At 43.3% G+C, this 72,089-nt stretch overlaps 1 long non-coding RNA gene across 1 annotated transcript; it reads right to left on the bottom strand.

Annotated features, from left to right (window-relative positions):
- Positions 1–37,253: 37,253 nt before the first annotated feature.
- Positions 37,254–49,539, bottom strand: LOC117511617. Its single transcript, XR_004560999.1, has 3 exons — positions 49,529–49,539; positions 40,569–40,576; positions 37,254–37,348 (listed from the first exon to the last, which is right to left on the bottom strand). It is a non-coding gene; the product is annotated as an uncharacterized LOC117511617 (long non-coding RNA).
- Positions 49,540–72,089: the final 22,550 nt, after the last annotated feature.

Below are 72,089 nucleotides of genomic sequence, written 5' to 3'. Positions count from 1 at the left end.
AGAATTTAATAAACATAACAGTGACGTGCTAAACAACTAAAAAGTCTGCGGTCTGGTGAGGTGGAAACATGGCGCGCTCTCAACAGCGCAAACGGTCCAGAGCCACAGCAGTTCGGACCCAGGGACCCCGTCGACACCCCCCAGGTGGCCGCGACAAACCAAGTCTGTGAAGAAAGAAAACATGGAGGTGAGTCCAACTCCACACAGAGAGACACAACTCAAAGGTGCACGCAATCAGCAAACACTTCCTGGCTTAAATCTATACATCAGCTTCTCACCCTGCAGGCACGGAACAACTCAGTTCAAATCTCCACTGCAGCAGAAGCTGATTAGACAATTAGCATAACGTGACAGCTCACTAACACAAGGTGTGAGGGACACCAAATCCACTGTCATTACTTCATAAAAGTCACCAAAACCAAATTACCTCAGGAAGTGTGCTGAAGAGCGTGAGACCTCACCCAGTCCTCCTTCACAGACTGTGGCGTCAAACCTGGAGCGGTCTCTGCGTCCGTGATGGTGAGATTGTTCTCCTGATGTCGATCTCACACGTCTGCTCACAAGGTCGAGTCTCTGGCAATCACACACTATGCATTCAAGGTTTAAATGCAGAAATCTCTGATTAAGACAAAATACACCACAGCTGTGAGTCCTGATGACCTGCATGTGAAAACAAGCCTCAAGTGTTCAGGGTGAGGTCCTAATGCTCAGCCACTCAGTCCTGAATGCATACCACCTGGTGGGAGAAACAGAAAACAAAAACCAAGCCAGCCAAACACCCCAGCCCACAACAGAAGGCAGCTGACATGAACAAACTCAACAAGTTTATCAGGAGAGCTGGCTCTGTCCTGGGGTGGAACTGGAGTCTGTGATGGAGATGTCAGAGAGGAGGATATTGAGGAAACTGCTCACCATCTGGGACAACACCTCCCACCCCCTGCATGCCACACTGATGTCCTGTCAGAGCACCTTCAGCCAAAGATTGAGGCCACTGTGGTGCACCACAGAACGCATAAATCCTCCCCCATCTGTAGGATGATTACATAACAAGAGTTTTCAGTTACTCAGAGCTATATACAATATTGTGAAACATCTTGTGCAAGTGCATTTCAGTCATTTTGCATAAACGTACTCATTGTAAAAAAAAAAAAGAAAGAAAAAAGAAAAACAAAGAAAAAAGCAATGTTAGTGTTTCAGCATTCTATCGATTCTAACAGCATTCTAACTTCCTTTGGGATTAATAAAGTTCTTTCTTATTCTTATTCTCTTCTTATTCTTATAAAAAGAAGGTAAGCCTATTATGTCAGTTTTTTGTTCTGACACTTTATTCTGTTTGGGATGATGGAGGGGGGGGGGGGGGGGTACCTGATCTTTGGCATGAATTCAGCCTTTCTTAGGTACAAATAGGGTGGCCTTGGGAGTAAAAAAGTTGGAAACCACTGTTTTAATTAATTTGTGATCATGAACAGAATATTGTTATGTGTCGGACGCAGCTCGGAGAACCGACCAGCGTTTGAAGGACCCAGTATGAAATAAGCAGAGCACGGTACAAAGGCTAACTGAATTTAATACATAACAGTGATAAAATAACAAAAAGGTGCGGTCTGGCGTGGTGCGCTCCCAGCAGCGCTAACGGTCCGGAGCCAGAAGCTGTTTCGGACCCAAGGACCCCGCCGACACCCCCCAGGTGGCCGCAACAACCGAGTCTGTGAAAGAAGGAACCATTATGTGAGTCCACACTCTACACACAGAACACTTAAAGGTGTACAAACAGCAAACACTTCCTGGCTTGATTACTGATCAGCTTCCCAACCTGCAGGCATGGAACATCCAGTTCACAAAACTCCACTGCAGTGGAAGCTGATACATGACTAACAAACAGCTCAATACAATAAGGTGTGAGGGACACCACATTTACTGACTGTATAACTGTTAGTCACAAAATCTAACGTACCTCAGGAAGTGTGCTGACGAGCGTGAGACCTCACCCCCTCCTCTTTCACAGACTGTGCATCAAACCTGGACGTTCTCAGCATCCGCTGTTGATGAGATGGCTCCCGAGACGACAATCTCACCCGTCTGGTCACAAGGTCGAGTCTCTGGCAAATACACACTGTGCACTCCAGTCTTAAATGCCAACATGTTCCAATCCATCCAGATGCACCACAGCTGTGAGTCCTGACGAGTCGCAGGTGATCAGGGTGAGGTCCTGACAGCCTCAGCAACACAGCCACTCAGTCCCAAACGCAAGCCACCTGGGAGGAAACCAAAAGACAAACAAACCGGCAGCCAGGCCCCCCCAGCCATATAACAGTACCCCACCCTCACGGGAAGCCTCCCGGCGACCACACACACCTGGCCCAGGAGAAACACCCCCCTCCAGGGACCATGGCTGGAAACCGCGTCTGCGTTCATCCTCCAACAGACTGGTTGAACTGGCTGCATCTTTGCCCTTGTTTCTGACAGTCTTAGCACAGGTGTGGCCAGGAGTTCCTACACCTGTGCGGTCAGCCTTTAACCAAACATGTGTGATTAGTCATAAAACAAAACCAAAACACCCCCCCCCTCCCCAGGGGACCGTCCCATCAAACCCCAGGGAAGGGGAGAAAGGAAAAACAACCCAAACCCAAGCCCACAAACGAAAATACTAAAACACCCCCCCCCCCCCCCCCCCCCCCAGAGGACCGTTCCATCAAACCCTAGGAAAGGGGAGAAAAGAAAAACAACCCAAATTTGAGCTCACAAACAAAAATGCCAAAATACCCCCCCTCCTCCCCCCCAAACGACACGTAGGGACCAACACCCCCCAGAGGGCCACCCGCCAGCTCCAGGAGTAATAACCACGGCCGAGGTCCCTCTGGCATCCAACGTCACCCACGGGGACTACCAGCGCCTCCCAGAGGACCACTCGTCAACCCCAGGAGACGCCTCCCCTCATGACTAATGGACCCAGCCCCGGCCGTCCACGGCTAGATGGACCCAACGCCCTTTCCCCCCCAGGGGACACCACAGTCAAACCCTGAGGGCGGAAACTGGGGGGGGGGGAACAAAAAGATACCCCAAACCCCCCCCTCCCCTCCCGGGTGCAGAGGCTACCTGGGAAACGCCCAGCACAACCTAACTGCACCCCTCCAGCAATGCCGACACTACGGCACACCCGGCTGGAGTCAGAGGAGAAGAGAGGGCATAACAAAAAACAAAAAGAAAAAACAACCCAAGTACCAACCCCATCACCCCCCAGGGGACCGTTCCATCTAACCCTGGGGATGTGAAACAAAAAGAAATAAAAGAAAAAACAAACAGACCAACACACAGTTGTTTGGGTCCCTTTGTTTTTTTTTTTGGATGCGCAAAGGCTACAGGGTCACACCTCCAGACAAATAGTGGACAACAAAAAATAAAATCCCACACAAAAACCAACTAAAAAAAAACCCACACAAAATGAACTAACACAAAACAAATCAGTGAGTTATACCGTCAAGCTCAACCAAATGGAACACACCTGTTCCTACTCAAGAGCTTGACGGTAACGTGATTCAGTCACCACAAGGGGGAACCAGAGTGCAAAAAACGAAAAAACCCCTTTGGCGACAGAAAAAAACAAACGAGCTGCTCTTATGTGCGCAGCTGAGTGCAACACACAACCAAAATGTGCTCAACTAAATAACGCCGGAGCTGATACAACAGACGCAGTAGTTACCTTTGTCCGGGGAAACGGGGCTTCGACTGTAACACAGGAAGCCCAGCGACCCGTGCTAACAGAGCTCCGCCGTGCACGTGAACCCATTACAAACGCACTCTTGCAGCTCCCGTTTAAACCTCTTATCCGGTCGGAGTGTGACGCGAAGCCGTCGCCAGTCACACTCCACCACGACCCACGGATAAGGCACAACACAGGAACACGGCTGCAAGAGAGCACAAATCAGTATTCAGTAATGGGTTCTCAAACACGCACCATCCGGGCGGAGAGCCCCGCAACTGATCCGGATAACCACTGAACGTCTGCTGCCGCCTTCCCGGCGCGTTACCGTCTCTGCTACTGCTGGGTCCGTGATGTTTGGCCAGAGACTACTGTTATGTGTCGGACGCAGCTCGGAGAACCGACCAGCGTTTGAAGGACCCAGTATGAAATAAGCAGAGCACGGTACAAAGGCTAACTGAATTTAATACATAACAGTGATAAAATAACAAAAAGGTGCGGTCTGGCGTGGTGCGCTCCCAGCAGCGCTAACGGTCCGGAGCCAGAAGCTGTTTCGGACCCAAGGACCCCGCCGACACCCCCCAGGTGGCCGCAACAACCGAGTCTGTGAAAGAAGGAACCATTATGTGAGTCCACACTCTACACACAGAACACTTAAAGGTGTACAAACAGCAAACACTTCCTGGCTTGATTACTGATCAGCTTCCCAACCTGCAGGCATGGAACATCCAGTTCACAAAACTCCACTGCAGTGGAAGCTGATACATGACTAACAAACAGCTCAATACAATAAGGTGTGAGGGACACCACATTTACTGACTGTATAACTGTTAGTCACAAAATCTAACGTACCTCAGGAAGTGTGCTGACGAGCGTGAGACCTCACCCCCTCCTCTTTCACAGACTGTGCATCAAACCTGGACGTTCTCAGCATCCGCTGTTGATGAGATGGCTCCCGAGACGACAATCTCACCCGTCTGGTCACAAGGTTGAGTCTCTGGCAAATACACACTGTGCACTCCAGTCTTAAATGCCAACATGTTCCAATCCATCCAGATGCACCACAGCTGTGAGTCCTGACGAGTCGCAGGTGATCAGGGTGAGGTCCTGACAGCCTCAGCAACACAGCCACTCAGTCCCAAACGCAAGCCACCTGGGAGGAAACCAAAAGACAAACAAACCGGCAGCCAGGCCCCCCCAGCCATATAACAAATATATTAAAACCGTCTTTGACAAACGTCCCAGTAAAGAACTGATCATAGTGGTACATAAAACCTGGATCTTACCATTGGTAGAAGGCAAGGAACCTACCCCTAGGCATCAGACAGTGAGCAACATGTTTTGACCATATAACTGGTCTTCCTCAGGACATAAAAAAGTAGACAAAAGTAGAAGACAAACAAACTTGACTTAAGAAGGAAATAAAAAAAAAAATAGGCACACACACAGCACAAAAAACAATCATACACAGGTGTGGGAAGCAGGCGGGACAACAGAGAAGTAACCCGCCACCAGACAACAAGGTGAATCCCCCTTCAGTAATCATTCCCCATTCAATGCACAGTTATACAGAAAAAAAAGGACAAATCAAAATTCTCATTTAGATTTTAATGAGAATTTAGTTAAGACTCAGGAGGCAAGAATAAAGTAAGCAATTTAACACATTTATGGTAATGAAAAGAATATGTTAGAAGAGTCTTTGGCAGAAGTCCCTATCACAAAGAGGTGACAGGGGTACATACCATAGATCTTGGATCATGCCTTCGGAAGAAAGTAGGGGTAGGAGCCTACCCTCAAAACTAAATACATTTTGGTTGTAGTGTAACGGATCACAGTTGATCAATAATCCGTACAGACCACCCCTCATGGTTCAGAATACATGTAAGCTGCGGATTAAATGCAGAGTTTACATAAGTGTGACTTTGTGCCATGGTGACTTGATTTTAAAGTGATGACTTTCACAGTGTGAGTGGAAGAAATGTACAGTAGTGTTCAGAATAATAGTAGTGCTATGTGACTAAAAAGATTAATCCAGGTTTTGAGTATATTTCTTATTGTTGCATGGGAAACAAGGTACCAGTAGATCACAAATCCAACAAGCATTCATGATATGCACACTCTTAAGGCTATGAAATTGGGCTATTAGTAAAAAAAAGTAGAAAAGGGGGTGTTCACAATAATAGTAGTGTGGCATTCAGTCAGTGAGTTCGTCAGTTTTGTGGAACAAACAGGTGTGAATCAGGTGTCCCCTATTTAAGGATGAAGCCAGCACCTGTTGAACATGCTTTTCTCTTTGAAAGCCTGAGGAAAATGGGACGTTCAAGACACTGTTCAGAAGAACAGCGTAGTTTGATTAAAAAGTTGATTGGAGAGGGGAAAACGTATACGCAGGTGCAAAAAATTATAGGCTGTTCATCTACAATGATCTCCAATGCTTTAAAATGGACAAAAAAAAAAAAAAACAGATGCGTGGAAGAAAATGGAAAACAAAAGTGCTGATGTCCACGTCTTTTCACAATTCCTGTGCTAGTCAGACGACGTCCCAGATAAAACACAGCGTCCAGTTTGGAAATGAACGGCACATTCCACTGTTACAGGAGTTTTTGTCATGGAAAGAGGAGCAGAGGCTTCGCGCATCGTGGCGGGGCCGCATGGCGCACAGCAACGCCGTGATGAAGCCTCACCGGACATGTTCTGGCATGTCCAGGCACATCCACAATTTCTCGGATAATCACTCGATGGAAAAACCACCGACAGCTGTCTGAACACCATCTCAAAGCCGTCCTGTGAGACCAAAACGGAGGTGGTTTTGTCTCACTCCAGTAGCGAATCCATCGTGACGCGCGAAGCCTCCGCTCGGCTTTCCATGACAAAATCTCTTGTTAAAAGTGAAATCTGCCGGAAAATGGTTGATGTCCAGCTCTTGTGATAACCAGAGAAAGTGCACACAACGGTCTCGGATCCACAGAGCCATCCGTTTAGAAATGATCCAGTGGTTTGTGGCTCTCGATGGCGGCACGGAGCGCGGCACGCCGAGCATCCTTAAAGCCATCCTTAAAGCTGTAGTAACAGTCCTTATTCTCTGTGAAGCCTGTAAAATTTTCACCGAAAGCCAGATAAATTTTTCTAATGGTTTCCAGCTGCCAGTCTCTAACAGTTTCTGAAAAAATTCTGATGGAAAAAAAGCCCAAATCATTCCGCCATTTCCTGACAATGAAAATCCGCCGAGGGGGTGGACCACTCCTCACTCAAAGCCTACTCACAGGTGAATGATGCAACTGACAGGCGTGGAAAAACTCACGCATGCGCACGAGGGTTCAAGCTTGTCTGACGCAATCACACGTGATTCAAATCCATATGGTTTTTGAAAAAAAGAATAAGGTCGGATACTTTTCTGATAGACCTCGTATGTGCCACATACATGTAATTACATATAGCAACATTTCCTTTGCCCTCCCTGGCCGGGATCCAGTGGAGGTGGACATATGTGGCACAACATGCCAGCAGGCTTTGCCGTAACTGATCCATCTCAGAGCTCAGTCAACCACAATCAGATCATTTCAAATTCTGTTATGATGCCGTCAGAATATATAGACTGCAATCAGATGGCACAGAAAATGCACAAAGACAGCTGTCAGATGTGCGTCCCATCTCGACAGTGCCAGGAGTGTTTTTAATTATGCAATACACTCGGGACAGCTGAGTGAATGGGACCAAATATGTAGACTTATCAAAGACTGCCGTCTGTTGGTCTTCAGACCACACCTCAATACTTCCCGACTGTGGCCAGATGTGTTCTGATGCCATCCGGCCTCAATTGGCTTAAGTGTGACAGGGATATAAAGGAGTGAGCTTCAACTCTGACTGGACGAATTGTAGGTGCATCATCGTCTTTATGGTGGAGAGAAACAGAAGCGTTTTCATAAAGAGATGTGAAATTTCAGGTCAAGTTTCCCAGAAAGCTCCACAGGACACATAAGCCTACATTTGATCTATTTTCTTTCAATAAAATCATTCTCTGCAGACTCTGGTGACACAAAGAATGAGTACTTTGGAGAAAGGCTGGTTGTTGGTACACACACCAATTATTTTTCCAGGTGACTGCATCTTTTTAAAATCAAACCTCCCAGACAATGACAGAACAAATCAGCCAACAGGAGCAGCAGGTGATGTCCAGCCTTTAGGAGGTGACAGCCGGAGGAGGAACGGAAAACAGCCAGTGAAGGAGACAAACAACCAGAGGAATCTTAATCACTTAGGGGACAGCACATGTTGGTCCTGTGGGAAACCCTGCAGGAAAACACATAAATGCCCAACTTTTCATTCACAGTGTAGAAAGTCTGTGTGTCCTGTATCCCATTGACCTAAGTGAGACAAGTCACCAATATTAAGGAAAGTAAAGAAAGCTTTTACCTAAGAGCTGTAAATGAAAACTATTGCAGTGGAGCAGGGCCGTTTCAAGGCATTTGGGGGCCCCAAGCAAAATGGAGTTTGAGGCCCCCTACACCTCACCACCTGCCCCTGTCTGCCCAAAGCCTACATGTACCACAGCATAGACACACCCGTTTAAGCTCACACTATATCAATAAAATATTTATTTGGCACTGCATTTGAACATTTGCAAAAACCCCACTACCATCCCATAATAAACAACATATAAAGAGAGTGCAAATTGTGTACCAGTAACTGCAAAATCCAAAATACTTGCAGAGTAACTAAATCAAACATACTTTAAAATGTTGTTAAAATAAGTTATGTGAACAGGTATAAGTTGTTAACTTAAGCAGGAGGAGATATCATAGATATTATGTTTGTATGTCTATATGAGTCCTTGAATGTTATGCTCATAAGGTCCAGCAGATGGTGATGTGAGACCAAGGAAGTTAAGTGTAGCTCAGTTGATAACTTTTTGGGAAACTCATTTCAGAAGTAATGTCCGTATATAGAGGGGGTTCAGGGGGTTCTAACCTGTTATGCCTTAAATAAATAGAAAATAGCTGTTATTCCACAGAAACTTTGCTTCTGTGATCAGGACAATGATATTTTGAAATTTGTCTGTTTTCAAGAATATTCTCGATTCACCTTCACTACTTACTGAGTAGTCTTCTAGAATATTATTTAACTGCTAGAACTGTCCAGAATTTTCTAGAAGTTTCCAGAATTATCTAGAAATTTCACGAAACTTCTAGAACTTTCTAGAATGTTAAAAAAATAAAATAAAATCAGAGTAGTCATTTTTCCATAGACTTTAGACATAAGCAGTTGAAATATAACACTTAGAAGCCAGGAACAAAAATTGTGTTACATAGTGTAATAAGCAACAAGCACTAACTGTTACACAGCTATTATCACACACCCTCAAGTTTCAGTTTCCTCTGCCAGAGTAATCCCTTAAGTGATGAAAGGGGAAACTGCTAGATAAACTTTTCCCATGGGGGTTGAGAATTTTTGCTCCCTGGTCCCTATCCTCCTCTGATATCAAACAGATTAGTAGGCTTGTAAATACCCATGTAGACACACAATTACACTTGTCTGGTTTGTAAAAACATGTTTGTATGTATAAGCTGAGAAATAAAGGGAGTTTCTCCTTCCTGTTGCAAATACTGTAAAGGTGCAAATATTCGCGTGGGATTTATTATGCGAATTTCACGAGTTAAACAAGGTCGCCAAATTAAATACCACTATTTTAATACATAACGTACATATACGTACATACTCATAATGTAAACGCGAATATTAATACCGCTAAATACGAGGTCTGATAGAAAACTATCCGACCTTTTTATTTTTTGCAAAAACTATATGGATTTGAATCATGTGTGCTTGCATTGAACCTTCGTGTGCGTGCGTGAGTTTTTTCACGGCTATCGGTTGCGTCATTCGCAACCGACAGGCAGGTATAAAGTTTGCATTAATGTTATCTTGGTTATTCCTGGGTGGTTCTTATGGCAACTGATCCAATCCCAAGCAAGGACTATTTGTATATAAAAATGTATTTCCTAAAATGATACATTTTGGGTTTCAAATGAAATTTATGTAGCTTTTTATCCCTTGAAATCCTCAAAAAGATTCTGCTTCGGGGGGCTTCGCTCCCCTGAGCCCCCCACGAGGGTGTTGCCCCTCAACCCCACCGGGGGCCCTGCAGCCCACTGGACCCCCAACTCAAGGATTTGAACCCCCCCTTTCACATTCCTATATACAGCCCTGGAAGTGGACATTAATCAGTGTTAATAGTAACACAGCCAGGCAGGTAGCTCACATAAACGTTATATTTTGTTGACAGGTATGCCTAATTTATCCAATGTAAATTATCACTTACCACTGTCCTGTTTTTTTCTTACTCTTCTGTTCTCATCTTTCTTTGCTGGCTTCCTGACAAATAACTCCGCTTCATAATTGCTGAAGTCTTGTATTTTGCCAGTGTCCCGAGTCCCGTATGAACTAGTACCAGTTGCTCACCTCACCCATTACGTTGAGCTATGTCACATGGCTGGCTAGTGGAGGAGGGCCCCCTTTGAGGGGGATTCTGATTACAGCGTCGCTGCACTTTCCTGCATTGACTGTCACAGAATTTAAAGTGGCATTCACACAGTTTTTCTGGGTTCCCCAGGCCAGATCGAGGCCTGAGGCAGTTGATTGGTTTACAGTACTTGCCTTGTTGCAACGGGCCTGACTAGAAGAAATGGAGACACTGAAGTAGGGATAGGTATCGATAAGATTTTATCATTATCGATACCATTATCGATACCATTATCGATAACGCTTATCGATCTGATTCCTTATTGATTCCCTTATCGATACCTCTTGTGATTTTTTTTTTTTTTTTGTGTGTACTAAAAGTAGGCTTTACAGGTTTTCTATGTCAGAGGGTCAAAGTGCTTTTTCTTATCGTGCCCCCGCTCTGTGGAACGGTCTTCCTGCGACCGTGAGGCAGTCAGAGTCTGTGGACATTTTTAAGTCAAGATTTAAAGTCTATTTTTATTCTCTTTCTTATGAATAGTTTTTATTTTTTATCTGTTTTATTCTTTTACTTCTGTTTTTTAATTATGTATTTGAATTTTTTGATTTTTATTGATTTATTTTAATTTTTTATGTTGAACTGTTCTATGTGAGCCACCTTGAGATGGCTTTTGTTGTGATTTGGTGCTTTATAAGCCGATTAAATTGAAATTGAATTGAAATTGAACACCATGTTATTGAGTCTTAAGGTAATTAAATATGAAATTGGTCACTGGATCCTTAAACTTTGGACATAATAAACTCTATATGGTGGATCCTTGATCTCTGGAGATAAATAGAAATAAACAAAATCTATAGTTATTGTCAAAAGCATTTCCTTTCAGACATTATTGGCATGAATGTCTTTCCATACATCTGAGCTGAGCTCTAGCAACTGGCTGTGCTGCACGTCAGGATGTAATTCATAAAGAATGCAGGACGTCTCATTTTGTGAGGAAAAAAATGTTTTAGTCAATTGTAGTTTCTTGGCTGTATTACAATGTTTGTAAGCGGTGTCATTTTATTCAAAGCGGCCATTTGTTTTGAAGTTATTAATTCCGACCGGACTCTGTCTCAGCAGAGAGCTGCGCAGCGTTTGGAGCTGTGCCAATGGAATGGAGGACGATTCTCGTTTCTTGACTGCAACAAGACATGAGTCCCAGTTAGTGACTTTAATCCACACAAAAGTGACTCACGATATTTTAATGGCTTTGAGAAGGGTTAAAAAGCGGACTTGCCATTTCTGAAGAGCAGCGAATCAAAGAACCACGAGCCAGTGGATCAAAGCATTGCTTCAAAGTGGTGTCGTGCTGCACAAACAGTTGATTACAGAGTCGCTGCAGGGTCTGTAATCAACGTAGAGGAATGATCATTTTCCTGACAAACACCCTCAAAAACAACGGCTGCTCTGAAGGACCAATAAGGGAATCCTTAAGCAAAAAGGCTGTTGATATCAGTGGTTCGAATCATTTCTTAACAATACTCTAAAAGAACCGGTTCTCGATACCCAACCTTACACTGAAGCACAGTGCAGAACTGGCACAAGGACTGATGGGAGTGTAATGACATGGAAACAGTTTCAATAATTGAGGCAAAAAAAGACATATAGTGAGTTGTAACAAACCCATGGAAAAGCCTCAGGAAAAGTACTTGATATTTTTGTGCCATTTACAGATGGTACATTTGGTAAACAAAGGAAGAACATTGTCACTGTTTGGGCAGCAAGAAGCACTCCTGTCAAAAATGTGTTGGGAGAGAGACAGCCATAGAGAGGTGACCTGGTTATACATTGCATCATTAGAGTGTAACTGTGAGCCAGCCGGTGGCAGTGAGGACAGTGGAGGTTAGAAAGCACGCGTAAATTGAACTAAACACTACTTAGGTGGTCCCATTGCATTTGTGATGGAAAAAACTACATACTATGTTAATCAGGTGTTATAAGTATATCTGGAGGGAGAGAAAGAAAGAGATAGAGAGACTTCTTAAAAGTTATTTTGATTTTTTGTTTTGTTTTGTTTTTTGCAAATTTATTAAAATAAATAAATAAAAAGAAGTCACACGTATGTAAGTATTCAGACTCTTTACTCAATACTTTGCTGATACACCTTTGGAAGTAATTACAGCTGCACCTATCTTTGGACATCTCAACATCCATCAGGTTAGATGGGGAGCGTCTGTGCACAACCATTTACAGATCTCCCCAGAGATGTTCAATTGGATTCAGGTCTGGGCTCTGGCTGGGCCACTCAAGGACATTCACAGAGTTGTCCTGAAGCCATATCTTTGATATCTTGGCTGTGTGCTTAGGGTCATTGTCCTGCAGCAAGATGAACCATCACCCCAGTTTGAGGTCAAGAGCACTCTGGAGCAGGTTTTCATCTAGGATGTCTCTATACATTGCTGCATTCATCTATCTCTCAATCCTGACTAGTCTCCCAATTCCTGCCACTGAAAAACATCACCACAGCATGATGCTGCCACCACCATGCTTCACTGTAGGGATGGTGTCTAGTTTCCCCCAAACATGATGCCTGGCATTCAGGGAAAAGAGTTCAATCTTTGTCTCATCAGACCAGAGAATTTTGTTCTCATGGTTTGAGAGTCCTTCAGGTGCCTATTGGCAAATTCCAAGCAGGCTGCCATGTGCCTTTTACTAAGGAGTGGCTTCTGTATGGCCACTCCACTATACAAGCCTGATTGTTGGATTGCTGCAGAGATAGTTGTCCTTCTGGATGGTTTTCCTCTATCCACAGAGGAATGCTGGAGCTCTGACAAAATGACAAAGGTTCCTGGCAGCTCATTGACTAAGGCCCTTATCACCTGACTTAACGCATTTGAATAGGTTTCTTAATAGTGCATGTTGGTGCGTGTTGGTGCTTGATATTCATGATTTCCGTGGAGCATGTTTTTGGCTGTCAAAAAATCTTCCACGAATGCCATGCACCACCCTCATTTCGCCTCATGTTGTGAAGGTTGCAACTGAACGTGTTGATCCCTCTTGATTAGTGGTGATCCTTAATAGAGCATGGCAGCATTCTTCTCTGATGTGCACACAATTAAACCCTGCTGCACCGCATTCAGTTTCATTGCTGCAGTATGCTGAAGAAGGACAGTGAAACCAAGTTGGCTAAAAGTCTTGTTCCAATGCTCCTCAGTGCGCTCCTGCAGGTGTTCCACCTGCTGCATGTGGGAAAACGAGCGAGACAAGAGCCGCGTGACGTCACAAATCTGGCTCTCTCCATCTCCTCCTCCTTTCTGCGCCATGACACAGAGCCCAACTAAGCATGCAGTCACAAAGTCTTTCTGCTGTGGATTTTGAGGAGCAAACTGCAGCGATCTGAACTGTTCAGCAACTGATGGTAAGATGAATATGGGGGTGTGTGTGGAGACAATTTGCCTCATTCACAACGTGACAGAACGTAACAATGTGCTGTTATGCATGATAGCACGCAACAATGCAGAACATTATTCTTGACGGTGCGTAATGGTTCCTGATAATTCTCCAGCAACATGTGCCATTAATCAAAACACATGGTAACAGGTTGCAGGAGGACACTTGACGCCTCTGTCTCAAATCATCACATTCGCGATCAGGAGCCAAGAATGTATACTTCGTGGCATTCATGACTTGCTGTCGTTATGCATAAACGCAGCACTATGCACTCTGGACTGGCAGGCTTTTAGGTGATGGGAGAAGTGCAAGCTCCTTCGTCCATTTTTTCGCAATGATTTGTGACTGTCACTTTTTTCTTTCGTTCAGCTATCGCCATGTGCCATGCGACCGGGCCCTAACATAACACAATGTGGAAAATGTGAAGTGCTGTAAATACTTTCTGGATACACTGCATTTCACAGACACAGATACTATGTATGCTTTTGTTTTTTCAGAGCTGTACCATGGCAGGACACCATGGTGGGATCCCAGGATGCAACGTGATTGTCCTTTCAGTCATTGCTGTTAAATGTTGTATGTCTCCATGTTGTCTGTATTTGTCTATAAATATTTTGTACCAATAAACAGACATGGTGTTTTGGACTTTGAGTATGCATCCAGTCATTCTCAATACTTCAGTGAACTTTATTACATGAAAATAAATAATTCTGATAACTGTCACACATAATCAAACACAGAGAGACATTTAACTATAACCATGCATCCTGATAACATACTAAAGAAAACACATGTATAGCAAAAAAAGAGAAAAAAAGTTAAAATGCATGAATAGCAAAAAAAAAGAAAAGAAAAAATATGAATGGCAAAAAAGAAGAAAAACATGAATGGCAAAAAATAAACAGCACACATGAATGACAAAAAGAAAGAAATTGTGACTGGTGGGGGGTGCACAGTAGCATATGGCCACTTGATGACTGCACTGGTGGAGATGTGGTCAGCAGCCTGGTCAGGATCATGTCCATCACCCCACACGTGGTCAGCGCTGAACCAGGCACTGATCCTCTGTGTGTGGCGATGTTGAGCACTGTTCCATCCTGCCAACTGCGGCACTGTGACATCCCGGGCCTGTGCCCCAGCCACTGCACCATACCCTCCTGGAGGTACCACAGACTATGTATACTGGCGAAAGCCTGTGTGACGTCATCCAATGATTGTCTATAGAGACCCAGAACACCTGCTATGAAGCCTGTGTCTGGAACATGTCAGTGTTGATGGTGGCACCATGTTCACAGTAGTTGAATGATGAACTCATTAATGCATAAATGGGTGGAACGTGGATGGCTCCGCGTGTGACAAAAGATGAATGAACACACTCCTCTCTTAGAGTCCCAGCCACCTATCCTGTGTTCAGGTGTTTATTACCTCTGCCAGCGAAGTTGGAGGAGATTATGGTATTGCCCCTGTTTGTTTGTTTGTCTGGTGTGAACCGACTGGAGTTCACAATTTTTCATATATTGTTATGAATTTTTTACTGATGATTCATATCCTGATAGGTGAGAACTGATTAAATTTTCAAGGTCACAGGGCAAAGTCAGGAAAAATCTTGGAAAATTGGAGAAATCCCTATCTTTAACATTGAATGAATTTTCAGAATTTCATAACTGTTAAAAAGATCAAACATCCTTCATATTTGAAAGTGCCATGTAGGATGTGTCCTTTTGTCAGGGTTTGAATATTTGTCTGTTTTATTTTCTTTGGTTTGTTTTGTTACTTTTCTGTTTTGCTGTGTCTTGTTTCTCTGTGTGTTCTTTCTCTTGCTGTTTTTTTTTTTTTTTTGCCTGGGTCTGTCTGTCACTATCTCTCTTGTCTCTTGGTGATGGGTGTTTCCCTTTCTCTGGCTACGCTCTTGTTCTGGTGCTTTCCATGCACACCTGTTCCTGATTTGTTGATTATCACCTGGGTTACAAAATCTCACTGGGTGTGTTTGCTAGTCACCAGTTTGTTGTGCCTTGTGCCTGCGTTACAACTCTGTTCCTGCATTTCTAGTCCTGTCTGCCTCATTGTGTGTACCTGGCCTGTAGCCTGTTGCCTCAACCATGCCGATTGCCTGATGATTTTTGTACTGTTGCTTTTTCTTGACTGCTTACTCGTGTACCGACCATTGCTATCTACTCAAGTAAAACCTTTTTACAACCAGAGCTGTCTGTTCAAGCCATGCATTTGTGTCCAGCAATTCCTGATCATCCAGCCTGATAGAACAAACTGGCCAATAATGGACACAGCCGGCTCTGAACTGTTCCAACTGGTGGCACGCCACCACAGTAAGCAGCTCACGCAGCAACAAGACCACCTCACTGCGACCTCGCTAAACACCAGGACACATTTATGGCATCATTGAGTGACCAGATGGGTCAATTACTATCAAACCTGATCATCAGGCTTCTACTGTTACAATCATAGGCAGCACCAGTACACCTCCACCGGTGCTGCCAGCAGCCACACTGGCTTCCATACCAGAACCTGTCTACTGCAATCAGCTGTCTCCACCTGAACACTTCTCAGGCGAGTCCGGTGATGTCAGACCATTTATTACTCAGTGTGAGTTACATTTTGATCTCATGTCATGTAAGTTCCTGTCCGACAGGACGAAGGTAGCTTATATGATCACTCACCTGACTGATCAAACTGCAGCATGGACAACAGCTGAATGGTGTCATCAATCAGCCACCCCTGCCTCCCTTTTGCCAATTACCGCTGCTCTTCAGTTGGTGATATAACACACATCTCCCCCCGCAACCCTTGATTGGACTAAGTAGTTGAAGATGAGTGTGTGAGTGTGGAGGGCTAAATCATTACCGCCCCACTAAGATTATGATTGTGCCATTGAGCTCCTCCCTGGGGCAAACCCACCTCAGGGAAAGCTCTTTTCACTGTCAGCCCCTAAATGCAATGCTATGAATGAGTACATACAGGAATCCTTAGTGGCTGGGTTGATTCGACCTTCATCATCGCCCACAGGGGCGGGTTTTTTTTTGTAGAGAAAAAGGACAAGTCACTCCATCCTTGCATTGATTGTTGTGGGCTTAATGATGTTACCGTAAAGAACCGTTATCCACTGCCGCTCATCTCCCCAGTGATTGAGTTATTAGAAGGAGCCAAGATATTCACCGAACTCTATCTTTGCAACACTTACCATTTAGTCAGGCTCAAACAAGGAGATGAATGGAAAACTGCTTTTAACACCCCTTCAGGACACTACGAGTACTTAGTTATGACCTCCGACCTCACCAATGCCCAACAGTGTTTCAGAATTTAGGGCCCTGTCCCACTGGCGTTTAGGAGGATTTGCGGATGGAATGTGCACAAATTTTTTTTTTTTTTTTTTTTCCAGCTTGCACTCGGCCGAGATGGACGCATTTTCTCTTCTCTCCCTCCCTCCTTATCTTTCCTGCTTCTGTGGCGTGTTGTCTGTGAGGCTCCAGTTTTTGATCTTCTGAAAAGCGACAAAAATGGATTTGTTAAAGTGGTCTCTGAACGCAATTGACACTATTTTTTCTACAAGACATTCGGGGGCGGAGGACCCGACCTGTCCTGCCAGGACGCATGTGATGGGCTACGTGATGGACTCGTGGAGGAGATGGCAGGTCATGTGCCTTTACATGCTGTCTGTGGAGGACGTCGAAGATGTGTATCTATTTGGCTTGGGAGTGACCGGCTTTCTGCTGTGTGGCGCGGGCATAGCGCTGGTTTACTGGAAAATTAAAAAAGTGGAGGCTGTTTTGATTGGGCCATCCAGATTGCCCCACTTGATTGATTCGATTGGAAGGACAGTGACTGCTCAGTCGGTGGGTGTTAACCGCACGTTGGAAACCATCTCTGGGAGGATTGCAGTGCTGGAAAACCACCTTGACCGTCAGTAATGACCACATCCTTTCTACATTCAGATGCATTGAGAGCCACTTTGTTCTCAGAACTGTGGAATCTTTCAGGCGTCTGCTAATCACACATTCATTTGGCTTCCCCAAGACAGCTGCACTTCAAGGCCGCTGCGATAAAAAACCTCCAAGAAGATTAAACACTCAAGCCTCGCTTCCCCGGTCTCCCCCTCCCTCAGCTTCTCCAGCTCTGATGTTGACTGTGAACAGTGACTGCTCAGAGCTGAACCCCCCCCCTCCCTTCCAGGATTCAGTCATGGCCGTTGTTTAGCGCCAAAAAGGGCTGCTACCGGAGTGTTCTGATAAACTGGACTTTCAAATCTTGGCTGTTGTCCTGTGTTCTTGTTTGTCTGTGTGTTTACTGTTCTCTGTGCTGATAAGAGTTTTTTCCTCATTGTTGTGGCTTCTCGAAGGCAGCAACCTTGAGGGTTTTTTTCTCTTCCTTACCTTGTGTGTGCTTTTTTATATGTTTATGTACCAGGCCGGCCTATGTGTGTTGTGTGTTATGTGTGTGTCGTTTGTTATGGGTCGGTCTTGGTTTGCTCAGCCCTGCTGTTGACCAAGGCAGGGATGTACATCTGGAGCTGGTCCCTGGGTGCCTAATGGCGACTTCTGCTCCTACTGGCAATTAGGATGGGTTAAATGCAGTAGACACATTTCATTGTGCAGGGAACATGTTCTTCTGTGCATATGACAATAAAATTCTTTTGAATCCTTGAATCCTTTGAATCCTTGAAAAGTGGCCCACATCCGTCAAACAACCGCAATAACCGTGTAACATTCCTGTATGAGTCGGCCGCCATCCGAACACGTCCGTGATCATCCGCAGAGGCACGCATGTCCACAGCCAGGATTTTTGAGCGGCTCAAAAATCCTGCTGCGGATGAGATCCGCATCACTGCCTGAACACATACTGAAACATACGCAGGACATACACAACCGACGTGCTGCATATCCCCTGTCATCCGCTGATATCCGCAACCGACGGGTTGGCGTGGCTTGGCGGCGGACCGGGACAGCGTGCAAAACAGATATGACGCATGCCCAGCACGGCCACATCACGGTCGCAAATGGTATGTCGTGCATGCAGACTAGAGCATGACACGGGAGTGGATTTTCACTCCCGTCCCATCCCGCTCCCAGAAAAAAAAATCCCATCCTGTCCCAATCCTGGACTGGAGTAAAAAAATAAATCCCATCCCGTCCCACTCCTGTAAAGATGACTCCCAATCCCATCCTGCTCCCACTCAAAATCAGTCCCACTCCCATCCCACTCCCGTATGTCTTGCGCCGTGATGATCAATCAGGGACTGAATATGTAGTGACGTGGAGATGTCTGGAGTTTGACTGAAGATGTCAACATGTCCTGTCACTGGTAGCAGCCTGTGAGCAGGACTTATGTCTCTTTTGTCCTTTATTTCACAATTATGACAGAGTTTTTGGAGCGAGCAGCAGTCCCACAGCAAGCAGAAGTGGAGTTTCTTTTTCTTTTTATGTTACGTGCACGCGAAAGCGAATGGAGATTATTTTACTTATTAACTACACAGATGTATAATATACTCAACAAAAATATAAATGCAACACTTTTGGTTTTGCTCCCATTTTGTATGAGATGAACTCAAAGATCTAAAACTTTTTCCACATACACAGTATCACCATTTCCCTCAAATATTGTTCACAAACCAGTCTAAATCTGTGATAGTGAGCACTTCTCCTTTGCTGAGATAATCCATCCCACCTCACAGGTGTGCCATATCAAGATGCTGATTAGACACCATGATTAGTGCACAGGTGTGCCTTAGACTGCTCACAATAAAAGGCCACTCTGAAAGGTGCAGTTTTGTTTTATTGGGGGGGATACCAGTCAGTATCTGGTGTGACCACCATTTGCCTCATGCAGTGCAACACATCTCCTTCGCATAGAGTTGATCAGGTTGTCAATTGTGGCCTGTGGAATGTTGGTCCACTCCTCTTCAATGGCTGTGCGAAGTTGCTGGATATTGGCAGGAACTGGTACATGCTGTCATATACGCCGGTCCAGAGCATCCCAAACATGCACAATGGGTGACATGTCCGGTGAGTATGCCGGCCATGCAAGAACTGGGACATTTTCAGCTTCCAAGAATTGTGTACAGATCCTTGCAACATGGGGCCGTGCATTATCCTGCTGCAACATGAGGTGATGTTCTTGGATGTATGGCACAACAATGGGCCTCAGGATCTCGTCACGGTATCTCTGTGCATTCAAAATGCCATCAATAAAATGCACCTGTGTTCTTCATCTATAACAGATGCCTGCCCATACCATAACCCCACCGCCACCAAGGGCCACTCGATCCACAACATTGACATAAGAAAACCGCTCACACACATGACGCCACACACGCTGTCTGCCATCTGCCCTGGACAGTGTGAACCGGGATTCATCCGTGAAGAGAACACCTCTCCAACGTGCCAAACACCAGCGAATGTGAGCATTTGCCCACTCAAGTCGGTTACGACGACGAACTGGAGTCAGGTCGAGACCCCGATGAGGACAAGAGCATGCAGATGAGCTTCCCTGAGACGGTTTCTGACAGTTTGCGCAGAAATTCTTTGGTTATGCAAACCGATTGTTTCTGCAGCTGTCCGAGTGGCTGGTCTCAGATGATCTTGGAGGTGAACATGCTGGATGTGGAGGTCCTGGGCTGGTGTGGTTACACGTGGTCTGCGGTTGTGAGGCTGGTTGGATGTACTGCCAAATTCTCTGAAACGCCTTTGGAGACGGCTTATGGTAGAGAAATGAACATTCAATACACGAGCAACAGCTCTGGTTGACATTCCTGCTGTCAGCATGCCAATTGCACGCTCCCTCAAATCTTGCGACATCTGTGGCATTGTGCTGTGTGATAAAACTGCACCTTTCAGAGTGGCCTTTTATTGTGGGCAGTCTAAGGCACACCTGTGCACTAATCATGGTGTCTAATCAGCATCTTGGTATGGCACACCTGTGAGGTGGGATGGATTATCTCAGCAAAGGAGAAGTGCTCACTATCACAGATTTAGACTGGTTTGTGAACAGTATTTGAGGGAAATGGTGATATTGTGTATGTGGAAAACGTTTTAGATCTTTGAGTTCATCTCATACAAAATGGGAGCAAAACCAAAAGTGTTGCGTTTATATTTTTGTTGAGTGTAGAACAAATGGTGACTGGTTTCTAAACACAATTATGACAGAGTTTTTTGGTGGAACACATTCTGCCTTGTGTTGTACTGTGCCCTCAGAGCACCCATGTCCAGCTCACAGTTTCCTTCATCAGCCAGTGCAGCAAGCTCCTCCAAAAGTGCCTGACCCTGCCGTAGCTGATTAAATCTGACTCCTACTCCTGTCTGAGAGAGGATAGAACTGCAACCCTATTCTCATCAGAATTAATTTTGGAGACTTGAAGCTGCGTAAAGTCTCCAAAATTAATTCTTACGAGATGGTAATAGTAAAGTGGCAACGTCTAGAGGAGCCCACTGTCCGACAGATATTCAACTCACACCTTTGGCTGCGCTTTTCTGGTATCCGTGTGGATGTTGGAGGCATTGAACCATAATGGGCAATGTTCAAAGCTTCTGTTGCTGAAGCTGCAGTGGTGAGCTGTGGCCTGAAGGTCTTAGGTGCCTCAAGTTGCGGCAACCCTCAAAGACCATGGTGGACACCGGTGGTCAGGGAAGCCACTCAATTGAAGTCCTTCCGGGATATGTTATCTCGGAGGACTCCAGAGGCATTTGCAAGGTACCGACAGGCCTGAAGGCCGGCAGTCTCTGTTGTGAGGGAGGCAAAGCAGCGGGTGTGGGAATATTTCTGAGTAATCATAGAGAAGAACATTCTGTCGGCACCAAGGTGCTTCTGGCGGACCATGAGGCACCTCAGGAGTGAAAAACGGGAACCACCCAAGCTGTCTACAGTAAGGATGGGACTCTGTTGACTTCAACTGAGGAGGTAATCAGACGCTGGAAGGAGCACTTTAAGGAACTTCTGCATTAGATCAGAGCGCCCTCCAGAGTAAGGGCAGAGCTGGAAGCTGAAGGGGGATTATCATCAATTTCCCTGGTGGAAGTCACTGAGGTAGTTAAACAACTCTGCAGTGACAAGGCCTGGGGGTAGATGAGATCCGTCTGAAGGCTCTGAGTGTGGAGGGACTGTCTTGGACTAGATGTCTCTTCAACACTGTGTTGAGGTCTGTGACAGCGCCCAAGGAGTGGCAAACTGGGGTGGTTTTTATAATGGGGACCAGAGAGTGTGTTAATTACATGCACATCACACTACTCAGCCTACCTGGTAAAGTCTACTCCAGGGTGCTGGAAAGGAGCGTTCAGCCGGTAGTCAAACCTAGGCCCGCAACCCTATTATAGTAGTAGTATATAGTGAGTGAAATAAAAGAGAAAGAGGAGATCTACCAAATTAATCTGTTTTTCAGTACGTTGTTTTTGCTGTTCTATGTGCATGTTCATTCTATGTAAGGTTTTTGTGTTACTTTTTGTTTGTCTCAATTTAAAAAAAAAGAAAAGGAGATCTTGCACAAATAGAGGCGAGCTTGTGGGAATTCAGTGGAAAGACAACACTGAAACCAGAAATGCCAAATTTTGAGTCCACATTGAAACAGGAAATGTCAAATGTTGAACACATCCATGAAAAAACAGCACAGGAGATTAACCTGTTTTTCAGTATGTTGTTGCTGTGGTATTTTCATCATCTTTAAGGTTTTTGTGTTACTTTTCATTTGTCTCAATTTAAAAAAGAAAACGGAGCTCTTGCATGAATAGAGGAGATCTCGCGAGAATTCAGTGGACAGTGGACACTGAAATAGGAAATACAAAATGTTGAGTTGACACTGAAACCGGGAACGATAAAGTGAGAGGCAACACGCACCTTGACATCTCATGAGGTCAGTAAGTGACTATTTAGTGTGTAAATTACATAAAGGGTTTTAGCCATGCTAATGCTCCCCAGAACCATTTACTGAAAATAAAGTCTGAAGGACGTAAATGAGATGGTGAGGGCTTTCCAGGCATATGAGAGGCACAAAAAGAAAATTACTTAAAATGGTGGGGGGCAAGAGGTATGTGGTCAGGGGGTCTAAAGCTGAAGCGTTTTCGCCATATTAGTGCTCTCCAGAACGAATTTACTGAAAAATGTCTGAAGGACCTAAATGACATGGTGAGATGATATGATCTTCTCTCATTCATGTTGGCAACATAAGCATATTATTTGATGAGGATGAGAGCCAGATTTTACTTTTAGAGGTCATGAGTGTAGAGGTTTTTATGGTTATTTGTATTTAAATGACATCCAGTTAAATACAGTAATTCTGCGCTGTCACATGATAATTTCACAAGCAGCATAATGGAAATAAGTGTTTATGCTTTATTGTGTTATCAGTGTATCATTGATGCAATCACCTCGATATGTTTGTATTGATGTCGCAGAATAAACTCAATCAATCATAAACAATATTTTATTTATGTTTTAATTGTGTCTGCAGGAGGGCATGTGTGTGCACATTCATGAGCTTTTGACAAGAGGGGAAGTTAGCTTTGAGTTAGTGGATGTTAGCATGCATGCTGACATCCGTGAGATATCTTGTAAATCACTCCAGAGGTGTTATGATGTTCCAAAAATAGTGTTTTCTGTTTTTTTTTTTTATTTTTATAGAAGTGTTTATTTCTCACTACCATTTACAGAATATATGACAAAGAGGTTATATCTAGACATAAATAAAACAGTTTTGGAGTGCCTCTGATTGGCTGCCATCCTGCCCCTTAAAAAAAAAAAAAAAAAACTGATTTGCATGATTCATAGTGTAAGAACAGTAACCGAATGTTACTATTTAACCCTCTGGGGCCGACGCCGTCGTATACGACGGCTAAGACCAAGCTTTACTAAATTATAAATAACTTTTGAATTATATAAGATAGAAACGTACTCTGCAGACTTTCAAGCCAGCCACTGCCCATCTTTGTTCTCCTCATAGAAGCTGTGTGATGACGTGCGCAATGTGAGTGTTCAATCGGAATTGGTTCACCGTCACATGGTTTTCCAAAATCCAATCGTAAGGCAGATTTACCTCACGTGAAAAGCCAAAGATCATTTTCAGGAGTGATATGTTACTAGTTGGCCCGTTTGAATAGCCCCCTGGGTGCTCCAATTAGTACATACTGAGTGTGCCCTGCACCATTACGCACAGCGATCAGTGAACGCAGGAGCAGATGGAGAGCCTCTGATGACAATCTCACATGCTCAAACAAAGAGTATGTAACTATCAGGATTGCTCCACTAGTTTGCATGTGAATGTTACTGGATAACTCTGTTGCTTTCTCTGCATAAAGCACTGTTTACCATATCAATGGACAACAAAACGCATAGACCATTTTGTATATATTGTTCAAAATGTGCATTTGTGTTTATTGTTTGAACGTTTTTGTTGTGCAGACTTTCACACAAGACCTCAAATTACCTTTATAAAGTGTCAAAACAGTTGTTTATTATAGTTTGCTGTGTGTTTTGAAAAAATGTGTGAAAAATTATTTTTTGCTTTATTTTTCCCTTGCCTATTTTTGATTGTAAACCTTTATTACACTTATAAAACACAACAAAAACATATATATTCTGAAAGCACAGGCTGTCCTGAAAAAAAGAGACATAAAACTTGATTGTGGGATGCAGGGAGAGCTGTTAACAGCAATAATAAAACATTTATGCCAGGCGAGTGAATGGTCCAGAAAATGCCCTCGGACCCCAGAGGCTTTGAACTTGTCCAAGGTATATGTCCCAAGAATGTTCCCTGTGAATTTGATGATTCTGGCAATAATAGGATTGGATTTATGCTCAGCACAGAGAGACAGACAGATGGAAGGATGGACAGACACAAAGCCTTGACAATACCTGATGGCCATATTTGATGGCTTTAGGTAAAAATGCTAATCTTCAAAAGCCAAGTGGCGTCTGTGTACATGTATGTGTGTTTGTGTGTGTGTGTGTGTGTGTGCACATATGACTACGGCTTCAATCACAGAGAAACTGGGGAGAGGCGACATTTGCCGTTTAGTATGCTTATGTATTTTGAGTCAAGTATAAATGGAACGAAAACAGAAAGTTGATAGAACTAATACTTTTGAAGAAATTAGGGATATTAGGTAACAACAGTGAACAATGGACATTGATAATTAAATATTGGACTCACACACCATTCTAGCAGGGGATGGTAAATCATTATCTATATATTTAAAGCCAAATATTTTTGTGTGGTTACCATTAAACAGTCACTGGTAATGACACAAGCTCGAAACAAAGAAAGTACATTAAAATTCGATGTAATGGATTCAGGTGGACCATCGAATTGTGTCCATTATAACAAAATCTGTTATATGTATAAAAATGACAAAATCCTTTATATGTATACTATAATGGAGGCGCTGAACGATTTGCGGAGAATCCCCAGAACCAATTAGGCTTACGTATTTCCTTGATTAAATGCCTGACCTTGAACCAAGATCTGCCTCATTTAATGACCGGCTCAAAACTTCATCTGAAAAAAATAAATGCCTGCCTTAAGTAAGCATCAGGAATTGTGTGCATGTCATGTTTCGGCCCCTAGGGGAGTCGCTCCTCTTATTTCCCCTTTCTACAGTATGATTTTCTATCAATCAATCAATCAATTTTATTTATATAGCGCCAAATCACAACAAATAGCTGCCCCAAGGCGCTATATATTGTAAGGCAAAGCCATACAATAATTACGGAAAAACCCCAACGGTCAAAACGACCCCCTGTGAGCAAGCACTTGGCGACAGTGGGAAGGAAAAACTCCCTTTTAACAGGAAGAAACCTCCAGCAGAACCAGGCTCAGGGAGGGGCAGTCTTCTGCTGGGACTGGTTGGGGCTGAAGGAGAGAACCAGGAAAAAAGACATGGTGTGGAGGGGAGCAGAGATCAATCACTAATGATTAAATGCAGAGTGGTGCATACAGAGCAAAAAGAGAAAGAAACACTCAGTGCATCATGGGAACCCCCCAGCAGTCTTAAGTCTATAGCAGCATAACTCAGGGATGGTTCAGGGTCACCTGATCCAGCCCTAACTATAAGCTTTAGCAAAAAGGAAAGTTTTAAGCCTAATCTTAAAAGTAGAGAGGGTGTCTGTCTCCCTGATCTGAATTGGGAGCTGGTTCCGCAGGAGAGGAGCCTGAAAGCTGAAGGCTCTGCCTCCCATTCTACTCTTACAAACCCTAGGAACTACAAGTAAGCCTGCAGTCTGAGAGCGAAGCGCTCTATTGGGGTGATATGGTACTAAGAGGTCCCTAAGATAAGATGGGACCTGATTATTCAAAACCTTATAAGTAAGAAGAAGAATTTTAAATTCTATTCTAGAATTAACAGGAAGCCAATGAAGAGAGGCCAATATGGGTGAGATATGCTCTCTGCTTCTAGTCCCTGTCAGTACTCTAGCTGCAGCATTTTGAATTAACTGAAGGCTTTTCAGGGAACTTTTAGGACAACCTGATAATAATGAATTACAATAGTCCAGCCTAGAGGAAATAAATGCATGAATTAGTTTTTCAGCATCACTCTGAGACAAGACCTTTCTAATTTTAGAGATATTGCGCAAATGCAAAAAAGCAGTCCTACATATTTGTTTAATATGCGCATTGAATGACATATCCTGATCAAAAATGACTCCATGATTTCTCACAGTATTACTAGAGGTCAGGGTAATGCCATCCAGAGTAAGGACCTGGTTAGACACCATGTTTCTAAGATTTGTGGAGCCAAGTACAATAACTTCAGTTTTATCTGAGTTTAAAAGCAGGAAATTAGAGGTCATCCATGTCTTTATGTCTGTAAGACAATCCTGCAGTTTAACTAATTGGTGTGTGTCCTCTGGCTTCATGGATAGATAAAGCTGGGTATCATCTGCGTAACAATGAAAATGTAATCAATGCTGTCTAATAATACTGCCTAAGAGAAGCATGTATAAAGTGAATAAAATTGGTCCTAGCACAGAACCTTGTGGAACTCCATAATTAACCTTAGTCTGTGAAGAAGACTCCCCATTTACATGAACAAATTGTTATCTATTAGATAAATATGATTCAAACCACCGCAGCGCAGTGCCTTTAATACCTATGGCATGCTCTAATCTCTGTAATAAAATTTTATGGTCAACAGTATCAAAAGCAGCACTGAGGTCTAACAGAACAAGCACAGAGATGAGTCCACTGTCTGAGGCCATAAGAAGATCATTTGTAACCTTCACTAATGCTGTTTCTGTACTATGATGAATTCTAAACCCTGACTGAAACTCTTCAAATAGACCATTCCTCTGCAGATGATCAGTTAGCTGTTTTACAACTACCCTATCAAGAATTTTTGAGAGAAAAGGAAGGTTGGAGATTGGCCTATAATTAGCTAAGATAGCTGGGTCAAGTGATGGCTTTTTAAGTAATGGTTTAATTACTGCCACCTTAAAAGCCTGTGGTACATAGCCAACTAATAAAGATAGATTGATCATATTTAAGATCGAAGCATTAATTAATGGTAGGGCTTCCTTGAGCAGCCTGGCAGGAATGGGGTCTAATAGACATGTTGATGGTTTGGAGGAAGTAACTAATGAAAATAACTCAGACAGAACAATCGGAGAGAAAGCGGAGGTTTCTTCTTATTTTCTTCAATTAGTGATGAGTAGTAAGATGTCCTAGCTTTACGGAGGGCTTTTTTATAGAGCAACAGACTCTTTTTCCAGGCTAAGTGAAGCTCTTCTAAATTAGTGAGATGCCATTTCCTCTCCAACTTACGGGTTATCTGCTTTAAGATGCGAGTTTGTGAGTTATACCACTGAGTCAGGCACTTCTGATTTAAGGATCTCTTTTTCAGAGGAGCTACAGCATCCAAAGTTGTCCTCAATGAGGATATAAAACTGTTGACGAGATAATGTATCTCACTCACAGAGTTTAGGTAGCTACTCTGCCCTGTGCTGCTATATGGCATTGGAGAACATAAAGAAGGAATCATATCCTTAAACCTAGTTACAGTGCTTTCTGAAAGACTTCTACTGTAATGAAACTTATTCCCCACTGCTGGGTAGTCCATCAGAGTAAATGTAAATGTTATTAAGAAATGATCAGACAGAAGGGGGTTTCTGGGAATACTGTTAAGTCTTCAATTTCCATACCATAAGTCAGAACAAGATCTAAAGTATGATTAAAGTGGTGGGTGGACTCATTTACATTTTGAGCTAAGCCAGTCGAGTCTAACAATAGATTAAATGCACTAAGTCAGATAAAAGGTCCGAAAATTCACAGAGAAACTCACAGAGAAACTTCCTGGTCCCAACCCTGAATAGTCACGGTTTGGAGGATTTAAGAAAATTGGCCAGATTTCTAGAAATGAGAGCTGCTCCATCCAAAGTGGGATGGATGCCGTCTCTCCTAACAAGACCAGGTTTTCCCCAGAAGCTTTGCCAATTATCTATGAAGCCCACCTCATTTTTTGGACACCACTCAGGCAGCCAGCAATTCAGGGAGAACATGCGGCTAAACAAGTCACTCCCGGTCCGATTGGGTAGGGGCCCAGAGAAAACTACAGAGTCCGACATTGTTTTTGCAAAGTTACACACCGATTCAATGGTAATTTTAGTGACCTCCGATTGGCGTAACCGGGTGTCATTACTGCCGACGTGAATTACAATCTTACCAAATTTACGCTTAGCCTTAGCCAGCAGTTTCAAATTTCCTTCAATGTCGCCTGCTCTGGCCCCCGGAAGACAATTGACTATGGTTGCTGGTGTCGCTAAATTCACATTTCTCAAAACAGAGTCGCCAATAACCAGAGTTTGTTCCTCGGCGGGTGTGTCGCCGAGTGGGAAAAATGGTTAGAGATGTGAACGGGTTGGCGGTGTACTCGGGGCTTCTGTTTAGGACTACACTTCCTCCTCACAGTCACCCAGTCGGCCTGCTTTCCCGGCAGCTCAGGATCTGCCGGAGGAGAACTAACGGCGGCTAAGCTACCTTGGTCCGCACTGACTACAGGGGCCTGGCTAGCTGTAGGATTTTCCAAGGTGTGGAGCTGAGTCTCCAATTCACCCAGCCTGGCCTCCAAAGCTACGAATAAGCTACACTTATTACAAGTACCATTACTGCTAAAGGAGGCCGAGGAATAACTGAACATTTCACACCCAGAGCAGAAAAAGTGTGGGAGAGACAGGAGAAGCCACCATGCTAAACCGGCTAAGAGCTAATGGCTGCGCTAAGCTAGCGGATTCCTAAAAATACACAAAGTGAATAATGTGTAAATAATTTAGAGGTGATTCAGCAGAGGGAGTGCTTTAGTTAAGGCACGTGAAGATTACACTGTGAAACAAATCGTTATCTAGTTACCTACATCAATCTAACTGCGCAGATTAAACAGCAAAACACTGCTGTGCTCCGGAACAGGAAGTGATACAATACCGCAGTGAGAGCCAACCTCCAGTAGAGGCTAGTTATTAGTTTCATTCTGAGTTCATCATTTATTTTCTATTCAGTATTCTGTAGTCTCTGGTTTTGTTTACTGTGTTGTTGTTGTTGATTCGGCTGCTCCCTGTTTTGTTCAGGGTCACCACAGCGCATACAGCCAGATCCGCATTGGTAATTGGCACAAGTTTTACGCCGGATGCCCTTCCTGACGCAACTCCAGTTTTACCTGGAGAAACACACACAGCCGCTGGTGTTCCAAAGAGGTCTCCCATCCAAGTACTAACCAGATCTTGCTCTGCTTAGCTTCTGAGATCTGACGGGATCTGGCTGACACAGTTTTTCTTACTTTAGTCATGTGGTTTATTCAGTGGTAGTGTCTGTCCAGTTATTGTTTTTTTTTCCATTATGCCTTTGTTTCTGGTTTTATTTTCTCCTTCTTTTTATGTGGTCTTTTACTGTTTCATTCCTTTTTTGTGCTACACTTTATACAATTGTTTTGGATTTTGTTTTCTGTTATGCAGTTATGCTGTTTATCTACAGGTTACTTTGTTATGGTTATTATCTTTTAGACTTCAGCCATGTGTTTAGTTCATTGCCGTAGTCACTGATTTTGTTCTCCATTTGTATGCCCTTCACTTACACTCTTGCATCTGCCGGTTTAATTTTTGTGTGTCCACCTTGACCACTCCCTCACTCTCTTGCATCTCTTCCCTCCTCTTGGATTTACCCAACCACACAAAATTCAGATGTATCAAAGTGTGCATACACATGGATCCAAGCACATTCCATTTGTATATCCCAATCAATGTGGAATTGATTGCACATGCAGAAGTACCAAACACCTCCCTGTCCACGCCCCCATCTGAATATACAAATTTATTTAAATTGTTTCATTGTGTTATTTGCCAGTACCATAAGTGTGGAGAGTAGTGTGTTTGATGTCTTCCGCCATTGTCTCTGTGATGCCGTGTGTAAAAATTAAAGCAGGCAGTGTGCAAGAACAATGAAAACTGTGGCTCGTCCGTTGTTCTGCCATGTAACTCACTGCAGTGTAAAATGAAAATTAAATGAGTGCGCCCGCGTGTGTAAAAGCTCAAAGCAGTGTGCATTTGCGCATCTCATATGATTTGAACAGTGATGGAATGAAAATGTTTCCTATTAATAAAAACTAATTCATCATGTGATGGCACCTTTCACTATATGTGTGCAGTCAATATCTCCGATTACATTTGGGAAACCGGCTCTCACTGCAAATTGTGTTTTAATGTTGGAATGTGATGTATCTGGATGACATTCGGATGATTGATTGATGATTGGCACACTCCTGACCGATCGGCCAGCTCCTGCTGGAATGCCCCTGTTGCCAGGAAGCGCAGTGTGGTCAGCACCTGTGTGGGCACAGACAACCCCTGGCTCCTCGCTGTATTGCACTTTGGGCCAGCCATGTTCTGCGCGCAACTCCAGTCACAGTGGCCTTGGTAATCAAAATCAGCTTATGAGCCAATTTTCATTATTTGCAAGTAAATCCTAGTGTTCCCTGAATACTCACGTCAGATTGCACCATTTACAAGGTCCTCTAAGAACGTTAATGCTGCCATTGTTAGCGCCATTTTATGCATCACTTTGAGCATGCTTTTATTTTCACCCATATAATTACAAAACACATGGATATGTTAATTGCTCCTAAGTATGTCGCTGATGTCTACAGAGGAACAGTAGCTGTAGAAACAGCCAGGGTAAAGATGTCTACATTTCTGGACTCCATAATCCATTTTAGTATATAAAAGGCTGAGTTCTACTTTGTAATACACTCCTGTTTGAGCCTCAGCTCAGGCATGCCTATCTGTTGTTGGATAGATTTAATCTTTCTTTAACTTCTGGATCTGTTCCTAAATGTTTTAAATCTGCAGTGGTTAAAAAATTACTTAAGAAACCTAATCTTGACCCTAGTGTATTGAAAAACTATTGGCCGATATCAAATGTATCATTTTGCTCTAAAATTCTGGAAAAAGTGGTGTCAAGGCAACTCGTAGCCTATCTTACTGAGAATAATCTCTTTGAGCCACTGCAGTCTGCTTTTAGAAAATATCATTCCAGAGAGAAAGCTCTCACTAAAGTGATGAATGATCTTCTGCTTACAATGGATCTGGTCACCACTACGGTTCTGTTGCTGTTAGATCTCAGTGATGCATTTGATACAGTGGATCATCATATTCTGCTTGATAGGCTGGAAATCATTTTGGGATTACTGGGAGTGCCCTTGCATGGCTGATGTCATACTTGACCAGTCGTTCTCACTGTGTTTTGTACAGTAACACTACCTCTAACCTTAGTGACATGAAATTTGGGGTTCCACAGGGGTCTGTTTTAGGCCCCCTGCTTTTCCCCTTTAATGTAGCACCCCTTGGGCACATATTGCGGCATTTTGGGATTACCTTTCACTGCTATGCTGATGATACTCAGTTATACATGCCAATAACTGCTGGTATGTTCTATTTTCTGGTTTACCGCAGTCTAGCATTAGGGATCTCCATTTGTTTCAAAATGCTGCAGCCAGACTTTTGACACGAAGCAGAAAGTTCGGCATCCCTTCACTGGCTTCCTGTCCCAGTGAGACCAGATTTTAAGGTTCTGCTACTAGTCTATAAAATTGTTCATGGACTGGCACCTCCCTACCTAGCTGACCTAATTAAACCTTACGAACTGGCCCAGGCTTTGCGTTCTCAGGGTGCAGGACTACTTTGTGTCTCTAGGGTGAATAAGAAGTCTGCGGGTCACAGAGCTTTCTCTTATCATGCCCGTTCTGTGGAATGATCTCCCTGTGTCAATAAAACAGTCAGATTCTGTGGAGACTTTCAAGTCCAGACTCAAGATGCACTTCTTTTCCCTTTCGTATGGCTAGCATAGTGGTACAGTTTTGTTTTATGATTTTTACTCTTTTAATTCATTGTATTAGGAAACGGAGAGTGCCGTGGCCTCAACGTTACCTAGATTCTGGGTCTTTCAGTGAAGCTTAGAGCTAGTGGCCGGCGATCACCTTAGTATTCTTCTGTCTTTCTTGTTGATTAATGCTGGCAAATTATACAGTATTTCTTGTCTTTCTGATGCCTGATTCTGATTTTTCTCTCTGTTTAAGGTGCAGCTCCATCCAGAGATGGGAGTTGTATTTGTGTTGGCAACCCTCCTGTCCTGTGCACCAACAGCATTTCTTGTATATTCGTCCATGAATTGTTCTGTGAATTGTTCTGTAATTTATGTTTGTAGCATGGCCCAAGCAGAGGGTCACCCCTTTGAGTCTGGTCTGCTTGAGGTTTCTTCCTCAGAGGGAGTTTTTCCTTACCACTGTTGCTCTGGGGGGTTAGTAAGGTTAGACCTTACCTGTGTGAAGTGCCTTGAGGCAACTCTATTGTGATTTGGCGCTATATAAATGAAAATAAATTGAATAGATTTGAGCTTCTTTGTGGCTAGTGTTCCTGTGGAAGAATTCCAGTATCACCTTCACTTTGTCCACAGTGGACTTCATCACCTTCAGAGCATGTCTGACAAACAGGTTAATTGTGTGTGCAAGACATGGATGGTGGGTCCATTTCAGGATTTAAACTGCTTTAGATATGTTAGCTGCATTGTCACTAACACAGCAAACCACTTTGTTTTCAACATCCCACTCTTTTTGTTGTGTGTCGGACGCAGCTCGGAGAACCGACCAGCGTTTGAAGGACCCAGTATGAAATAAGCAGAGCACGGAACAAAGGCTAACTGAATTTAATACATAACAGTGATCATAATAATAATAAAAGGTGCGGCCTGGCGTGGTGCGCTCCCAGCAGCGCTAATGGTCCGGAGCCAGAAGCTGTTTCGGACCCAAGGACCCCGCCGACACCCCCCAGGTGGCCGCAACAACCGAGTCTGTGAAAGAAGGAACCATTATGTGAGTCCACACTCTACACACAGAACACTTAAAGGTGTACAAACAGCAAACACTTCCTGGCTTGATTACTGATCAGCTTCCAACCTGCAGGCATGGAACATCCAGTTCACAAAACTCCACCGCAGTGGAAGCTGATACATGACTAACATACAGCTCAATACAATAAGGTGTGAGGGACACCACATTTACTGACTGTATAACTGTTAGTCACAAAATCCAACGTACCTCAGGAAGTGTGCTGACGAGCGTGAGACCTCACCCTCTCCTCTTTCACAGACCGTGCATCAAACCTGGACATTCTCAGCGTCCGCTGCTGATGAGATGGCTCCCAAGACGACGATCTCACCCGTCTGGTCACAAGGTCGAGTCTCTGGCAAATGCACACTGTGCACTTCAGTCTTAAATGCCAACATACTCCAATCCCTCCAGATGCACCTCAGCTGTGAGTCCTGACGAGTCGCAGGTGATCAGGGTGAAGTCCTAACAGCCTCAGCAACACAGCCACTCAGTCCCAAATGCATGCCACCTGGGAGGAAACACAAAAGGCAAACAAACCAGCAGCCAGGCCCCCCCAGCCATACAACAGTACCCCACCCTCACGGGAAGCCTCCCGGCGACCACACACACCTGGCCCAGGAGAAACACCCCCCTCCAGGGACCATGGCTGGAAACCACGTCCGCGTTAGTCCTCCAACAGACTGGTTGAACTGGCTGCATCTTTGCCTTTGTTTCTGACAGTCTTAGCACAGGTGTTGCCAGGAGTTCCTACACCTGTGCGGTCAGCCTTTAACCAAACGTGTGATTAGCCAAAAACAAAACAACCAAAACATCCCCCCCCCCTCCCCAGGGGACCGTCCCATCAACCCCAGGGAAAGGGAGAAAGGAAAAACAACCCAAACCTACAAACAAAAATACTAAAACACCCCCCCCCCCCCCCCCCCCCCCAGAGGACCGTTCCATCAAACCCCAGGGAAGGGGAGAAAAGAAAAACAACCCACATGTAAACACACAAACAAAAATGCCAAAAGACCCCCCCCTCCTCCCCCAAACGACACGCAGGGACCAACACCCCCCAGAGGGCCACCCGCCAGCTCCAGGAGTAATAACCACGGCCGAGGTCCCTCTGGGATCCACCGTCACCCACGGGGACTACCAGCGCCCCCCAGAGGACCACTCGTCAACCCCAGGAGACGCCTCCCCACACGACCAATGGACCCAGCCCCGGCCGCCCACGGCTAGATGGACCCAACGCCCTTTCCCCCCCAGAGGACACCACAGTCAAACCCTGAGGGTGGAAACTGGGGGAGGAAAAAACAAAACAAAAACCCCAAACCCCCCCCCCCCCTCCCGGGTGCAGAGGCCACCTGGGAAACGCCCAGTACAACCTAACTGCACCCCTCCAGCAATGCCGACACTACGGCACCCCCGGCTGGAGTCAGAGGAGAAGAGAGGGCATAAAAAACAAAAAGAAAAAAAACAACCCAAATACCACCCCATCACCCCCCAGGGGACCGTTCCATCTAACCCCGGGGAGGGGGGGAAACAAAAAGAAACAAAAGAAAAAAAAAACAGACCAACACACAGTTGTTTGGGTCCCCGTCTTTCTTTTTTTTTTGTTTTTTTTTTTGTGTAACAAAGGCCGCAGGATCACACCCCCAGACAAACAGTGGACAACAAAAAAAACAAAAGCCCACACAAAAACCCACTCAAAAAACACCCACACAAAATGAACCAACACAAAACAAAACAGTGAGTTATACCGTCAAGCTCAACCACATGGAACACACCTGTTCCTACTCAAGAGCTTGACGGTACCGTGATTCAGTCACCACAAGGGGGAACCAGAGTGCTAAAAAATGAAAAACCCCCTTTGGTGACAAAAAACAAACGAGCTGCATCCTCGTGCGCAGCTGTGTGCAACACAACCAAATGTGCTCAACTAAATAACGCCGGAGCTGAAACAACAGACGCAGTAGTTACCTTTTATCCGGGGAAACGGGGCTACGACTGTAGCACAGGAAGCCCAGCGACCCGTGCTAACAGAGCTCCGCCGTGCGCGTGAACCCATTACAAACGCACTCTTGCAGCTCCCGTTTACACCTCTTATCCGGTCGGAGTGTGACGCGAAGCTGTCGCCAGTCACACTCCACCACGACCCACGGATAAGGCACAAACACAGGACACGGCTGCAAGAGAGCACAAATTAGTATCCAGTAATGGGTTCTCAAACACGCACCTTCCGGGCGGAGAGCCCCGCAACTGATCCGGATAACCACTGAACGTCTGCTGCCGCCTTCCCGGCGCGTTACCGTCTCTGCTACCGCTGGGTCCGTGATGTTTGGCCAGAGACTACTGTTATGTGTCGGACGCAGCTCGGAGAACCGACCAGCGTTTGAAGGACCCAGTATGAAATAAGCAGAGCACGGAACAAAGGCTAACTGAATTTAATACATAACAGTGATCATAATAATAATAAAAGGTGCGGCCTGGCGTGGTGCGCTCCCAGCAGCGCTAATGGTCCGGAGCCAGAAGCTGTTTCGGACCCAAGGACCCCGCCGACACCCCCCAGGTGGCCGCAACAACCGAGTCTGTGACAGAAGGAACCATTATGTGAGTCCACACTCTACACACAGAACACTTAAAGGTGTACAAACAGCAAACACTTCCTGGCTTGATTACTGATCAGCTTCCAACCTGCAGGCATGGAACATCCAGTTCACAAAACTCCACCGCAGTGGAAGCTGATACATGACTAACATACAGCTCAATACAATAAGGTGTGAGGGACACCACATTTACTGACTGTATAACTGTTAGTCACAAAATCCAACGTACCTCAGGAAGTGTGCTGACGAGCGTGAGACCTCACCCTCTCCTCTTTCACAGACCGTGCATCAAACCTGGACATTCTCAGCGTCCGCTGCTGATGAGATGGCTCCCAAGACGACGATCTCACCCGTCTGGTCACAAGGTCGAGTCTCTGGCAAATGCACACTGTGCACTTCAGTCTTAAATGCCAACATACTCCAATCCCTCCAGATGCACCTCAGCTGTGAGTCCTGACGAGTCGCAGGTGATCAGGGTGAAGTCCTAACAGCCTCAGCAACACAGCCACTCAGTCCCAAATGCATGCCACCTGGGAGGAAACACAAAAGGCAAACAAACCAGCAGCCAGGCCCCCCCAGCCATACAACACTTTTGTCACTTTGAGTAGCTCCTCTAAGTTCACAGAAGTGTGTCTGCCACTGAACACAAAACAATCCAGAAGACAGGACATCATTTTGTAATCTTCAACAAAGTGCCATTTAACTGACATGCAGGATGTGGTGGTTCAGGATGTCCAGCGGTCAGTTGTCAGGCAAACTGCTGTAGCTTTTTAACTCTCTCTTGCAGTGAAGCACAGTCTCTGTCATAAATTCTTGGGAGAATTTTGTAGGAGAGTTTTCCCGCTTGGAATTATGTAGATTGGATTGAGAATATTTTTTTAACCTTTATTTAACCAGGTTAGTCCCATTGAGATGGAGATCTCTTTTGAAAGTGAGACCTGGACAACTATAAATTTTCCAATTCACCTAACATGCATGTCTTTAAATGTGGGAGGAAACCAGAGCACCCGGAGGAAACCCATGCAAACACAGAGAGAACATGCAAACTCCACACAGAAAGGCCACAGGTGGGAATTGCACCTATGACCTTCTTGCTGTGAGGCAACAGCGCTAACCACTAAGCTTCTAAATCCTTTACCATCCATAATTGAAAATAGTAGGAAATTACATGTAACCATTTTAGGTGATTCCTCATCAATTGTGTTCTGTCTTACGGGGGTCATACGCTTTTGCACAGACTGTCTCATGGGTTGTAGGTCTGGGTGGTTGTGGTGGTGTATTTGATGACATTGTAGACACTGCAGCAGTAACAGTTGCTGCATACAAACTGGCACTTTCATTAGTAGCAAGATGACTTGCTTGTCTTTTTTTTCTTCCATCTGCATTGATGGATATACAGTTCTAATATGCCTGTACAGGTTATTTGTAGAGCATGCATACTCTACACTCTCCCTTTCTATTATCAGTGTGACTGAAACACATCCAGATTTACTGCGTTTCCTGCAGTCACTCATCTTCTCACCTTTCTTGCTTGTTATCTCTGTACTGTTTCCTCTCTTTCTCTCTCTCACGTCTCCCTCCCTCTTGTTTCTCTCTCTCTCTCTCTGTGACTGTCTGTGCTGTGTTTGTAACCTCTACCCAGGGCCGTTGCAAGACATTCGGGGGGCCTCAAGCAAAATCGACTTGGAGGACCCCTTACGCTTCACTGCCGTGCCCCGTCTACCCAAAGCCTACACGAACCACAGCATAGACACAGCGTTTAAGCTCACACTTTATATCAATAAAATATTTCTTTGATAGTGCATTTGAACATCTGCAAAAACCCCACTGCCATTGCATCATAACTACTGCAATGTTCTATTTTCTGGTTTACCGCAGTCCAGCATCAGGGCTCTCCAATTGGTTCAAAATGCTGCAGCCAGACTTTTGACAGGAAGCAGAAAGTTTGACCACATTACACCCATTTTGGCATCTCTTCACTGGCTTCCTGTCCCTGATCAGATTTTAAGGTTCTGCTGCTAACCTACAAAATTGTTCATGGACTGGCACCTCCCTACTTAACTGACCTAATTAAACCCTATGTACTGGCCCGGGCTCTGCATTCTCACGGTGCAGGACTACTTTTTGTCCCTAGGGTGAATAAAAAGTCTGCGGGTCACAGAGCTTTCTCTTATTGTGCCCCTGTTCTGTGGAATGATCTCCCTGTATCAATAAAACAGTCAGATTCTGTAGAGAATTTTAAGTCCAGACTTAAGACGCACTTATTTTCCCTTTCATATGACTAGCATACTGGCATAGTATGTTACTATGCTTTTTAGTCTTGTAAATTCATTTAATTAGGAAATGGAGCGGTCCATGGCCTCAACTTCTCTGGGTCTTTTAGTGAAGCTTAAGGCTGGTGGCCGGTGATCACCTTAGTATTTCTTCTGTTTTCCTTGGTGTTTAATGCTGACAAATTATACTGTATTTGTTGTCTTTCCAATGCTTGATTCTGTTTTTTTTTCTCTCTGTTTGCAGTTCAGCTCCATCCAGAGATGGGTGTGATGTCAGTTTCTGCAACCCTCCTGTCCTGTGCACCGGCAAAATTTCCTGTATATTCATTTTGTAAATTGTCTTGTAAATTGTGTTGGTAGCATGGCCCAAGCAGAGCATCAGCCCTTTGAGTCTGGTCTGCTTGAGGTTTCTTCCTTAAATCAACAGAGGGAGGTTTTTCCTTACCACTGTCACCTGTGTGCTTGCTCTGGGGGGTGGTAAGATTAGACCTTACTTGTGTGAAGCGCCTTGAGGCAATTTGTTGTGATTTGGCTCTAAATAAATGAAAATAATTTGAAATAAAAAAATATAAAGAGAACTACAAAATACAAAATTCTTCAAAAAATATGCACAGTAAATCAAACATACTTCCAGGTTAAGTCTTCTTAACCTGGAGGCTTTTTTTTTTTTTTTTTGATAAAAGTTCATCACAATAATCTTCATTTATTTCCACCTCAAAGTCCTTTGGATGTTATTGAACAGATTATATTTAGCATAAATTCAGTTGATACTGGCTCATAGAAACTAACTAGAACTATACAATAAAAATAGTTTTAACCTACAATAAAATGTACTATTGTGGTGCCAGTATTTTAAATCCTTTTAAAAGTTTTTATACCGTGCTTATTAATTATTGTGATATTATCATTCATCTCAATTACTATGGCCAAGATAATCACTCACTCATCTTCTGTTGTGTGTTGGGGGGGGTGTGGCTGGATGTTTTGGTGTTCTTTTCTTTTCTTTGCTCTCCAGGTGGCATGAGGGCTGATTTGTCTGTGAAGAAGGTGCTGGCTGAAGAGTCTTCACCCTCATCAACATCATGGAAAGCACCTGTGCTTGGTGCTCACGTGCAACCTGGACAACTTGCAGCTGAAGCAGATAATTGGATGGCGTTCTGCATTTAAGTCATGTGTGATTCAAGCAGAACTGCCGGGAACTCGACCTTGTGACGTTCGTTTGTGAGACGCTGAGGACCGCGCCTGGGTTTGACACATCGAGCCCGTGAAGCAGGGAGGGGTGAGGACACATGCTGTCAGCACACACGAAAGGTAATTAAGTGTTTAGGTACTTGTTGATAGTAACTTGGTGTTTTGTTACACAGTATACTGGAATTGTAAAGAGAATTGCGCAGTTTGCTTCTCACTGCTGTGGCGTGAAGGATAAGTGATCCTCCACTTGTTGTGAGAAGCTGCTCAATTGCATAAAGTAAAAAAAGGACACTGACCTGAGTGTGTTGCTGGCAGCGTGTGTTTATTGGAAGATATAGTTGTATCTGTTGATTTACCTCACCGTTTCTTTGCTTCACAGAGAATCAGTTTGTCGTGTCCACCTGGGGGGTGTTTGGCGGTGGTAGGAAGTCCAGGAGCGCCGGCTTTGATCCTTGCGGGCGCTAGAGAGCGAGCCGCGGATCACTCCACCAGAGGGACGTTGTTTTTTTATGTTTTTACACTTTTAAACACAGGTGTATAATAAATAGTTTTTGTTTGGAACCACTTTCTGGTTATTTTTAGCGCTGGGTCCTGTCTGACACAGGTTCGCTCCTCAATCCGCGTCGACACATAACAGTAGTTCCCGGCGATTCCATAATGGACCCAGCGGCAGAAGCGGTTCCTTTTGTCGAAAAAGTTCAGGAACACTTGGAGAACATACGGGAGCAATTACAGCATCTCGCGAACCAAATTAAACAAACAGATGCCCGTGTTACGGAGCTTGCAGCGCAAGCTGTTCTGCTTCCTGCTGCTCCAGCTGCGGCACTATCGATATCGGTGCCGATAACTCCGTCACCCACAGGTTGGAATGCCGCAGTTTTACGAGGCGTATTTGTGGACGGGTTAAATGAGTCATTAAAAGACGAGCTGGCGGTCCGTGATGAGCCAAACGATTTAGACGAGCTAATATCGTTGGTGATTCGTCTAGATGATCGGATGAAGGAGCGTGGACGCGAGAGAGGACGCCCATTAGAGCGTTTTTTTTTGTCTCGGGGCTTTCCCCGACACAAAGCTGGGCCGCCTCTTCTTCGCCCCACTGCGGCTCCTCCGACGGGACCTCCGGCTCCTCCTATTGACAAGCCCATGCAGCTCGGACGAGTCGAGATTCCTGTATTGCCCCCACACGTAAGCGTCAAGAGAAATAACGGTGACGTAACGCCAAGTGTTCTGGGACAGGCAAAAGAACCCACATAAAAAATAAATAAATAAAATAAAATAAACATAAAAAAAATAAAAAAAATTTCTAGCACACGTAAATGTTTGGTTTCTTTAATCAGGGGTTATACTTGTTTGGGGAGGTAGGGGCGTATCTGGTGGAGTGATAGGCGGTTAGAAGCCCGCCTGGGCTCACTTACCTGTCAATTGTGTATGTGTTTTTAGGTATTTTCTGTTTGGGTTGTTGGGTCATTTTGTTTTGTTGTTTTTATTTCTCTACATTCCTAACCCCAACCTCACTTGCCCTTAGACCGCTTGTCTTGTGGGTTGTGGGGTGGTGCAGGTTGGTCACACTGAGCATTCTCAGAAGACCTCTGCACCTGGGGGGGGGGGGGGGGGGGTGTTAGAGGCGTTCTTTTTGGTTTGGTTAGGGCCCGGTTCCACTCCAGCCTCGGTGAGCCTTTGGACCGATTGTCATGGGTGTTGCCGGGGTGTGGTGCAGCGCAGACATGCCTCAGTCGGAGGGGTGGGCCGATCTGTTGCTGTTTGCCATTTCGGTAGTTCCACCCCTCCCGAGTGGCTGGGGTATGGTCGAGTTGGGGCACCGGACGTATTTCCGGTTCTCCGCTGCGCTTTGGGGTTGGAGCTGGGTTAGTTTTTACCTGTTCCCTTCTCCGGCTTACTATTTTGAGCCGTTTGCCAAAATAGAGCCGCCAAAGGGCTCTGGGAGGGACCTGGGGTCTTTCGGGGTGCCGGGGAGGGCAACGGGGTTTATGGTCGTTTTATATCCCCCCGGGGTTGTTTTTGGTTGTCCTCCGGGGGTTGGTTTTTGGTTTTATTTTGTTTCCTTCCGGGTTCCGCCTCCAGGGTTGATGGGACGGTCCTCTGGGGGGGGAATTGGCTTGGGACCGACCGGCCAAGTGTGACCGGATCTGGGGTTCCGGGGTTGTGGGGAGGGTGCCTCCTGGGGTTGATGATACGGTCCCCTGGGGGGCACCGTTTCACTCCATGTATACCTGGGGACCTTTGTGGGATCACGGTTTTGGCTGTTCCTCCTGGAACTGGCAATGAAGGCCTTCTGAGGGGGGGTTGGGCTCTGCAGGTCATTCTGGGGGGGTTGTTTGTTATTTTTCTTTTATGCATCTACGTTTGTACTGTGTTGTGGGACTGTGTTGGGTTTTTGTGTTTTGGAGTTTTTCTTTTCCTCCCGGGGTTTGATGGGACGGTCCCCTGGGAGGTTTTGGGTGGGTTTTATGTTTTTTTTTGTGTGAGTGGACTTGTTCTGGGGAATGTTTTGGGGCTTTTGTTGATTCCAGCTGGCCTTCCAGCTGCGGTGCCTGTCTTGCCGTCTGCTTCCTGACGTGGACCCCAGAGGGAGGGGCTGTTCTCGGGCCTGGTCTGTTCGGTCGCCGGGAGGCTTCCCGTTGATGGGGGGGTACTGTTGTGTGTTGGGGGGGGCGTGGCTGGATGTTTTGGTGTTCTTTTCTTTTCTTTGCTCTCCAGGTGGCATGAGGGCTGATTTGTCTGTGAAGAAGGTGCTGGCTGAAGAGTCTTCACCCTCATCAACATCATGGAAAGCACCTGTGCTTGGTGCTCACGTGCAACCTGGACGACTTGCAGCTGAAGCAGATAATTGGATGGCGTTCTGCATTTAAGTCATGTGTGATTCAAGCAGAACTGCCGGGAACTCGACCTTGTGACGTTCGTTTGTGAGACGCTGAGGACCGCGCCTGGGTTTGACACATCGAGCCCGTGAAGCAGGGAGGGGTGAGGACACATGCTGTCAGCACACACGAAAGGTAATTAAGTGTTTAGGTACTTGTTGATAGTAACTTGGTGTTTTGTTACACAGTATACTGGAATTGTAAAGAGAATTGCGCAGTTTGCTTCTCACTGCTGTGGCGTGAAGGATAAGTGATCCTCCACTTGTTGTGAGAAGCTGCTCAATTGCATAAAGTAAAAAAAGGACACTGACCTGAGTGTGTTGCTGGCAGCGTGTGTTTATTGGAAGATATAGTTGTATCTGTTGATTTACCTCACCGTCTCTTTGCTTCACAGAGAATCAGTTTGTCGTGTCCACCTGGGGGGTGTTTGGCGGTGGTAGGAAGTCCAGGAGCGCCGGCTTTGATCCTTGCGGGTGCTGGAGAGCGAGCCGCGGATCACTCCACCAGAGGGACGTTGTTTTTTTATGTTTTTACACTTTTAAACACAGGTGTATAATAAATAGTTTTTGTTTGGAACCGCTTTCTGGTTATTTTTAGCGCTGGGTCCTGTCTGACGCAGGTTCGCTCCTCAATCCGCGTCGACACATAACATCTTCAACCGGTTACTCCAATTAAGGGTTGTGGGGAGCTTGAGCCTATCCCAGCAGTCACAGGGCGTGAGGCAGGGTACACCCTGGACAGGATGCCCATCTGATTCAGGGTCACCAAGATAATCATGACAGAAAAAAAAAAAAAAAAAAAAATCAATTCCATGCCTAGTATGCAGACTGGGAACTTACAGTGTATACTTTTCAAAACTGCATTTTGTTAAAAACAATTAATACATTTTGTAACTCAACACAACGGGGGAATTGTTGAAGCACATGCACACTTGCATGGTAGAACTCATCTCGATTGGACACATGGAAATTATTTGATAAATGCAGGCTGCCAAGATAATCGTGACCCAAAAAAAAAAAAAAATCAATCCCATGACAGTCATCAATCCCATGACCCCAATCTCATGACAGAAAATAATTTAATACCCTTCCATGCCTAGTATATATATTGGTAAATTGCAGTGTACACTTTTCAAAATTGTATTTTGTTAGAATTATGAATACATTTTGTACAGTATAGTATTTCCAATATACAATTACATAACCTCCACAAAACCCTCACTCTCTCAAGTCACAAAGTGAATATTTCTGTTAGGGTGTCATGTTAATATTAGGATGGAGGGACACTGTAACTTAGTGCAGAGCTGAGGCCTGACATGGAGTGACACTGGAGGTAAGAGCAGAGCTTGGAGGGGGAGCTGAGATGGGGACCTGAGATAAAGTGTGGACAAATGCTCAACTGTCCTAGTTTTGGACCCGATTTACACCTAGCTTAGACAAGGTAGGCTTTAGACCCTATGAAACCTTCTTTAGACCTGGTTGAGTCTTAGTTTTGTCCTGGTACACCTCCTCTCTCCAGTAGGGAACAATACACTTTGAGATGAGCCTGAGCAATTGCTTGCTTGTGGGTTTCAGTATTCACCAAATGTCCTTTAAATGTCCTGAGGTAGGCTTTGGCAAACTGCAAAAGAAGGCATTCTACATATTTAGATATTAGTACAGCTTAGTACAAAAATGGTCAAAAGAAACATACTGAAGATGTTGACCATTAACTCTAAAATCCCACAGCTGTTGCCATCCTCCTGCTTCTTGTCCCTGAGTGTTCTGGTAGCCCATTTCTCTCTGTCACCACAGCCAGCCCTTCTCAAAAAAAATCCTAATGGTTGTTAAAACAGCAACAAAAGCATGAGATAAATTATTTTGATACAAAAACCAGGCTGCTGAAGATCAACCAAAGAAACTGAGATTATTAAAAACTTCTCCTCCACTTTCATAGAATCTTGTGCTCATAAATGCCCTCATTTGTGAGGAGATAAACAGGCACAATGTGCTTCTCTGAATGGTTGACAAACTAAAATGTATTTGTACTAATACATGAAAGGACAAGGTCTGAAGTATCAGCAGTCAACTGAAATATTTATTTATGATGCATTATACATGCATTATACCAATAAAATCCAGTGGGTGCCTACATTCAGAGGGCAAATCCACAATTTCTCTGGTAGCAATTTTATCTGAGGTATGATTTGATGACAAATTATTTACTTCATGATACACGTAGTTATGCAATGTTATACAGTGTATTATTGGATGAAAACGTATCAAAATCACCTTTCCGAGTGCCCAGAATCTGCCACTGACAAGAGTGGATGCTACCACAGCATTGAGATGATGAACAAGGATCTGTTAAAATGAGCATACATTACTAAAATGTTGTACATAAAGGAGTATAAAGTAACACAAAGGAAGAAAACAAAAAAGAAATGTGGCAACAACTACAAACATTCACTTGCCTGCTGTTTCTCAGCAAGAATATGCATATATGTACATCTATAACCTATAATACACACAAGACGTGTAGCATAGCAATGATTGAATAATGTTAGTGCTTCCAGACGTGAATGAATCATCACGTCAGCCAATGTGAGCCTTGGAATGTCCGAAGAGATGTGTCTTATAAGGGCCAACAACTGCTTCCACTTTTCTTACATCATGCGAAGCCCAAATCTTTTTCACTGAAAAAAAAAAAACAAAATCAATCAGCAATAGATTCTGAGCCAACTTCTGGTTAATGTTTTGTAATGATAATATTAATGCAGTGCCCGTAGGAAGTTTTTTTTTTTTTACTTTTTTTGGGGTGGGGGGGTATCACTTGCACCGCTAAATAATAAAGAACAGGATTCAGTTTGGTTCTGGCATATTAAATTACAATGATGTTGATCAAAGAAAGATATGTACGAATGTCATAATGTCGTAATGTCAATAATCAGCTTGGGACTCCGATGAGGGCGGTCGCATTGTGCAGTGCGGTGCAGTTTTAGCTGCAGCTGGCCTCCATTCCTCCCCCCAAGCTGATGGTGGTGCATCTCAGGGTTGCTGCATGGCCTTCACCCACTTCTTCAAACTTAGTGCACATAAACAATGTCAAATGTGAATGTGCTGTCTTTAATTCTGATGTGTGCCATTATTACGGTAAACAAGTAATATTTGTGGACTAATTGCTGTCTGAGGTAACTGGAGTGTAAACATAATTTCTCCACATCACGCCTCTTACGTGGAGGAAAATAAAATAAAAAACAGCTGTATAATTAGTGAATATCACTGGATTGATATAAAAAGCAGCCAGTCTGCTCTGTGTAAGCCTGATCCCATCAGATCTCAGAAGCTAAGCAGTGCGGGACCTGGTTAGTACTTGGATGGGAGACCTCTTTGAAACACCAGGTAACACTGGAGTTGCATCAGGAAGGGCATCCGGCGTGAACCTTGTGCCAAATATCAAAGCAGATCTGGTTGTATCCGCTGTGGCGACCCTGAACAAAAAACGGGAGCAGCCGAATGGACAACAACAACAACAACTGGGCTGATATAAAAAAAATACATAAAAGGGGACACAATACAGAATCCCGCAGTTAAATAACCCTGGTTAAATAAAAAATGGCACTCATGGGATTTGAACCTGTAACCTCTGATTACCAGACAGAAACTTTACCAATGCACTACATTCACTGGCCTGTAATCAGAGTTGAAAAATGCCTTGAAATCAACAACGACATGAAGGAGGTGCACTGTGTGCCTGTAGAATGGCACAAAGGCAAAAGATGTTTTATGTACGTTCATAATCTTCCAATCACGGAATGTGTTCTCAAGCTGGGACGTCCAGGAGCAGAGATCTTTACAGCAGTGGCTGTGGGCGGACATGCCTCCCCCCGTCCATTCAGCACCCAGACCAACATGTCACTCTCTGTGTTATGTGGTCATTTATTTTTGTTATTTGTTATGTAATTGTGTATGTAGGTATTGTAGTAATTATTTATATAACTGTCCTGGTGGTAGTTTCTGTGTCTGTAATGTGTGCACTGAGCTGTCATCCAGCTGTCAGTGTGCTGCAATCAGCTGACATACACCTCCCTGTGCTGTGTGCGATCAGACCTGGCTGTCCAGGTCCCATGTGATCAGATCTGTACATATATATAAGAATTTCATGCAAGTGTGCCCCCAAGGCAGGCCAGATGTGTTGGGGGGAGAGGGGCGTGACACACGTGCGAGACACATGCACCACGTGTGTGGCATTGTCCCCTGACTGTTTTCATGATGATAGTGCGAATGGCCACACATTTTCTAAGTGCCACGCGAGCGGTGTTAGATGTTTGTGTGTGTCAGCTGGAATTTGTCTGACACCTGCCACAGGAGGGTTCGATGGCCTCTCACAGGGCACACTGTTTTTCAGCCGCTGGTGTGCGCAAATACTTGTAGCAACAGGTGTACGAGGCATTGGAAGCAGCTCCGATTTGACATGTATTGCATATGATTCCTGCTTCATGCGCACTTCATGCGCAGTTTAACCAAACTCACAATATGTGTGAAGGGGCCCTTAGTGTGTTTTGCAAAGATAACCACAAACTAATTCCATGCTTTCTCAAATGAAACACAATATTAACTATTGAATTAAGTGTTGAAGCTTGAAGAATAGTGCAAGGATACAAATCCCAAAAAACTTCATCATAAAGGAATGAGATGATAATAAGCAATGTTTTTATTGCTATAATGTGAATATAGCATTTCATATTGTTTTAAAAATCAGTTTTATTATCAATTATATGAAAACAAAAGGATTCCTATTAAACAGGTTTTTGGAAGAGACTCAGACAATTATAAACACAAAATTTAGAGTATTTGAAACACAGTACTCCACCTCCTGAATACAGTTTATTAAAAAAATAGCTTTTCTGTAAATCTGCTCTTTTTCTGAAAAGTTCTACTAGGAAGTTTTCTTATATATATAAAAAAAAAAAAGATTTGAGGAACCTTAAAAAGAGTTGTCAGGCTGGTACGTTATTGTGTGTGGCATTCAGTCAGTGAGCTCGTCAGTTTTGTGGAACAAACAGGTGTGAATCAGGCACCAGCCAGATTTCAGCCAGCACCTGTTGAACATGCTTTTCTCTTTGAAAGCCTGAGGGAAATTGGACGTTCAAGACATTGTTCAGAAGAACAGCATAGTTTGATTAAAAAGTTGATTGGACAGGGGAAAACTTATACGCAGGTGCAAAGAATTATAGGCTGTTCATCTACAATGATCTCCAATGCTTTAAAATGGACAAAAAAAACCAGAGACGCGTGGAAGAAAACAGAAAACAACCATCAAAAAGGAGAGAAGAATAACCAGAATAGCAAAGGCTCACCCATTGATCAGCTCCAGGATGATCAAAGACAGTCTGGAGTTACCTGTAAGTGCTGTGACAGAAGACGCCTGTGTGAAGCTAATTTATTTGCAAGAATCCCCCGCAAAGTCCCTCTGTTAAATAAAAGACATGTGCAGAAGATGTTACAATTTGCCAAAGAACACATCAACTGGCCTAAAGAGAAATGAAGGAATATTTTGTGGGCTGATGAGAGTAAAATTGTTCATTTTGGGTCCAAGGGCCACAGACAGTTTGTGAGACGACCCCCAAACTCTGAATTCAAGCCACAGTTCACAGTGAAGACAGTGAAGCATGGTGGTGCAAGCATCATGATATGGGCATGTTTTTCCTACTATGGTGTTGGGCCTATATATCGCATACCAGGTATCATGGATCAGTTTGGATGTGTCAGAATACTTGAAGAGGTCATGTTGCCTTATGCTGAAGAGGACATGCCCTTGAAATGGGTGTTTCAACAAGACAATGACCCCAAGCACACTAGTAAATGAGCAAAATCTTGGTTCCAAACCAACAAAATTAATGCCTCGCAGTTGTGAAGAAATCATGAAAAACTGTGGTTATACAACTAAATACTAGTTTAGTGATTCACAGGATTGCTAAAAAAGCAGTTTGAACATAATAGTTTTGAGTTTGTAGCGTCAGCAGCAGATGTTACTATTATTGTGAACACCCCCTTTTCTACTTTTTTTTTTTTTACTAATAGCCCAATTTTATAGCCTTAAGAGTGTGCATATCATGAATGTTTGGTCTTGTTGGATTTGTGAGAATCTTCTGAATCTACTGGTACCTTGTTTCCCATGTAACAATAAGAAATATACTCAAAACCTGGATTAATCTTTTTAGTCACATAGCACTACTATTATGCTGAACACTACTATACTTACACAGTCTAAACACTATGGTACAAATAAAGCATTTTTGATGAGTACGAGCATGATCTGAGTAAAACCCTTCAATATCGGTGGTCGTACTGAAGGAAAATTCTCATTGGCTAACTGACTGTCTTCACGCTCTGTGTGATTGGCCAGTCACACACAGCGCCCGCCTCTCCCTACACAGACACGTCTCTGCAGCTTCTGGCACACACACACACACACACACACACACACACACACACACACACACATGCACGCACATGATCTCTCGCTCTGTGCTTGGCTTGATTCTACAACCCCTGGCAAAAATTATGGAATCACCGGCCTCAGAGGATGTTCATTCAGTTGTTTAATTTTGTAGAAAAAAGCAGATCACAGACATGACACAAAACTAAAGTCATTTCAAATGGCAACTTTCTGGCTTTAAGAAACACTATAAGAAATTAAGAAAAAAAGATTGTGGCAGTCAGTAATGGTTACTTTTTTAGACCAAGCAGAGGAAAAAAAATATGGAATCACTCAATTCTGAGGACAAAATTATGGAATCACCCTGTAAATTTTCATCCCCAAAACTAACACCTGCATCATATCAGATCTGCTCATTAGTCTGCATCTAAAAAGGAGTGGACACACCTTGGAGAGCTGTTGCACCAAGTGTACTGACATGCATCATGGCTCCAACACGGGAGATGTCAATTGAAACAAAGGAGAGGATTATCAAACTCTTAAAAGAGAGTAAATCATCACGCAATGTTGCAAAAGATGTTGGTTGTTCACAGTCAGCTGTGTCTAAACTCTGGACCAAATACAAACAACATGGGAAGGTTGTTAAAGGCAAACATACTGGTAGACCAAGGAAGACATCAAAGCATCAAGACAGAAAACGTAAAGCAATATGTCTCAAAAATCGAAAAATGTACAACAAAACAAATGAGGAACGAATGGGAGGAAACTGGAGTCAACGTCTGTGACCGAACTGTAAGAAACCGCCTAAAGGAAATGGGATTTACATCCAGAAAAGCTAAACGAAAGGCATCATTAACACCTAAACAGAAAAAAAAAACAAGGTTACAATGGGCTAAGGAAAAGCAATTGTGGACTGTGGATGACTGGATGAAAGTCATATTCAGTGATGAATCTCGAATCTGCATTGGGCAAGGTGATGATGCTGGAACTTTTGTTTGGTGCCGTTCCAATGAGATTTATAAAGATGACTGCCTGAAGAGAACATGTAAATTTCCACAGTCATTGATGATATTGGGCTGCATGTCAGGTAAAGGCACTGGGGAGATGGCTGTCATTACATCATCAATAAATGCACAAGTTTATGTTGATATTTTGGACAATTGAAAGGATGTTTGGGGATGATGAAATCATTTTTCAAGATGATAATGCATCTTGCCATAGAGCAAAAACTGCAAAAACATTCCTTGCAAAAAGACACATAGGGTCAATGTCATGGCATAGGGTCAATGTCAATGAGCAGATCTGATTTGATGCAGGTGTTAATTTGGGGGATGAAAATTTACAGGGTGATTCCATAATTTTTTCCTCAGAATTGAGTGATTCCATATTTTTTTCCTCTGCTTGGTCTAAAAAAGTAACCGTTACTGACTGCCACAATCTTTTTTTCTTGATTTCTTATAGTGTTTCTTAAAGCCAGAAAGTTGCCATTTGAAATGACTTTAGTTTTGTGTCATGTCTGTGATCTGCTTTTTTTCTACAAAATTAAACAACTGAATGAACATCCTCTGAGGCCAGTGATTCCATAATTTTTGCCAGGGGTTGTACCTCACATTGCTCTCTCAGCACGCCTCTTTTCCATTTGTGTTATATTTAAAGTTACTTGGGGAACGTGTTTCATATCGTACGCAGTGCTTTTAACAAAACAGAGCTGAAAATGGCTCGTGTCGCGTCGATCACTGCCTCTACTCAGGTCAGGGTTTATTTATTTATTTATTTTTTTAACCGTTTCTTTGCGCTTTATTTTGTTGGGTGATATAAAGTCAGTTGGAAAATTTCCCATAGGAAAAATATGTTGCTCATCCAGTCTCATCTCTTGAGATAAATTTTAGCTTCTCATATTCATATCATTCTCTGATCGTTTCTTTCTGAGTTACTTCTCCTAAGGGTCCCTTAGGAGCAAAAGAAAAGCTAAAATGAGACAACCTTTGCTGAGACGCTAGAAAAGAGTGAACTATAAGACAATCTGAGAACTCAAACAGTGATCAGTGAGAGACAGACTCATGTATATTTCTCACTGGATATCAAATTGAGACATATTTGAAAGCAGCACAATATGTCTAATTTTTCTCTTAGCTGAGTTCAGGAAAAGAAACAACTCCAAGACAAGAGAAGAGAACTTGCACAGTGATCACCATGAGACTGAACCATGTCTATTTCTCAGGAGAGTCATTTGAGAAGAATAAGAAAACCACTTTGGTCTCAATTGGTGTTCATTTATATCTAGGAGATGTAAATGTGATATAAAGGAGATCTTATCTTCAATTTTACTTTGCTATGGGTTTGCTACTACGGAATGCAGTGCTTTTGAGAAGAATACAGTGAACAAGGCTGACATATTATTTCCCTGTTTGCCATCACTGGATGTTTGCATGAATCACCAAGTTCACACAAATCATTAAAAAAGAAACAGTCTTACAGACCACTTACATACATACCCACATATAGCTGAACACACAAAGCAGCCTATATTAATATTTTTATTGAATATGGTTGCATGCAGTATCTGACACTTTCTCACTCCAGTTCATAAAATTAAATTGGTCAGTCAAACAACCTCTCTCTCTCCCTTTCATACAGTCACACACACATGCACACACAGAACTAACCTGCCATTCCTTGACTCAGTATGTGAGCGAAAAACCTCCGGAGGGTTACTAAGATGGAAACAGAGGAGGAAAAAAAACTCACATAGGTTTGACCCTCGTTTCAGCGCCCGGGGTCTCGGCAAGGAATGTGCACAAAACTCCTATGTGGTGTAATGCTTTGCTAACGAAAACAAAACTAAAAACAGTCAAAATATGGTCGCTAAACACCCAGGTCCCGTATATATTCCTTAGCTGAATAATACGTTATACTTCACACCATAGGATAATGAGTAGACAATTATACCATCAAATAACACTAGCAATATAATACCTGACTATAATAAAAGAACATGCTTGACGTCTAGACTGGAAAATGGCTTCTGCCAGGTGACATGCTTCAATTAAAGTCTTAATTTCTGCAAGTTGCACTTTGCAAGGCTGAGGTAATTTCTCAGTATTTCAGTAAAGTTGTCAGCAGGATGCAGGTGTACGCTCACATACTTAGCGTGGTTCTCTGCTGCATCCTTAAAACAGAAACCATCCATGGGAGTGTCCTGCATGAAAACTGCATATGCATGTCCTGCTTTTTCTGTTGTGGGCTGGGGTGTTTGGCTGGCTTGGTTTTTGTTTTCTGTTTCTCCCACCAGGTGGTATGCATTCAGGACTGAGTGGCTGAGCATTAGGACCTCACCCTGAACACCTGAGGCTTGTTTTCACGTGCAGGTCATCAGGACTCACAGCTGTGGTGTATTTTGTCTTGATCAGAGATTGCTGCATTTAAACCTTGAATGCACAGTGTGTGATTGCCAGAGACTCGACCTTGTGAGCAGACGTGTGAGATCGACGTCAGGAGAACAATCTCACCATCACGGATGCAGAGACCGCTCCAGGTTTGACGCCACAGTCTGTGAAGGAGGATTGGGTGAGGTCTCACGCTCTTCAGCACACTTCCTGAGGTAATTTGGTTTTGGTGACTTTTATGAAGTAATGACAGTGGATTTGGTGTCCCTCACACCTTGTGTTAGTGAGCTGTCACGTTATGCTAATTGTCTAATCAGCTTTTGCTGCAGTGGAGATTTGAACTGAGTTGTTCTGTGCCTGCAGGGTGAGAAGCTGATATATATATTAAAGCCAGGAAGTGTTTGCTGATTGCGTGCACCTTTGAGTTGTGTCTCTCTGTGTGGAGTTGGACTCACTTCATGTTTTCTTTCTTCACAGACTCGGTTTGTCGCGGCCACCTGGGGGTGTCGGTGGGGTCCCTGGGTCTGAACTGCTGTGGCTCCGGACCGTTTGCGCTGTTGAGAGCGCACCGTGTTTCCACCTCACCAGACCGCGGACATTTTTGGTTGTTTATCACTACACTGTTATGTTTATTAAATTCTGTTATCTTTTGAACCGTGCTCTGCTTATTTTATGCTGGGTCCTTTCAAACGCTGGGTCGGTGCTCCGACCGCGTCCGAAACATAACATTTTCTACAGCATATAAATGAAATACTTCAGCATAGTTAGGATTACCCAGTGCTGATGCCATTCGCATGTCCTGTTTTAGGACCTGAAAAGCTGCTTCAGCTTCAGCAGTCCACTGCAACTCTGCTGAGCCACTAGTTTGGCCTGCAGCTCAGACCAAGCCACGTAACCGGGCGGTTTTAATTGCATAATCACAGATTCACAGGTGGCCAAATACAACCATCCCCAAGAACAATAGTATCTGTCTGACTGTTTGTAATTTGGGAGCTTTTGATTATTGTCGCAATATGTGAGGGAGCAACAGCTCATTTATTACCACACAGCTGTCTGCCCAAGTATTCGACTTGTGACTGACAGAACTGTAATTTATCTTTACTCACCGTATGTCCCCCCTGTGCCAAAGCTGCTGGACTGAAATAGAATGTTTTTCCACATTGAATTGTGGTAGTTCTAAAAAATAGTAGGTCATCTACATATCGTTGCAACATATTTGTCATTTCTAGGTTTTGTAAGTCATTTGATTTGGCTTTTTGATTGGAAAAATTGGCATGTTAGGGGGCTTTGGTATGTCTTAACACACCTGCTACTACCAACCTCTCATTCGCGGGTTTTATATCCTGTATTTGATGTACTTTAATGGATACTGCCTTTCGTATGGCGTCACAACACCCATTTTTTACTTAATACAAATCAGCTGGGCTGACCTAACTAATCCTACATCTGTTTTGTGTTGTGACCACAACTCATGTGGTACCTGTTGTAGCAAAATTCAATGATCTTCTGAGAGGAATAGTTGAGATGGGGGTTTTGAAGACTAGCTTTTCTATTCACTCATTATATTCAAATATTGTCCATCAAGGGAGGTGCTGACAAGGGAGTTCAGAATAGGCCGCCTTATTGATACCTGCAATGCCGCTTTTTTGGTGGGCCCCAAATTTTTTGCAGTTCTCACTGGATCCAAACTCTCCATGTTTTCCGTCGATGCGCCAAACCCAAGCCGGCTGGCCACCAGATCCAAGACACACGTGACCACAGCTGACTCTCCACAGCTGACAGTTAACAGCTGACTCTCCACAGTCCACAAAAGTTCACTTCAAGGCCTTTATGGCTGCAGGTGATGGTAGCCTTCAGCGGTCATGGTGTCAGACCCCTGCAATGCTGCTGCCAGAGGTCCTTTCTGATTCTGCTGCATGGCTGCTATCATTGGCTGTATTGCTCTCTGTCGCTGGACTCCTCAGTGGTTCTGGCGTCACATGAGGCATTCATGATGGGGGCCATCTCTGAACCAGCCAAGCACCTCCCTCTCTACTTCTTATCAGTACTATTTTCCCTACTGTTATTGCTGGTTTAACTTTTGATACTTGGTGAGGATCATATCTCCAGACTTTCAGTCCTGGCTTCGGCTGAGTTTTTAGTGATGTATCCAAATTTACTGGTCTCCCACTGTACCTTCCTGGGGATGACTGTTATCCCTGGGTCAATGGCCCCCTTGTTTTGACCAACTATTGTTAAGCTTCCTGGGATGCCCAAATACCTGATGCAAAAGATATTTTATTATAGTGGTTGTGTCTTTACAGAGCTTCTGTTATTACAGTCAAAGTGCTGGGATTTGACAGATTTTGTATAATTTGTTCCTGAGGTGATAAAGGATTTCATTTCTTTTTTTTTTTTTTGTCCATGAACAAAAAGGAACAGAAGGAAGACAAATCTTGTATTCTCTGCTCCTTATAACAATAAAATAAAATAAAATAAAACAAACATCATTAACAATAAGATGATTGTCTTACATTTCAGCAGTTACATCCACTTTTTTTTCTAATTATCTATATTTTCTCATGATTTTGTTCTGTTTCATCGTAGTCTGTGCGAACATAGTCTGAAATATTATATTTCCTTCTATGGCAAATGGCCTGTCTAACAAAACTAAACAAATTTTGGAGAGCATCTGGCAAAATTCCTTGCTTAGCTTTCCATGTAATAAGTACAATTTTTAAGTCGACAAGATCCTTAAATTTTAATTGACTAGTTGCAATAAACAAATTATTGGTATACTCTGTAACCTTTTTGTTGATAATTCTGTTGCCTCTTTTTGTAACTGATACAAGGCCTTAGTGGTACTGCTGTATGTGTTATCCCAGACTTCAGTGCAATAACTGAGGTAAATAAAATGCCAGTACTTTTACTAACTGTCCTTTAAATATACTCTATATGGGCTTTCCAATTTAATTTTTCATCTAAAATAACACCAAGAAACTTAATTTCACTAACTCTTTCAATAATAACTCCATCAATAGTCACTTTCACATCATTACTCTTTCTCTTATTACCAAAAATCATGTAGTTTGTTTTGTTCCAGTTCAAAGACAAGTTGTTTTTTATTAAACCTGTTTCTGACTCTTATCATTTATTATCATATTCTTTCTGTTATTTCGGACTTCCTGATTGATATATGCTGGTAGCTTCAGCAAACAACCAAAAATGTAACACAAATATCATTAATAAACAAAAGAAAAAGCAAAGGCCCTAAGACGTACCCTTGCAGGAATCTGCATACAGTGGGGCCAAAAAGTATTTAGTCAGTCCCTGATTGTGCAAGTTCTCCTACTTAGGAAGATGAGAGGTCTGTAATTTTCATCATAGGTACACTTCAACTATGAGAGACAAAATGAGAAAAAAGAAAATCCAGGAAATCACATTGTGGGATTTTTAAAGAATTTATTTGTAATTATGGTGGAAAATAAGAATTTGATTACCTGCAAACAAGCAAGATTTCTGGCTCTCACAGACCTGTAACTTCTTCTTTAAAAAGCTTTTCTGTCCTCCACCTGTTACCTGTATTAATTGCACCTGTTTGAACTCGTTATCTGTATAAAAGACACCTGCCCACAGACTCAAAGAGTCAGACTCCAAACTCAACCACGGCCAAGACCAAAAAGCTGTCAAAGGACACCAGGAAGACAATTGTAGATGTGTACCAGGCTGGTACACAATAGTCAAGCAGGTTGGTGTTAATAAATCAACTGTGGGAGCAATTGCAAGAAAATGGAAGACATCCAAGACCACTGATAATCTCCCTCGATCTGGGGCTCCACGCAAGATGTCATCCCGTGAGGTCAAAATGATCATGAGAATGGTGAACAAAAATCCCAGAACTACACGGAGGGACCTGATAAATGACCTGCAGAGAGCTGGGGCCAAAGTAACAAAGGCTAAACACTACGCAGAGAGGGACTCAAATCCCGCATTGCCAGGTGTGACCCCCTGCTTAAGCCAGTACATGTCCAGGCCCGTCTGAAGTTTGCCAGAGAGCATATGGATGATCCAGAAGAGGATTGGGAGAATATCATGTTGTCCGATGATATCAAAATGGAACTTTATGGTACAAACTTGACTCGTTATGTTTGGAGGAAGAAGAATGCTGAGTTGCATTCCAACAACACCATACCTACTGTGAAGCATGGGGGTGGAAACATCATGCTTTGTGCAAAGGGGACAGGACGACTGATCCATGTTATGGGAAGAATGAACGGGGCCATGTATCATGAGATTTTAAGCCAAAACCTCCTTCCTTCAGTGAGAGCATTGAAGATGCAACGTGGCTGGGTTTTCCAGCATGATACCAAACACACCGCTCAGGCAATGAAGGAGTGGCTCCGTATAAAGCATTTCTAGGTCCTGGAGTGGTCTAGCCAGTCTCCAGACATCAACCTCAGAGAAATTGTTTTGAGGGAGTTGAAAGTCCATGTTGCCCAGCGACAGCCCCAAAACATCACCGCTCTAGAGGAGATCTGCATGGAGGAATGGGCCAAAATACCAGCTACAGTGTATGTAAACCTGGTGAAGACTTACAGGAAACGTTTGACCTCTGTCATTAGCAACAAAGATTATGTTACAAAGTATTGAGTTGAACTTTTATTATTGACCAAATACTTATTTTCCACCATAATTTTCACATAAATTCTTTAAAAATCTTTCAATGTGATTTCCTGGATTTTGTTTTTCTCATTTTGTACCTGTGTACCTGTGATGAAAATTACACATTCATCTTTCTAAGTAGGATAAATTGCACAATCAGGAGCTGACTAAATACTTTTTTTACCCCACTTTAACCTCCTTACTTATTTTGTTTTCGTCGGTGATCTTTTTCATGTCACCTATCTATCTGTTTCTCCAAGATTCAGTCACCCTCCAGAAAACTAAAAAAAAAAAAAAAAAAAACTTAACAATATTAAACTACAAAAGACTATGTATGCTCTTCTGGACTGATTCGTTAGTTCTCAGTTATTACCTCAGTTTTATTTGAAGTCTTTGTGTAGCGTTTTTTAAGCTTCTATTTTCACTTTCTGATAACTGTGTGTGTGTAAGTAATTTGTGGCTTCCATGTGTTCTTATCACACACACACACACACACACACATGGAATGTGTGTGTGTGTGTGTGTGTGTGTGTGTGTGTGTGTGTGTATACAGCTATGTGATCTCCGTCCCACAGCTTATGTTAGGAGGGGCTGTTTAACTTTCCCTCTGCGTCTTTCTCTTTCTCCCTTGGTTTGAAATATGAATATTGTCCCCGTAGATTTCAACCTTCCCACTTTACCTGGGCTGAGGACTTTAACTTTTTGGATTAGACATGTCATTTAAATCAATTCATTTCCATTCACTTCAATTTATTTTATTTGTATATCGCTAAATCATAACAAAGCTGCCTCAAGGTGCTTCACATGAGGTCTGACTGTAATAAACATAAAACAAAAGAAAACTCAGACCACAAAAACAAATCACAAAAACAAATCACCTCCAGTACTCATGTTTCACTACATACAAAACAGGCAAACCACTTCACTCCTCTCAAAGCCTGATTAACTCACACTGTTCAACCTTCACACTGTTTCTTTTTTTTTTCCTTTTTTTTTTTATCAGCGCTGTATTTTCACATTTGTACACTGTGGAACTGACTTGTGAAATGCTTTATAACATCAATTCCTTTATTACCTATGTATGCCTGTTTCCATTCGGACTCATGCGTCCTACACTGAAACTCATAAATCTTTTCTTCAGCTCCGCAGTGTCTCATCACACACTTCTTCATCAACGTTTTGTCATTACACAGCATTTAACTTAATAAACTTTTCCCTAGGCACGGTGGGAGGACTGAGGGTACAGCCAGCGAACACGGCCCATACAGGACGTCTCCCCTCTGTTATTCGTCCGTTACCGCTGCCGTTAGTGACGGGGTTGAACACAGCACTGACAGTCTCACCGTCCTGCTGGCCTAGCACCAGACCCCTGCTCTATTAAACGGAGAAATGTATGATTCCTCCGAATCGGGACTCTTCCCTAACCTCCTTAAGGGAGTCGGCTCAATGCGCCTCAGGGGATTTAATTTCCATTTAACAATACAACTGAACAATGCATTCAGTATCACAGAAATGCAAAACTGTAAAACACTACACCTTTAAATGATCTCTTATTAATATAGCTCAGTCTTATAGGCCATCTTACCACTGCAACAACTCAACAAATTTATATTTTCCAATAATGCAGTTTCAAAATTGCTTACCTTATTTGACGACTGTCAGTTGAGTTGTCGTTTGGTCCAGTTGTGCCTGCTGATGCTTCTCTTTCTCTTAAGGATCAGCCAACCATGATCATGTCGGGATCACCAATTTTTTTCTGTTGCATTCGTTAATCATGGAGGACTGCCATGTTCTTTATCAACAGAGAAAATTTATTGAATACTTAAACAGATAATAAAAAAATCACAGATACTGATTACAATGTTTAGCGCGCACGCTACTCTCCTGCTCCTCGGATCGCTCTCCTTTTCTTTCCACACAAACTGCTTTATCAGGAAAGCAATGCTCTCAGAGATGATGAGGCCTCCTTCACCTCCAAGTATGTCAAGGTTGAATCTCCTGTTATATGGCTGGGGGGGCCTGGCTGCCTTTTTGTTTCTGTCCTTTGTTTCTCCTTCCAGGTGGTTTGCATTTGGGACTGAGTGGCTGTGTTGCTGAGGTTATCAGGACCTCACCCTGATCACCTGCGGCTCATCAGGACTCACAGCTGAGGTGCATCTATATGGATTGGAACATGGTGGCATTTAAGACTGGAGTATACAGTGTGTATTTGCCAGAGACTCGACCTTGTGACCAGACGGGTGAGATCGTCGTCTCGGGAGCCATCTCATCATCAGTGGATGCAGAGAACGTCCAGGGTTTGATGCACGGTCTGTGAAAGAGGAGGGGGTGAGGTCTCACGCTCGTCAGCACACTTCCTGAGGTACGTTAGATTTTGTGACTAACATTTATACAGTCAGTAAATGTGGTGTCCCTCACACCTTTTTATATTGAGCTGTATGTTAGTCATGTATCGGCTTCCACTGCAGTGGAGTTTTGTGAACTGGATGTTCCATGCCTGCAGGTTGGGAAGCTGATTAGTAATCAAGCCAGGAAGTGTTTGCTGTTTGTACACCTTTAAGTGTTCTCTCTGTGTGTAGAGTGTGGATTCACATAATGGTTCCTTCTTTCACAGACTCGGTTTGTTGCGGCCACCTGGGGGGTGTCGGCGGGGTCCTTGGGTCCGAACAGCTTCTGGCTCCGGACCGTTAGCGCTGCTGGGAGCGCACCACGCCAGACCGCACTTTCTGTTATTTTGTATCACTGTTATGTATTAAATTCAGTTAGCCTTTGTACCGTGCTCTGCTTATTTCATACTGGGTCCTTCAAACGCTGGTCGGTTCTCCGAGTTGTGTCCGACACATAACATCTCCTCTACAAAACATATTCCTAATGTGGTCATTACATTTCTAATATTACATTCAAGGACATAACACGGCTCTACTGGAAATAGGTTTATAGCAGACAGTGCAGCTTTCAGCAAGGTTGGATGACAAATGTCTTATAACAAAACTATCAATGGTGTCACAACAAAATTACCATTCATATGACAGGCCACTGAGTTGTCGAAGCATAAATCAGGCTTTAGGATTTTAAGGTACCACTCCACAGTAGACTTAGAAAATAGAGTTACTCGACCAAATGTAATCTTCGAAATGCACATAATTCCTGATCCTTATTTAAAGCAGGGGTTTATTTTTTTTTTTCAGACAAAGTTTTGACTCGGTCATTAAATAAGGCAGGCCTTGATTCAAGGTGAGGTGTTTAATCAAGGAAATTCATAAGCCTAATTGGTGCTGGGGATTCAGCATAGATCATTCAGCACCACCTGGCTGTAAGTAATCTGTTACATACATATAACAGATTTTGTCAATTTTATACATATTATGTATTTTGTCCGTTTTGTACATAGAACAAATTTCAGTTATAATGGACTAATTTACCCGAATACATTATATGCAAGTTTTAATGTATTTCCAAAGGCTATCTTCTCTGCCTATACCGCAAACCACCAAGATGAATGGTGTGGTTTTGCAGTTCATGAACCACATTTCCCATGCTTTGACTGTATTTGAATGTTACACACGTGTTCTTCAAGTTGTGACAGATTTTGAAAATGATTTGTTATGGTGTGTGTGTACATTATATGTGAACAATGTGTAGATGCACACTGGCTTTCTTCATCATCATCAGCGACTGCTCCTTTAATTTCTCTGCTGTTTCTTTTTGCAACAGAATGTTTCATGCATTTCTCTGCTTTTGCTCTCATATTATTTCTGTCTCCAGTGATGGTTCTGCTTTATTGCTTCTCGACAATAATGTACTGAAGGGATGCCAAGGCTACTGTTCTTATCTTGTTTTCATTCAGGCTGTTGCCTTTCATAAATTGAGATTATTTTCCTGCACAAGAGGTCACAGTCATTTATAGGACCCCGAACAATTGTACAAGCACCTAATTATTTGAAATAAACAGAATGCATTGACACGTCAAAAGAAAGAATTAGCTTCTGTTTATTTCACTCCATTTTTAAAACACATCATCAGGAGGAGCAAATGTATCATAAATACACAAATATGATACATCATATCTGTATGCAGTAGAGCTGTTACCCACAATGGTTTTCATACCTGAGAAAAAAGCCATTTATTTTCTCTTCTAGATCTAGTTGTCTTAACACTATGGAGACTGACAGAGACATTGACACAAACCAAACCACACATCAGACACCAGGTATCCACACAAACAGAACATTTTCCCCAATACTGATATGCACTCCAATCTCAATTGGTAAAATCCAAGAAGAGTTGTGTTCCATTTAATTTAAATCAGACTGGGAAAGAGCCGTACTAATGATGACTAGTTGTTGCATTGGAGTTCAGTCAACACCTAAGTTCATTTAGAGCTGATTTGTAAGGATATTTTATTCTCTTTTTTCTGCATTCAAACCTTAGACAAAAGAATTGATCTGCTATTCTCAGAGGCCTCAGTGACCTCCAGGTCTAAAAATGTCAGGAATACAAATCCATCCATCCATCCATTTTCTTCCGCTTTATCCGGAGTCGGGTCACGGGGGCAGCAGCTCAAGCAAACCCGCCCAGACCTCCCGATCCACACACACCTCCTCCAGCTCCTCCGGGGGAACCCCAAGGCGTTCCCAAGCCAGCTAAGAGATGTAGTCCCTCCAGCGTGTCCTGGGTCTTCCCCGGGGCCTCCTCCCAATGGGACGTGCCCGGAACACCTCTCCAGCGAGGCGTCCAGGGGGCATCCGGAAAAGATGCCCGAGCCACCTCAACTGACTCCTTTCGACGTGGAGGAGCAGCAGCTCGACTCCGAGCTCCTCCCGAGTGACCGAGCTCCTCACCCTATCTCTAAGGGAGCGCCCAGCCACCCTGCGGAGGAAACTCATCTCGGCCGCTTGTACTCGCGATCTCGTTCTTTCGGTCATGAGCCAAATCTCATGACCAGAGGTGAGGATCGGAACGTAGATCGATCAGTAAATCGAGAGCTTTGCCCCCCTACTCAGCTCTCTCTTCACCACGACGGTCCGATACAGCGACCACATCACTGCAGATGCTGCACCGATCCGTCTATCGATCTCACGCTCCATCCGTCCCTCACTCGTGAACAAGACCTAGAGATACTTAAACTCCTCCACTTGAGGCAAGGACACTCCACCGACCTGAAGAGGGCAAAGCACCTTTTTCCAGTCAAGAACCATGGCCTCGGATTTGGAGGTGCTGATTTTCATCCCAGACGCTTCACACTCGGCTGCAAACCGCCCCAGTGCACACTGAAGGTCCTGATTTGACGAAGCCAACAGAACCACATAGTCCGCAAACAGCAGAGACGAGATTCTGTGGTTCCCAAACTAGACCCCCTCTACACCCTGGCTGCACCTAGAAATTCTGTCCATAAAAATAATGAACAGAACCGGTGACAAAGGGCAGCCCTGGCGGAGGCCAATGTGCACTGGAAACAGGTTTGACTTACTACCGGAAATTCGAAACAAGCTCCTGCTGCGGTGGTACAGGGACCGGATAGCCCTTAGCAAAGGACCCCGGACCCCGTACTCCCGGAGCACCCCCCACAGGGTGCCCCGAGGGACACGGTCGAACGCCTTCTCCAGATCCACAAAACAGATGTGGACTGGTTGGGCGAACTCCCATGAACCCTTGAGCACCCGATGGAGCGTGTAGAGCTGGTCCAGTGTGCCGCAACCAGGACGAAAACCACACTGCTCCTCCTGAATCCGAGGTTCGACCATCGGTCGAATTCTCCTCTCCAGTACTCTGGAATAGACCTTACCGGGGAGGCTGAGGGGTGTGATCCCCCTATAGTTGGAACACACCCTCCGGTCCCTCTTCTTAAACAGAGGGACCACCACCTCGGTCTGCCAATCCAGAGGCACTGTCCCCGATCGCCACGCGATGTTGCAGAGGCGTATCAGCCAAGACAGTCCCACAGCATCCAGAGACTTAAGGTACTCAGGATGGACTTCATCCACCCCAGGAGCCTTGCCACCGAGGAGCTTTCGAACCACCTCAGTGACTTTGGCCCGGGTAATGGATGAGTCCGCCTCTGAGTCCCCAGTCTCTGGGGGGAATACAAATCCAATAATAACTCATTCAGTTATGTTTTTCTGTCAGTGTAGAGGCTGTGACACTGACACAGAACAGTGTTTCCATGGTCTGCATTTATCGACAAGTGAGGGGGATTAAAAAGGATAGAAGACAATGTCCCACCAGACTACCAATTCTGGATAGAGCAGTGACCAGACACTAGAGGCTGATGGGGATCCTCTTCTTCATGGGAAATTTAATCTTGAAGTTTCATTCAAAAGGATTTTTAACTACTTTTTCCCCTAGTGCAGTGCTAGGTACATAGCTCAGTGGGATATACTGTAAGTTGGGTTACCAATATATAGGACTCACAGCTTCCCAGTCATTATACCTGTCATTGGCCAAGACACTTCATCTGCATTTTTGCATTCCGCAATTAAAAATGGGCACCAGTGTTGGTTGGGGAAGTAGCGTGCAATGAGCACATGTCCCATCTAGGGGACATCACAGGTTCTCATTCACCTCATAGTACTGAATTCTGTGATGAGCACCAACACCAATAAGCTTCAGCACCTAGATAGGATTTTCCGCAATTTACTTATATGAGCGAAGCGTCTCACAGTGGCGCGAAGCTCACTCATGGTACAGGGCATCCTAAATAGGAAGTGCCAATTTTCAAATCCACAGTAAAACAAGAAATGTTCAAATGTCAAACACTTCCTGAATTGACAGATGAGATCCCATGGAATCTCACGGGAACTCAGTGGCAAGCTCACACTCAAACAGGAAGTGCCAATTTACCAGTCACAGTGAAACAGGAAATGTTCAAATGTCAAACACTTCTTGGCATGGGTGGAGCTAGAGTGGAGGCCGTGGTTTCACTGGACTTTCCTGAAATCTGATTGGACACAGATGATTGACATGTCACGGCACCACACGTCTGGTTGAAAGAGCTGCATTTTCAAATCAGTGAGTCACATTGACTGCTAGGTTCCTCCTGTCCAGTAGTTTGTGCTGTGTACCACAAAAAGTTCTAATCCACTTTAGTAGAAGAAGAAAAATGTATGCTTCAGATTTGAACTGAATATGTTGTTTGAACTATGGACTTCTAATCACACCAAACTTATAATGGTGAGTAAACGACCATATTTTATGCCAGAAATGAGGTCCAGGTTGTTAAAAGCAGCATTTCTCCTTTAATTCAGGTGGCGTATTGTTGTTAGCTTATTAGTGCAGCAGATACCTGAAACAATCCTTCAAATGGTGATAACAAGCATCAACTTCAGCACAAATACAGCTGGAGCAAAATTAATGGAACAACTTTAACTTTTGACCCCTGTACAAATTGACACTGACCTTTGTCACCATTCTTGCTGTTTTTACCTCATAACTCCATAACATCCAGTCACAGATTGTCCAAACTCTACCTTTTTTGTCATCTTTATGATCAGGCAAATAATGTGGTGTAGTTTTCTATATGATTGGAGCATCTTTTAATTTTGACCAGAGGTGGGCAACTTGTTCCAGATGTCACTAAATTAATATCACTTTGAGCAGATCAGTTCATCAGTGAAATCACCTGTTGGAGTCAGTGGCTGCAAAGAAAACCTGCACCCTCTTGGTCCTTTCTGGAACAAGTTGCCCACCCCTGATTTTGCCCCTTGTGTAATTCTTCAATTGACCCCTACCTACCTTCAATTGAAAATTCAAGTGCCCAATCAGTTTTTTTTAAAGCGTTAATGTCTATGGATTATTTTTTACCAAATTTGATGTTTGTATCACCATTTGCAGGATTCCACTCTAAATGTTCTCTTATCTGCTGCACTATATATGAGATGTGAGATGCTGCTTCTCAGTGTTTCTCAATTGCCCTCAAAAGTATTGGAACACTTGGTATTTCACACATTTTAATTTGTTTATTCCATATCAAATATAGATTTTTTCTAAAATTATCTTCCTTAACTCAAACTGAAAGCAAATCTCTACAACTTGATATAAATTAATTAAAAATCTAAAATCCAGCTTCCTGATGAAGTTGTGTTGAGGAGGATTTTCTGTAAAAGAAGACGTGAAATTTCAGCTACAATTTGACAGAAAGTACATTTGAGATGAAAGCCTAGATTTAATGTTTTGGTGAAAGAAACTTTTGTATTTCATCATAATTGATGTAAATAAAGTCCAAGACATATTCAGTGACTTGGAAATGTTCATGTTTCCATCCCCTGACTTGTCTATTATTTACAGGTTTTATCAAGTTTTAGAGATTTGCTTTCAGTTTTAGTTTGAGGAAGATAATTTTAGAAATTTTAATTCTTTATTTTTTTGTATTTCTTGTATTTAAAATGGCATAAACAAATTAAAATGTGTGAAATTCCAAGTGTTCCAATACGTTTGGAGGGCACAGTATCCTAACCTTATGATGAGTGCAAAATGAGTGTGATATTATTACTGTTTTGTTCAAGAATGTTTAATTTTCACTGTTGCTGCACTTTGGTTCAAATCATAGTCGTATCGTATATCATATTGATATAAAAATGCAGTATGGTATATCTTCTATTATACATTCCAAATCTAAGGTGGAACTCTACTAGTGTTGTCAAGAGCATGAAACCTATTTCCACTTCTGTCCCTAGACAAATAAATAAATAAAAAGAGGAAAACACAAATAATTACAGTTTGTGCTGCTTGTCCATACCATACCATACCGATTTATTTATAAAGCACTTTAACAAAGTGTTTTACACTAAAACATCCATTAAAACACATTTAAGTAAATACATAAGAAGTACAGTTTAAAAACTAAGTCTTGCTGGGGCCAAAAGCCAAGGAGAAAAAATAGGTTTTTAAACAAACTTTAAAAATGAGCATTGAAGGGGCCTCTCTCACAGACAAGGGCATAGATAAGGTTGAGCTGGATACTCGTTTCAGATGAGTATCCAGTACGGATAAAGCATTTTTGACGAGTATGATCATGATCCGATAAAACTAATCAATATCTGTGCTCGTGCTGAAGGAAATTCCTGATTGACTAACGGACTGCCTTCACACTCAGTGATTGGCCAGTCACACACAGTGCCCCCCTACCCCCCCTCCACACACACAGACACGTCTCTCTGCAGCTTCTCATGCACACACACAGACACACAGGATCTCTTCTCTCTGTGTTTGGCTTGACTCTAAAGCCGTGGTCACAACCTGCTGTACTTGCACGTGCATGCAGTCTACTTGCAAAAACGTGGGCTAAATTTGGAGATCCGTACGTCATAAGTACTGCCTCAGTACGAATTTAGGAGCACGCAGACACGCCGTAGAGGTTTTCGTGCATGCAGAACTTTCGCTGCGGTCAGGCTGTGGATTCACCAGCAGTACAGATGACGCACGTTGTGAGTACTGCCTCAGTACGGATTCAAAGCAGCACATTTTCATTCATTTTCATTCAATTACTATTAACCAAATCCGTACGGAGGCAGTAGGCTACTCACCACATACTATGGAATTAAATTGTAGGTATCAGATCTTGAAGATTGTGATACACATAAACTTGGACTTTATTTCCAAACGTCAGCAACACAGACACTCCACAGCTTCAGTCTGATAACTAGCTGTAACTTTTCGAGGCAAGTAAACACACGTACAACTTACCGCTGCAGGCTGGACATGCTCATGCATCGCCAATGCAGAAAAACACCTGCCGCTTCGGTCCCGCTCATAAAAAAGAAAAGCGACCCCCCACACACACTGCTTTATTGTCATCTCACTTTATCGTTACACTCCTCGAGACGTGCGTTGAACGTACTCCCTCCCTCCTCTTGCTACTGCCTCCGTATGTTTTCACAAAAAAATAGTGGCCGTGGCATCCGCAGAAAACGTACGGTGAAAAAAAAAAATGCACGGTGGGTTGTGACCAGCGCTTTACTCTAGTTGCTGTGCTCCTTAATTTTTCTTCAATTCGCCTGTTTTAGTTTGTAAAATTCGCAGGAACCACACCAGAGGACAGACTGCAACTTACAATGGCAAGAACAGACTGCCCTACACCAGCTAACATTTCTTTAAAAAATCGTGGCGGGACAGGATCATGGGGGGAACCTAAAGGTTTAATGTGGCCAACCACATCCTCTAAAAGTAAAAGAGTCACAGACTCAAACTGAGTAAAAACAGCAGAGCAAGGGACCAAAAAAGAGGGGTGATGAACAGGAGCTGTGGTAAGAGCCCTGATGTTGGCAACCTTTTCAATAAAAAAATGCAGAAAGTTACTGCACATATCAGGAGAAAGATCCAAACAGACATCCTGTGGAACACTTAGTACAGAGTCAGTAATGTTAAATAACACACGTGGATTATACCTGTTGCAGGAAATAATACTTGCAAGATATTCCCTTTTTGCCTCTTTAACCGTACTCTGATAGTGGCGCCAGCAGTCTTTTAAAAATTGAAGAGACACCTGCAGTTTGTCCTTTTTCCACTTGTGTTCAGCTCGGTGACATTCCCTCCTGATAAGTTTCTTCAGAAGAGAGGACAGAGGTGTTCAGAGGGCTCCTACTGAAAAAGTGTTTTAAGTGCTTTGGCTGTAAGCATTCGCTGAAGTGGGGTTCATATTTCATAGAAACACGGCTGGATTGGTTATCTGGTGTACCAGGCAAATCCAGCCGGGCCCTCGCGCATTTTGGGCCCCCTCAGGTCTGTCATTAAAAAATATAAGTATATAATTATATTTTTTATTGATTGCGATGGTAAAAAATGACACATAGAGGCCCATTGGATGCTTCTCCTGAGGCACATTGGGCTAGTCCAATGAAATTCCTTGCTTCTCGAAGGCCCGCCCCTCCCTACAGGCCCCCACCTGACCCAAGTCATCACTCAAAGTTTTCGCTATTCGGTCCGAGCTCGAGTGGAGAATGGAGAGTTGTGCGCAAAGTGGAGAAGCAAAAGAGTGGAGAAGAGAAAGGAAAAAAGAAAACAGAAATTAAAAGACGACGCAGCAAAATGTGCCAAAATCACAGTTATGTTTAAAACCACAAGCTCGACCTCGGGTTCGGGAAGTGGGGCCGCCGGTCCGTCATTTCAAACTAGCCTGGGACCGGCGTCGAGAGCACAGGTGGTGGAGAGTGAGCAGGAGGAGGAGGAGACGGAGACAGAGAGAGACATGACCCAGCAGGGAGAGATTGAGGTTAGAATTCATCTCAACACTTGCTAGTAGCTAGCCAATGCAGTGTAGCTATTCACCGCTTTGGCGTTTCGTTTCCCATTTATTGCCTGAAACTAAGTCGTCATCCTGACTTTCTCAAATCAGTCACAAACATGTACCCATTTGATTTATTTTCATACACTTTGACTTCTCTTGTATTGTTGTGCCAGCATATAGAACTCTTCAATTTGTCTTGAGCTGTCACAAGGACGACCTGTGCTGTGTGTCTAAAGTAATTGCTAGTGCGTGTTAGTTATGGCATCCCCCCCCTTTCACTTTCTCAAATCCAACTAATATCTTATTTCTACTCTACTGCTTGCCGTGTGTTGTGCACCTATGATTTTATACAAAATGTATTTTTGTAATCTTTTCCTTCTGTAATGGCATGCCATGTCATTATCAAGACATCTGGTATTAAATATTAGCTGCCTCGTGGCGTGGTAGATGGATAGGTAAGAAGCCGACTAGCTGTGCTACTGTTTAGCAATCGCTGGTAGCCGTTCCAAGGTGAAGTAGCTACTGCCAACCTGGTGAGAAGGGGCAGAAAGACATGTGTGATACGCTGTGGAATTGGCATAAAATATTTTTGGTTGTTATTAACATTCCATTCAGTAAGCTCACTGACAGTATCTCTCAACTGGAGCAATTGTAAGCTGAAAGTATGAAAATGTTTAACCTAGGAAATTATTACTAAGGGATTAATTTTATTCAGTAAGACTTAGAACATACAATAGTGGCCCAGATGGAGTTGTGCACAACACAGCCCTTTTCTTACTGTATATTAACAGAAATCATATTTACCTCATGGTCTATGCAGCACAATTTCCCTACTGTTTCCATGTTATTCATATGACCATCTATATTTAAGGACATAATACATTAGGGAATTAGGAGTTGGAGCACCTGTGTGTGTGTGTCTGTGTGTGTGTGGTGCCTTAGCTTTGGTGTCAAATAATGCTTTGACTAGATTTGGTGTCCAACTTACAGTGTTGTGTGTGTTAGTGAAATATTGCTTTGCTTAACCCTCGTAAGGTGTTTGGGTCTGTGGGACCCGTTTTCACTTTTTGCTTTAGGAAAATGGTATGAATATATATATTTTTTTTCACATTGAGATTCACTGGCCAGGGCTCATACCAGGGCTCATAATCAGGAAAAAAAAGTCAGTGACCTTATCCTCCTCTCTATCTCTCACTCTCAAAAACATACATACACAGAACTTCACATACATTCTTCTTTAGCATATGCTTCCAGATATCATATATAGACCTATATATATATATCGTATATGTAACGGCGCTGGGCCCTCAGGTGATCAAAAAGTGCCCGGGCCCTTTTCAGATGCCAGTCCAGCCCTGCATACAAACTGGCTCGAGAATAAACCAAGGTTGCCATTGATTTAGGTGAGAAATTGGAGTCAATGAGCAGGTGGCAAAATTTAAAGAACTGTCAATGTTGGAGCCAACTGTGAGATGTTAAGGTTTTAGCATTAAAGTTGGTGAACCAGGCAGGCAGGCTACTAATTTATGGGAGAGATTCCTCAAAGTGCAGAAACTGATATGTCAAATGAAGCCAATGTTATCCCAGTCAACTCTGAAGTCTGGTTAAACTTCTAAGAGTCATCATTTATCATGTTTGGACACACTTTCCCATTGTCTCCCCCTTGTGAGCCTCTATGTGTGTCTGTGCCAGCAACATGAGTATTGCTATTCAGTTCCTGCCAAGTACCATCTCATCTGTCCCACACACCTTCGTGATATATCTCTGGTATGCACAAAATCCCTTTTTTTTAACATTATTTTTTTGACAGAAGATTTTTATTACTAATGCCAAGGAATCTGTGCTCAGGATCAAATATAAGTTCTCTGTGCTACCTTACGCATAGCTCCACACCAAGCTAAGAGTCAACCTAACACCAACTCCTTACATTACACAACAGATCCATGCTCTTAAATTTGGTACCACAAGAGGACAGGACTCGAGTGTATGAGTCAAATAACCAATAGTCAACAGGAATTTATTTACAAATCACTTAAGGGTAAAACAGTGAGTTGGAGTTGGAAGCACAGAGGGGGAAGCACTAGAGAAGAGCCAGGAAACTAGATTGGGAGTCAGAGATAAAACGTGAAAAGCTGGTTATAGCCAAGATCGGAGCAAGAGCACACAAACAAGAACTACCAGCACCTGGTTTTATAAAGCAGCCTAATCTTTTAGTCTAGTAAACTTAATTAGTTGACTAAGGTTAGTCATCCAACATTAGCCTTCTAATCTCCATTTCACATAGACAGCTAAACTTGTAGATTAGCCATCAAACATTAGTCGATGATTTTCATGGGCATAAGTGGCCTCATCAGTGTCGTTGCCAAGAAATGCCTCCAATGTGTTAGAGTTTTGTTTACTTCTGGGTGGTTGTCTGCTACAAACATGGCTGAGTCCACTATGCCAGAGGAGAAGCGCTCCCAGCTTTGGCATCTGTAAAAATCTCCAATGGATTATTTGGTACTTTAACATTTACTTTAACATTTCCCATAATCCACCTGCGCTTCCCAGAATACACCGTGGCACCAGCAGAGTTCTGGGGTTTCAAAGCCATGTAAACAATGATTACCAAGGATGTGGATGGTGCCGACTCAGCGGGTTCACAAGCGATTATGATGATAACCCTCTAACTTGAGAGGGTCATCTAGAAGAGGTGTAGCACCTGTTATGAACTTCTGCTGTGCCCCGATGTTATCTTGTTGTCCATACTTCAATAGGTGTGTTTACATTGTGTCCTAAACTGGAACTCTGCTGAAACTGAACATTTACGTGAGTCACAGACCGTGAGACGGCGCGAGATTCACAACTGCAAAAAGGCGAATTCCAGTCCCAGAAAACCTGCTCCCGCCGCAAAGCTCTCCTTCCTTCCTGCTCCATCAATTGGTGGTACATGATAGCTGGCATTTTTGATGTAAGACACTGATGTTTTGTCAACTAAAATAAGATTAGCCTTCTCTGTAACAGGCTAAACACTTTAGTCAGCTAACACAAAACTTTAGCCGACTAAGTGCTTTGTGCAACAAGTAACGTCAAAAGATTAATCGACAAAGTGAGTTTAGATGACTAAACAAGATTAGACCACTTTGTGAAACCGGGCGCAGGAGCTGAAGTGTACTGCAAAGCAAAACAGCAATCTGGCCACAGTGGAGTGAATAGCTAGGACTGGTATAATACAGACGCAGGAGTATGATGAGTCTCAGGTGTCAGTAGCCACAGGTGTACCCAATCACTCCACTGACAGAACAGAGAGGAAGGAGGAAAATAAAGAGAGGAATGACACATACAGTCAAGCAAACTGGGAGTTCTAACACTATGTTACAACAGGTCTGCACTTCTTGCCAAGTGTTCATGGCACATTAAGCCTGTGCTCCAAGCCAAATCACCTCTCCCTGCCAAACAACTGACTTCTCAGCCTCCACTCCCTGGCAAGGATCCACATCACTTAAACTCTCCATGACAACGGTAATATTACATTAAGGCATATCTTCAGATGGTTACAATACCTGCTTTTCACTGAACTCTGTCTTACTGATATTACTGAAGGATAAACAGTTACATGAATGCTTTCTTCAGATGCATTGGTGTCCCTCCCTCTCATCACACCTTGACTATTGAGCAAAAACTGAATCTTCTTTTTTTACCAGATTTATATTTTTAACTTGATACAGAAATTCATGAATTACAGCTCATAACACTAGTTTTGTGTTTGGAATTCTTATGTTTAAACTCAGTGGTGGGCACAGTTCCACTAATCCGCTAACTGCTAATTAGCAAAGCTAACATTTTTTTAGCCTATTAGCTTTTCAGCTAACTTTGAAAACCATCAGTGGACCAATTAGCTTCTGGTAAATTTAGTTGCGCTTACTTTCACTCCAGTAACTTTGCTTCTTTGGTGGTACAGTGAGTAGAACTTTAGATCAGTAAAACCTAAAATGCTACATGTTAATTCTTTTTATGTGTTTTGCAACAAACAGACAACTGTGAGAAGCTCAACCCTCCCACAGTAAAAGAAGGCAGAGCAGCTGCCATTGCAAAGAAAAAAAAAAGTCATTTACTTATAACATGCTCAGATAGCGGACAGGAGACATAAAGCGAAAAGCACATTTCACTCATGGTTTCATTTAAAACCAACTAATTCCTGGCAGTTTATCAAAATTAGCAGCAATTCTGTCATTTTTACAAAGTGAAAATATAATAGTGCACTTTTTTTAAGCAATACACTAATTCTGAAGGGGTGAGCTTTAAACAGACACGTGCCAAAAAGCATTATGGGAAATTCAAATGATCTGCTCTCATCACTCCCCCCCCCAATCAAAATGCAGAGAACACTGCCATCTACTGGATGGGAGTGTGAATAGACAAACATATTTGTTAATCTCAAACGCAGTTTTACGCTCAGAACATCTCAATATAAGTGGATCACCGATCACACACATTGTAAAAATCAACACACAAGTGTTTTTTTTTTTTTTTGTTTGTTTGTTTGTTTATTTCAATTTCAACA

This window comes from Thalassophryne amazonica, chromosome 6, assembly GCF_902500255.1.
Source record: "Thalassophryne amazonica chromosome 6, fThaAma1.1, whole genome shotgun sequence".
NCBI classification, from domain to species: Eukaryota; Metazoa; Chordata; class Actinopteri; order Batrachoidiformes; family Batrachoididae; genus Thalassophryne; species Thalassophryne amazonica.
This window is presented reverse-complemented; position numbering and strand designations above follow the sequence as displayed.